Source organism: Protomyctophum bolini, assembly GCF_963924005.1.
Source record: "Protomyctophum bolini genome assembly, chromosome: 5".
In the NCBI taxonomy this organism is placed as follows: domain Eukaryota; kingdom Metazoa; phylum Chordata; class Actinopteri; order Myctophiformes; family Myctophidae; genus Protomyctophum; species Protomyctophum bolini.
In genome coordinates, this window is record NC_137866.1 from 20,647,535 (window position 1) to 20,719,623 (window position 72,089).

General features: G+C 39.7%; 1 protein-coding gene across 4 annotated transcripts; it reads right to left on the bottom strand.

Annotated features, from left to right (window-relative positions):
* Positions 1-27,844: 27,844 nt before the first annotated feature.
* On the bottom strand, positions 27,845-54,113 carry LOC308315859 (LIM domain and actin-binding protein 1-like). 4 transcript variants are annotated; one of them, XM_080764072.1, is made up of 11 exons: positions 53,972-54,113; positions 51,618-51,821; positions 49,757-49,802; positions 44,275-44,715; positions 37,547-37,616; positions 36,054-36,148; positions 34,630-34,695; positions 33,292-33,343; positions 32,576-32,637; positions 31,198-31,331; positions 27,845-29,939 (listed from the first exon to the last, which is right to left on the bottom strand). In XM_080764072.1, the coding sequence occupies exons 2-11, from the start codon at positions 51,740-51,742 to the stop codon at positions 28,841-28,843; spliced, it is 2,190 nt and encodes a 729-aa protein (XP_080620198.1). In that variant the 5' UTR covers positions 51,743-51,821; positions 53,972-54,113; the 3' UTR covers positions 27,845-28,840. The 4 variants fall into 4 exon arrangements, with proteins under 4 accessions (XP_080620198.1, XP_080620197.1, XP_080620200.1 ...); XM_080764071.1 differs by having other exon boundaries at positions 32,576-32,640; XM_080764074.1 differs by lacking the exon at positions 44,275-44,715 and having other exon boundaries at positions 32,576-32,640.
* Between the last annotated feature and the right edge of the window lie 17,976 nt (positions 54,114-72,089).

Below are 72,089 nucleotides of genomic sequence, written 5' to 3' on the forward strand. Positions count from 1 at the left end.
TTTTTTATTTTTTCATTTTTTTCAAATCATCCAAAATGATGAAAAACGGCGTGGTATAGTATGCCGTACGATATGGGCTATAGCCCATGGTCCAAAATGATGAGAAACGAGGCTAACTTTTTTTTTCAAAATTTCAAAAAACATGGGCTATAACCCATCGTTTTTTTATTTTTTCATTTTTTTCAAATCCTCCAAAATGATGAAAAACGGCGTGCTATAGTATGCCGTACGATATGGGCTATAGCCCATGGTCCAAAATGATGAGAAACGAGGCTAACTCTTTTTTTCAAAATTTCAAAAAACATGGGCTATAACCCATCGTTTTTAATTTTTTTTTTTTTTTTTAATCCTCCAAAATGATGAAAAACGGCGTGCTATAGTATGCCGTACGATATGGGCTATAGCCCATGGTCCAAAATGATGAGAAACGAGGCTAACTTTTTTTTTCAAAATTTCAAAAAACATGGGCTATAACCCATCGTTTTTTTATTTTTTCATTTTTTTCAAATCCTCCAAAATGATGAAAAACGGCGTGCTATAGTATGCCGTACGATATGGGCTATAGCCCATGGTCCAAAATGATGAGAAACGAGGCTAACTTTTTTTTTCAAAATTTCAAAAAACATGGGCTAGCCTATAACCCATCGTTTTTTTATTTTTTTCAAATCCTCCAAAATTATGAAAAACGGCGTGCTATAGTATGCCGTACGATATGGGCTATAGCCCATGGTCCAAAATGATGAGAAACGAGGCTAACTCTTTTTTTCAAAATTTCAAAAAACATGGGCTATAACCCATCGTTTTTTTATTTTTTCATTTTTTTCAAATCCTCCAAAAAGATGAAAAACGACGTGCTATAGTATGCCGTACGATATGGGCTATAGCCCATGGTCCAAAATGATGAGAAACGAGTCTAACTCTTTTTTTCAAAATTTCAAAAAACATGGGCTATAACCCATCGTTTTTTTATTTTTTCATTTTTTTCAAATCCTCCAAAATGATGAAAAACGGCGTGCTATAGTATGCCGTACGATATGGGCTATAGCCCATGGTCCAAAATGATGAGAAACGAGGCTAACTTTTTTTTTCAAAATTTCAAAAAACATGGGCTATAACCCATCGTTTTTTTATTTTTTCATTTTTTTCAAATCCTCCAGAATGATGAAAAACGGCGTGCTATAGTATGCCGTACGATATGGGCTATAGCCCATGGTCCAAAATGATGAGAAACGAGGCTAACTTTTTTTTTCAAAATTTCAAAAAACATGGGCTATAACCCATCGTTTTTTAATTTTTAATTTTTTTTTAAATCCTCCAAAATGATGAAAAACGGCGTGCTATAGTATGCCGTACGATATGGGCTATAGCCCATGGTCCAAAATGATGAGAAACGAGGCTAACTTTTTTTTTCAAAATTTCAAAAAACATGGGCTATAACCCATCGTTTTTTTATTTTTTCATTTTTTTCAAATCCTCCAAAATTATGAAAAACGGCGTGCTATAGTATGCCGTACGATATGGGCTATAGCCCATGGTCCAAAATGATGAGAAACGAGGCTAACTTTTTTTTTCAAAATTTCAAAAAACATGGGCTATAACCCATCGTTTTTTTATTTTTTCATTTTTTTCAAATCCTCCAAAATGATGAAAAACAGCGTGCTATAGTATGCCGTACGATATGGGCTATAGCCCATGGTCCAAAATGATGAGAAACGAGGCTAACTCTTTTTTACAAAATTTCAAAAAACATGGGCTATAACCCATCGTTTTTTTATTTTTTCATTTTTTTCAAATCCTCCAGAATGATGAAAAACGGCGTGCTATAGTATGCCGTACGATATGGGCTATAGCCCATGGTCCAAAATGATGAGAAACGAGGCTAACTTCTTTTTTCAAAATTTAAAAAAACATGGGCTATAACCCATCGTTTTTAAAAATTATATATTTTTTTAAAATCCTCCAAAATGATGAAAAACGGCGTGCTATAGTATGCCGTACGATATGGGCTATAGCCCATGGTCCAAAATGATGAGAAACGAGGCTAACTTTTTTTTTCAAAATTTCAAAAAACATGGGCTATAACCCATCGTTTTTTTATTTTTTCATTTTTTTCAAATCCTCCAAAATTATGAAAAACGGCGTGCTATAGTATGCCGTACGATATGGGCTATAGCCCATGGTCCAAAATGATGAGAAACGAGGCTAACTTTTTTTTTCAAAATTTCAAAAAACATGGGCTATAACCCATCGTTTTTTTATTTTTTCATTTTTTTCAAATCCTCCAAAATGATGAAAAACAGCGTGCTATAGTATGCCGTACGATATGGGCTATAGCCCATGGTCCAAAATGATGAGAAACGAGGCTAACTCTTTTTTACAAAATTTCAAAAAACATGGGCTATAACCCATCGTTTTTTTATTTTTTCATTTTTTTCAAATCCTCCAGAATGATGAAAAACGGCGTGCTATAGTATGCCGTACGATATGGGCTATAGCCCATGGTCCAAAATGATGAGAAACGAGGCTAACTTCTTTTTTCAAAATTTAAAAAAACATGGGCTATAACCCATCGTTTTTAAAAATTATATATTTTTTTAAAATCCTCCAAAATGATGAAAAACGGCGTGCTATAGTATGCCGTACGATATGGGCTATAGCCCATGGTCCAAAATGATGAGAAACGAGGCTAACTTTTTTTTTCAAAATTTCAAAAAACATGGGCTATAACCCATCGTTTTTTTATTTTTTCATTTTTTTCAAATCATCCAAAATGATGAAAAACGGCGTGCTATAGTATGCCGTACGATATGGGCTATAGCCCATGGTCCAAAATGATGAGAAACGAGGCTAACTTTTTTTTTCAAAATTTCAAAAAACATGGGCTATAACCCATCGTTTTTTTATTTTTTCATTTTTTTCAAATCCTCCAAAATGATGAAAAACGGCGTGCTATAGTATGCCGTACGATATGGGCTATAGCCCATGGTCCAAAATGATGAGAAACGAGGCTAACTTCTTTTTTCAAAATTTCAAAAAACATGGGCTATAACCCATCGTTTTTTTATTTTTTTATTTTTTTCAAATCCTCCAAAATGATGAAAAACGGCGTGCTATAGTATGCCGTACGATATGGGCTATAGCCCATGGTCCAAAATGATGAGAAACGAGGCTAACTCTTTTTTACAAAATTTCAAAAAACATGGGCTATAACCCATCGTTTTTTTATTTTTTCATTTTTTTCAAATCCTCCAGAATGATGAAAAACGGCGTGCTATAGTATGCCGTACGATATGGGCTATAGCCCATGGTCCAAAATGATGAGAAACGAGGCTAACTTCTTTTTTCAAAATTAAAAAAAACATGGGCTATAACCCATCGTTTTTAAAAATTATATATTTTTTTAAAATCCTCCAAAATGATGAAAAACGGCGTGCTATAGTATGCCGTACGATATGGGCTATAGCCCATGGTCCAAAATGATGAGAAACGAGGCTAACTTTTTTTTTCAAAATTTCAAAAAACATGGGCTATAACCCATCGTTTTTTTATTTTTTCATTTTTTTCAAATCATCCAAAATGATGAAAAACGGCGTGCTATAGTATGCCGTACGATATGGGCTATAGCCCATGGTCCAAAATGATGAGAAACGAGGCTAACTTTTTTTTTCAAAATTTCAAAAAACATGGGCTATAACCCATCGTTTTTTTATTTTTTCATTTTTTTCAAATCCTCCAAAATGATGAAAAACGGCGTGCTATAGTATGCCGTACGATATGGGCTATAGCCCATGGTCCAAAATGATGAGAAACGAGGCTAACTTCTTTTTTCAAAATTTCAAAAAACATGGGCTATAACCCATCGTTTTTTTATTTTTTCATTTTTTTCAAATCCTCCAAAATGATGAAAAACGGCGTGCTATAGTATGCCGTACGATATGGGCTATAGCCCATGGTCCAAAATGATGAGAAACGAGGCTAACTTTTTTTTTCAAAATTTCAAAAAACATGGGCTATAACCCATCGTTTTTTTATTTTTTCATTTTTTTCAAATCCTCCAAAATGATGAAAAACGGCGTGCTATAGTATGCCGTACGATATGGGCTATAGCCCATGGTCCAAAATGATGAGAAACGAGGCTAACTTCTTTTTTCAAAATTTCAAAAAACATGGGCTATAACCCATCGTTTTTTTATTTTTTTATTTTTTTCAAATCCTCCAAAATGATGAAAAACGGCGTGCTATAGTATGCCGTACGATATGGGCTATAGCCCATGGTCCAAAATGATGAGAAACGAGGCTAACTCTTTTTTTCAAAATTTCAAAAAACATGGGCTATAACCCATAGTTTTTTTATTTTTTCATTTTTTTCAAATCCTCCAAAATGATGAAAAACGGCGTGCTATAGTATGCCGTACGATATGGGCTATAGCCCATGGTCCAAAATGATGAGAAACGAGGCTAACTTTTTTATTCAAAATTTAAAAAAACATGGGCTATAACCCATCGTTTTTTTATTTTTTCATTTTTTTTAAATCATCCAAAATGATGAAAAACGGCGTGCTATAGTATGCCGTACGATATGGGCTATAGCCCATGGTCCAAAATGATGAGAAACGAGGCTAACTCTTTTTTTCAAAATTTCAAAAAACATGGGCTATAACCCATCGTTTTTTTATTTTTTCATTTTTTTCAAATCATCCAAAATGATGAAAAACGGCGTGCTATAGTATGCCGTACGATATGGGCTATAGCCCATGGTCCAAAATGATGAGAAACGAGGCTAACTTTTTTTTTCAAAATTTAAAAAAACATGGGCTATAACCCATCGTTTTTTTATTTTTTCATTTTTTTCAAATCATCCAAAATGATGAAAAACGGCGTGCTATAGTATGCCGTACGATATGGGCTATAGCCCATGGTCCAAAATGATGAGAAACGAGGCTAACTTTTTTTTTCAAAATTTCAAAAAACATGGGCTATAACCCATCGTTTTTTTATTTTTTCATTTTTTTCAAATCCTCCAAAATGATGAAAAACGGCGTGCTATAGTATGCCGTACGATATGGGCTATAGCCCATGGTCCAAAATGATGAGAAACGAGGCTAACTCTTTTTTTCAAAATTTCAAAAAACATGGGCTATAACCCATCGTTTTTTTATTTTTTCATTTTTTTCAAATCATCCAAAATGATGAAAAACGGCGTGCTATAGTATGCCGTACGATATGGGCTATAGCCCATGGTCCAAAATGATGAGAAACGAGGTTAACTTTTTTTTCCAAAATTTCAAAAAACATGGGCTATAACCCATCGTTTTTTTATTTTTTCATTTTTTTCAAATCCTCCAAAATGATGAAAAACGGCGTGCTATAGTATGCCGTACGATATGGGCTATAGCCCATGGTCCAAAATGATGAGAAACGAGGCTAACTTTTTTTTTCAAAATTTCAAAAAACATGGGCTATAACCCATCGTTTTTTTATTTTTTCATTTTTTTCAAATCATCCAAAATGATGAAAAACGGCGTGCTATAGTATGCCGTACGATATGGGCTATAGCCCATGGTCCAAAATGATGAGAAACGAGGCTAACTTTTTTTTTCAAAATTTCAAAAAACATGGGATATAACCCATCGTTTTTTTATTTTTTTATTTTTTTCAAATCCTCCAAAATGATGAAAAACGACGTGCTATAGTATGCCGTACGATATGGGCTATAGCCCATGGTCCAAAATGATGAGAAACGAGGCTAACTCTTTTTTTCAAAATTTCAAAAAACATGGGCTATAACCCATCGTTTTTTTATTTTTTCATTTTTTTCAAATCCTCCAGAATGATGAAAAACGGCGTGCTATAGTATGCCGTACGATATGGGCTATAGCCCATGGTCCAAAATGATGAGAAACGAGGCTAACCTTTTTTTCCAAAATTTCAAAAAACATGGGCTATAACCCATCGTTTTTTTATTTTTTCATTTTTTTCAAATCATCCAAAATGATGAAAAACGGCGTGCTATAGTATGCCGTACGATATGGGCTATAGCCCATGGTCCAAAATGATGAGAAACGAGGCTAACTTTTTTTTTCAAAATTTCAAAAAACATGGGCTATAACCCATCGTTTTTTTATTTTTTCATTTTTTTCAAATCCTCCAAAATGATGAAAAACGGCGTGCTATAGTATGCCGTACGATATGGGCTATAGCCCATGGTCCAAAATGATGAGAAACGAGGCTAACTTTTTTTTTCAAAATTTAAAAAAACATGGGCTATAACCCATCGTTTTTTTATTTTTTCATTTTTTTCAAATCCTCCAAAATGATGAAAAACGGCGTGCTATAGTATGCCGTACGATATGGGCTATAGCCCATGGTCCAAAATGATGAGAAACGAGGCTAACTCTTTTTTTCAAAATTTCAAAAAACATGGGCTATAACCCATCGTTTTTTTATTTTTTCATTTTTTTCAAATCCTCCAGAATGATGAAAAACGGCGTGCTATAGTATGCCGTACGATATGGGCTATAGCCCATGGTCCAAAATGATGAGAAACGAGGCTAACTTTTTTTTCCAAAATTTCAAAAAACATGGGCTATAACCCATCGTTTTTAATTTTTTTTTTAATTTTTTAAATCCTCCAAAATGATGAAAAACGGCGTGCTATATAGTATGCCGTACGATATGGGCTATAGCCCATGGTCCAAAATGATGAGAAACGAGGCTAACTTTTTTTTTCAAAATTTCAAAAAACATGGGCTATAACCCATCGTTTTTTTATTTTTTCATTTTTTCCAAATCCTCCAGAATGATGAAAAACGGCGTGCTATAGTATGCCGTACGATATGGGCTATAGCCCATGGTCCAAAATGATGAGAAACGAGGCTAACTTTTTTTTTCAAAATTTCAAAAAACATGGGCTATAACCCATCGTTTTTTTATTTTTTTCAAATCCTCCAAAATTATGAAAAACGGCGTGCTATAGTATGCCGTACGATATGGGCTATAGCCCATGGTCCAAAATGATGAGAAACGAGGCTAACTTTTTTTTTCAAAATTTCAAAAAACATGGGCTATAACCCATCGTTTTTTTATTTTTTCATTTTTTTCAAATCCTCCAAAATGATGAAAAACGGCGTGCTATAGTATGCCGTACGATATGGGCTATAGCCCATGGTCCAAAATGATGAGAAACGAGGCTAACTTTTTTTTTCAAAATTTAAAAAAACATGGGCTATAACCCATCGTTTTTTTATTTTTTCATTTTTTTCAAATCCTCCAAAATGATGAAAAACGGCGTGCTATAGTATGCCGTACGATATGGGCTATAGCCCATGGTCCAAAATGATGAGAAACGAGGCTAACTCTTTTTTTCAAAATTTCAAAAAACATGGGCTATAACCCATCGTTTTTTTATTTTTTCATTTTTTTCAAATCCTCCAGAATGATGAAAAACGGCGTGCTATAGTATGCCGTACGATATGGGCTATAGCCCATGGTCCAAAATGATGAGAAACGAGGCTAACTTTTTTTTCCAAAATTTCAAAAAACATGGGCTATAACCCATCGTTTTTAATTTTTTTTTTAATTTTTTAAATCCTCCAAAATGATGAAAAACGGCGTGCTATATAGTATGCCGTACGATATGGGCTATAGCCCATGGTCCAAAATGATGAGAAACGAGGCTAACTTTTTTTTTCAAAATTTCAAAAAACATGGGCTATAACCCATCGTTTTTTTATTTTTTCATTTTTTCCAAATCCTCCAGAATGATGAAAAACGGCGTGCTATAGTATGCCGTACGATATGGGCTATAGCCCATGGTCCAAAATGATGAGAAACGAGGCTAACTTTTTTTTTCAAAATTTCAAAAAACATGGGCTATAACCCATCGTTTTTTTATTTTTTTCAAATCCTCCAAAATTATGAAAAACGGCGTGCTATAGTATGCCGTACGATATGGGCTATAGCCCATGGTCCAAAATGATGAGAAACGAGGCTAACTTTTTTTTTCAAAATTTCAAAAAACATGGGCTATAACCCATCGTTTTTTTATTTTTTCATTTTTTTCAAATACTCCAAAATGATGAAAAACAGCGTGCTATAGTATGCCGTACGATATGGGCTATAGCCCATGGTCCAAAATGATGAGAAACGAGGCTAACTCTTTTTTACAAAATTTCAAAAAACATGGGCTATAACCCATCGTTTTTTTATTTTTTCATTTTTTTCAAATCCTCCAGAATGATGAAAAACGGCGTGCTATAGTATGCCGTACGATATGGGCTATAGCCCATGGTCCAAAATGATGAGAAACGAGGCTAACTTCTTTTTTCAAAATTTAAAAAAACATGGGCTATAACCCATCGTTTTTAAAAATTATATATTTTTTTAAAATCCTCCAAAATGATGAAAAACGGCGTGCTATAGTATGCCGTACGATATGGGCTATAGCCCATGGTCCAAAATGATGAGAAACGAGGCTAACTTTTTTTTCCAAAATTTCAAAAAACATGGGCTATAACCCATCGTTTTTTTATTTTTTCATTTTTTTCAAATCATCCAAAATGATGAAAAACGGCGTGCTATAGTATGCCGTACGATATGGGCTATAGCCCATGGTCCAAAATGATGAGAAACGAGGCTAACTTTTTTTTTCAAAATTTCAAAAAACATGGGCTATAACCCATCGTTTTTTTATTTTTTCATTTTTTTCAAATCCTCCAAAATGATGAAAAACGGCGTGCTATAGTATGCCGTACGATATGGGCTATAGCCCATGGTCCAAAATGATGAGAAACGAGGCTAACTTCTTTTTTCAAAATTTCAAAAAACATGGGCTATAACCCATCGTTTTTTTATTTTTTTATTTTTTTCAAATCCTCCAAAATGATGAAAAACGGCGTGCTATAGTATGCCGTACGATATGGGCTATAGCCCATGGTCCAAAATGATGAGAAACGAGGCTAACTCTTTTTTTCAAAATTTCAAAAAACATGGGCTATAACCCATAGTTTTTTTATTTTTTCATTTTTTTCAAATCCTCCAAAATGATGAAAAACGGCGTGCTATAGTATGCCGTACGATATGGGCTATAGCCCATGGTCCAAAATGATGAGAAACGAGGCTAACTTTTTTATTCAAAATTTCAAAAAACATGGGCTATAACCCATCGTTTTTTTATTTTTTCATTTTTTTTAAATCATCCAAAATGATGAAAAACGGCGTGCTATAGTATGCCGTACGATATGGGCTATAGCCCATGGTCCAAAATGATGAGAAACGAGGCTAACTCTTTTTTTCAAAATTTCAAAAAACATGGGCTATAACCCATCGTTTTTTTATTTTTTCATTTTTTTCAAATCATCCAAAATGATGAAAAACGGCGTGCTATAGTATGCCGTACGATATGGGCTATAGCCCATGGTCCAAAATGATGAGAAACGAGGTTAACTTTTTTTTCCAAAATTTCAAAAAACATGGGCTATAACCCATCGTTTTTTTATTTTTTCATTTTTTTCAAATCCTCCAAAATGATGAAAAACGGCGTGCTATAGTATGCCGTACGATATGGGCTATAGCCCATGGTCCAAAATGATGAGAAACGAGGCTAACTTTTTTTTTCAAAATTTCAAAAAACATGGGCTATAACCCATCGTTTTTTTATTTTTTCATTTTTTTCAAATCATCCAAAATGATGAAAAATGGCGTGCTATAGTATGCCGTACGATATGGGCTATAGCCCATGGTCCAAAATGATGAGAAACGAGGCTAACTTTTTTTTTCAAAATTTCAAAAAACATGGGATATAACCCATCGTTTTTTTATTTTTTCATTTTTTTCAAATCCTCCAAAATGATGAAAAACGACGTGCTATAGTATGCCGTACGATATGGGCTATAGCCCATGGTCCAAAATGATGAGAAACGAGGCTAACTCTTTTTTTCAAAATTTCAAAAAACATGGGCTATAACCCATCGTTTTTTTATTTTTTCATTTTTTTCAAATCTTCCAGAATGATGAAAAACGGCGTGCTATAGTATGCCGTACGATATGGGCTATAGCCCATGGTCCAAAATGATGAGAAACGAGGCTAACCTTTTTTTCCAAAATTTCAAAAAACATGGGCTATAACCCATCGTTTTTTTATTTTTTCATTTTTTTCAAATCATCCAAAATGATGAAAAACGGCGTGCTATAGTATGCCGTACGATATGGGCTATAGCCCATGGTCCAAAATGATGAGAAACGAGGCTAACTTTTTTTTTCAAAATTTCAAAAAACATGGGCTATAACCCATCGTTTTTTTATTTTTTCATTTTTTTCAAATCCTCCAAAATGATGAAAAACGGCGTGCTATAGTATGCCGTACGATATGGGCTATAGCCCATGGTCCAAAATGATGAGAAACGAGGCTAACTTTTTTTTTCAAAATTTAAAAAAACATGGGCTATAACCCATCGTTTTTTTATTTTTTCATTTTTTTCAAATCATCCAAAATGATGAAAAACGGCGTGCTATAGTATGCCGTACGATATGGGCTATAGCCCATGGTCCAAAATGATGAGAAACGAGGCTAACTTTTTTTTTCAAAATTTCAAAAAACATGGGCTATAACCCATCATTTTTTAAATTAATTTTTTTTTTTAAATCCTCCAAAATGATGAAAAACGGCGTGCTATAGTATGCCGTACGATATGGGCTATAGCCCATGGTCCAAAATGATGAGAAACGAGGCTAACTTTTTTTTCCAAAATTTCAAAAAACATGGGCTAGCCTATAACCCATCGTTTTTTTATTTTTTTCAAATCCTCCAAAATTATGAAAAACGGCGTGCTATAGTATGCCGTACGATATGGGCTATAGCCCATGGTCCAAAATGATGAGAAACGAGGCTAACTTTTTTTTTCAAAATTTCAAAAAACATGGGCTATAACCCATCGTTTTTTTATTTTTTCATTTTTTTCAAATCCTCCAGAATGATGAAAAACGGCGTGCTATAGTATGCCGTACGATATGGGCTATAGCCCATGGTCCAAAATGATGAGAAACGAGGCTAACCTTTTTTTCCAAAATTTCAAAAAACATGGGCTATAACCCATCGTTTTTTTATTTTTTCATTTTTTTCAAATCATCCAAAATGATGAAAAACGGCGTGCTATAGTATGCCGTACGATATGGGCTATAGCCCATGGTCCAAAATGATGAGAAACGAGGCTAACTTTTTTTTTCAAAATTTCAAAAAACATGGGCTATAACCCATCGTTTTTTTATTTTTTCATTTTTTTCAAATCCTCCAAAATGATGAAAAACGGCGTGCTATAGTATGCCGTACGATATGGGCTATAGCCCATGGTCCAAAATGATGAGAAACGAGGCTAACTTTTTTTTTCAAAATTTAAAAAAACATGGGCTATAACCCATCGTTTTTTTATTTTTTCATTTTTTTCAAATCATCCAAAATGATGAAAAACGGCGTGCTATAGTATGCCGTACGATATGGGCTATAGCCCATGGTCCAAAATGATGAGAAACGAGGCTAACTTTTTTTTTCAAAATTTCAAAAAACATGGGCTATAACCCATCGTTTTTTTATTTTTTCATTTTTTTCAAATCCTCCAAAATGATGAAAAACGGCGTGCTATAGTATGCCGTACGATATGGGCTATAGCCCATGGTCCAAAATGATGAGAAACGAGGCTAACTCTTTTTTTCAAAATTTCAAAAAACATGGGCTATAACCCATCGTTTTTTTATTTTTTCATTTTTTTCAAATCCTCCAGAATGATGAAAAACGGCGTGCTATAGTATGCCGTACGATATGGGCTATAGCCCATGGTCCAAAATGATGAGAAACGAGGCTAACTTTTTTTTCCAAAATTTCAAAAAACATGGGCTATAACCCATCGTTTTTAATTTTTAATTTTATTTTTTAAATCCTCCAAAATGATGAAAAACGGCGTGCTATAGTATGCCGTACGATATGGGCTATAGCCCATGGTCCAAAATGATGAGAAACGAGGCTAACTTTTTTTTTCAAAATTTCAAAAAACATGGGCTATAACCCATCGTTTTTTTATTTTTTCATTTTTTCCAAATCCTCCAGAATGATGAAAAACGGCGTGCTATAGTATGCCGTACGATATGGGCTATAGCCCATGGTCCAAAATGATGAGAAACGAGGCTAACTTTTTTTTTCAAAATTTCAAAAAACATGGGCTAGCCTATAACCCATCGTTTTTTTATTTTTTTCAAATCCTCCAAAATTATGAAAAACGGCGTGCTATAGTATGCCGTACGATATGGGCTATAGCCCATGGTCCAAAATGATGAGAAACGAGGCTAACTTTTTTTTTCAAAATTTCAAAAAACATGGGATATAACCCATCGTTTTTTTATTTTTTCATTTTTTTCAAATCCTCCAAAATGATGAAAAACGACGTGCTATAGTATGCCGTACGATATGGGCTATAGCCCATGGTCCAAAATGATGAGAAACGAGGCTAACTCTTTTTTTCAAAATTTCAAAAAACATGGGCTATAACCCATCGTTTTTTTATTTTTTCATTTTTTTCAAATCCTCCAGAATGATGAAAAACGGCGTGCTATAGTATGCCGTACGATATGGGCTATAGCCCATGGTCCAAAATGATGAGAAACGAGGCTAACCTTTTTTTCCAAAATTTCAAAAAACATGGGCTATAACCCATCGTTTTTTTATTTTTTCATTTTTTTCAAATCATCCAAAATGATGAAAAACGGCGTGCTATAGTATGCCGTACGATATGGGCTATAGCCCATGGTCCAAAATGATGAGAAACGAGGCTAACTTTTTTTTTCAAAATTTCAAAAAACATGGGCTATAACCCATCGTTTTTTTATTTTTTCATTTTTTTCAAATCCTCCAAAATGATGAAAAACGGCGTGCTATAGTATGCCGTACGATATGGGCTATAGCCCATGGTCCAAAATGATGAGAAACGAGGCTAACTTTTTTTTTCAAAATTTAAAAAAACATGGGCTATAACCCATCGTTTTTTTATTTTTTCATTTTTTTCAAATCATCCAAAATGATGAAAAACGGCGTGCTATAGTATGCCGTACGATATGGGCTATAGCCCATGGTCCAAAATGATGAGAAACGAGGCTAACTTTTTTTTTCAAAATTTCAAAAAACATGGGCTATAACCCATCGTTTTTTTATTTTTTCATTTTTTTCAAATCCTCCAAAATGATGAAAAACGGCGTGCTATAGTATGCCGTACGATATGGGCTATAGCCCATGGTCCAAAATGATGAGAAACGAGGCTAACTCTTTTTTTCAAAATTTCAAAAAACATGGGCTATAACGCATCGTTTTTTAATTTTTTTCAAATCCTCCAGAATGATGAAAAACGGCGTGCTATAGTATGCCGTACGATATGGGCTATAGCCCATGGTCCAAAATGATGAGAAACGAGGCTAACTTTTTTTTCCAAAATTTCAAAAAACATGGGCTATAACCCATCGTTTTTAATTTTTTTTTTTTTTTTTTAAATCCTCCAAAATTATGAAAAACGGCGTGCTATAGTATGCCGTACGATATGGGCTATAGCCCATGGTCCAAAATGATGAGAAACGAGGCTAACTTTTTTTTTCAAAATTTCAAAAAACATGGGCTATAACCCATCGTTTTTTTATTTTTTCATTTTTTCCAAATCCTCCAGAATGATGAAAAACGGCGTGCTATAGTATGCCGTACGATATGGGCTATAGCCCATGGTCCAAAATGATGAGAAACGAGGCTAACTTTTTTTTTCAAAATTTCAAAAAACATGGGCTATAACCCATCGTTTTTTAAATTTTTTTTTTTTTTAAATCCTCCAAAATGATGAAAAACGGCGTGCTATAGTATGCCGTACGATATGGGCTATAGCCCATGGTCCAAAATGATGAGAAACGAGGCTAACTTTTTTTTTCAAAATTTCAAAAAACATGGGCTAGCCTATAACCCATCGTTTTTTTATTTTTTTCAAATCCTCCAAAATTATGAAAAACGGCGTGCTATAGTATGCCGTACGATATGGGCTATAGCCCATGGTCCAAAATGATGAGAAACGAGGCTAACTTTTTTTTTCAAAATTTCAAAAAACATGGGCTATAACCCATCGTTTTTTTATTTTTTCATTTTTTTCAAATCCTCCAAAATGATGAAAAACGACGTGCTATAGTATGCCGTACGATATGGGCTATAGCCCATGGTCCAAAATGATGAGAAACGAGTCTAACTCTTTTTTTCAAAATTTCAAAAAACATGGGCTATAACCCATCGTTTTTTTATTTTTTCATTTTTTTCAAATCCTCCAGAATGATGAAAAACGGCGTGCTATAGTATGCCGTACGATATGGGCTATAGCCCATGGTCCAAAATGATGAGAAACGAGGCTAACTTTTTTTTTCAAAATTTCAAAAAACATGGGCTATAACCCATCGTTTTTGTCATTTCGTCATTTTTTTCAAATCCTCAAAAATGATGAAAAACGGCGCGCTATAGTATGCCGTACGATATGGGCTATAGCCCATGGTCCAAAATGATGAGAAACGAGGATAACTTTTTTTTTCAAAATTTCAAAAAACATGGGCTATAACCCATCGTTTTTGTCATTTCGTCATTTTTTTCAAATCCTCAAAAATGATGAAAAACGGCGCGCTATAGTATGCCGTACGATATGGGCTATAGCCCATGGTCCAAAATGATGAGAAACGAGGATAACTTTTTTTTTCAAAATTTCAAAAAACATGGGCTATAACCCATTGTTTTTGTCATTTTGTCATTTTTTTCAAATCCTCAAAAATGATGAAAAACGGCGCGCTATAGTATGCCGTACGATATGGGCTATAGCCCATGGTCCAAAATGATGAGAAACGAGGATAACTTTTTCTTTCAAAATTTCAAAAAACATGGGCTATAACCCATCGTTTTTGTCATTTCGTCATTTTTTTCAAATCCTCAAAAATGATGAAAAACGGCGCGCTATAGTATGCCGTACGATATGGGCTATAGCCCATGGTCCAAAATGAGAAACGAGGATAACTTTTTTTTTCAAAAAACATGGGCTATAACCCATCGTTTTTTTATTTTTTCATTTTTTCCAAATCCTCCAGAATGATGAAAAACGGCGTGCTATAGTATGCCGTACGATATGGGCTATAGCCCATGGTCCAAAATGATGAGAAACGAGGCTAACTTTTTTTTTCAAAATTTCAAAAAACATGGGCTATAACCCATCGTTTTTTTATTTTTTTCAAATCCTCCAAAATTATGAAAAACGGCGTGCTATAGTATGCCGTACGATATGGGCTATAGCCCATGGTCCAAAATGATGAGAAACGAGGCTAACTTTTTTTTTCAAAATTTCAAAAAACATGGGCTATAACCCATCGTTTTTTTATTTTTTCATTTTTTTCAAATACTCCAAAATGATGAAAAACAGCGTGCTATAGTATGCCGTACGATATGGGCTATAGCCCATGGTCCAAAATGATGAGAAACGAGGCTAACTCTTTTTTACAAAATTTCAAAAAACATGGGCTATAACCCATCGTTTTTTTATTTTTTCATTTTTTTCAAATCCTCCAGAATGATGAAAAACGGCGTGCTATAGTATGCCGTACGATATGGGCTATAGCCCATGGTCCAAAATGATGAGAAACGAGGCTAACTTCTTTTTTCAAAATTTTAAAAAACATGGGCTATAACCCATCGTTTATAAAAATTATATATTTTTTTAAAATCCTCCAAAATGATGAAAAACGGCGTGCTATAGTATGCCGTACGATATGGGCTATAGCCCATGGTCCAAAATGATGAGAAACGAGGCTAACTTTTTTTTCCAAAATTTCAAAAAACATGGGCTATAACCCATCGTTTTTTTATTTTTTCATTTTTTTCAAATCATCCAAAATGATGAAAAACGGCGTGCTATAGTATGCCGTACGATATGGGCTATAGCCCATGGTCCAAAATGATGAGAAACGAGGCTAACTTTTTTTTTCAAAATTTCAAAAAACATGGGCTATAACCCATCGTTTTTTTATTTTTTTATTTTTTTCAAATCCTCCAAAATGATGAAAAACGGCGTGCTATAGTATGCCGTACGATATGGGCTATAGCCCATGGTCCAAAATGATGAGAAACGAGGCTAACTCTTTTTTTCAAAATTTCAAAAAACATGGGCTATAACCCATAGTTTTTTTATTTTTTCATTTTTTTCAAATCCTCCAAAATGATGAAAAACGGCGTGCTATAGTATGCCGTACGATATGGGCTATAGCCCATGGTCCAAAATGATGAGAAACGAGGCTAACTTTTTTATTCAAAATTTCAAAAAACATGGGCTATAACCCATCGTTTTTTTATTTTTTCATTTTTTTTAAATCATCCAAAATGATGAAAAACGGCGTGCTATAGTATGCCGTACGATATGGGCTATAGCCCATGGTCCAAAATGATGAGAAACGAGGCTAACTCTTTTTTTCAAAATTTCAAAAAACATGGGCTATAACCCATCGTTTTTTTATTTTTTCATTTTTTTCAAATCATCCAAAATGATGAAAAACGGCGTGCTATAGTATGCCGTACGATATGGGCTATAGCCCATGGTCCAAAATGATGAGAAACGAGGTTAACTTTTTTTTCCAAAATTTCAAAAAACATGGGCTATAACCCATCGTTTTTTTATTTTTTCATTTTTTTCAAATCCTCCAAAATGATGAAAAACGGCGTGCTATAGTATGCCGTACGATATGGGCTATAGCCCATGGTCCAAAATGATGAGAAACGAGGCTAACTTTTTTTTTCAAAATTTCAAAAAACATGGGCTATAACCCATCGTTTTTTTATTTTTTCATTTTTTTCAAATCATCCAAAATGATGAAAAACGGCGTGCTATAGTATGCCGTACGATATGGGCTATAGCCCATGGTCCAAAATGATGAGAAACGAGGCTAACTTTTTTTTTCAAAATTTCAAAAAACATGGGCTATAACCCATCGTTTTTTTATTTTTTCATTTTTTTCAAATCCTCCAAAATGATGAAAAACGACGTGCTATAGTATGCCGTACGATATGGGCTATAGCCCATGGTCCAAAATGATGAGAAACGAGGCTAACTCTTTTTTTCAAAATTTCAAAAAACATGGGCTATAACCCATCGTTTTTTTATTTTTTCATTTTTTTCAAATCTTCCAGAATGATGAAAAACGGCGTGCTATAGTATGCCGTACGATATGGGCTATAGCCCATGGTCCAAAATGATGAGAAACGAGGCTAACCTTTTTTTTCCAAAATTTCAAAAAACATGGGCTATAACCCATCGTTTTTTTATTTTTTCATTTTTTTCAAATCATCCAAAATGATGAAAAACGGCGTGCTATAGTATGCCGTACGATATGGGCTATAGCCCATGGTCCAAAATGATGAGAAACGAGGCTAACTTTTTTTTTCAAAATTTCAAAAAACATGGGCTATAACCCATCGTTTTTTTATTTTTTCATTTTTTTCAAATCCTCCAAAATGATGAAAAACGGCGTGCTATAGTATGCCGTACGATATGGGCTATAGCCCATGGTCCAAAATGATGAGAAACGAGGCTAACTTTTTTTTTCAAAATTTAAAAAAACATGGGCTATAACCCATAGTTTTTTTATTTTTTCATTTTTTTCAAATCCTCCAAAATGATGAAAAACGGCGTGCTATAGTATGCCGTACGATATGGGCTATAGCCCATGGTCCAAAATGATGAGAAACGAGGCTAACTTTTTTATTCAAAATTTCAAAAAACATGGGCTATAACCCATCGTTTTTTTATTTTTTCATTTTTTTTAAATCATCCAAAATGATGAAAAACGGCGTGCTATAGTATGCCGTACGATATGGGCTATAGCCCATGGTCCAAAATGATGAGAAACGAGGCTAACTCTTTTTTTCAAAATTTCAAAAAACATGGGCTATAACCCATCGTTTTTTTATTTTTTCATTTTTTTCAAATCATCCAAAATGATGAAAAACGGCGTGCTATAGTATGCCGTACGATATGGGCTATAGCCCATGGTCCAAAATGATGAGAAACGAGGCTAACTTTTTTTTTCAAAATTTCAAAAAACATGGGCTATAACCCATCGTTTTTTTATTTTTTTCAAATCCTCCAAAATTATGAAAAACGGCGTGCTATAGTATGCCGTACGATATGGGCTATAGCCCATGGTCCAAAATGATGAGAAACGAGGCTAACTTTTTTTTTCAAAATTTCAAAAAACATGGGCTATAACCCATCGTTTTTTTATTTTTTCATTTTTTTCAAATACTCCAAAATGATGAAAAACAGCGTGCTATAGTATGCCGTACGATATGGGCTATAGCCCATGGTCCAAAATGATGAGAAACGAGGCTAACTCTTTTTTACAAAATTTCAAAAAACATGGGCTATAACCCATCGTTTTTTTATTTTTTCATTTTTTTCAAATCCTCCAGAATGATGAAAAACGGCGTGCTATAGTATGCCGTACGATATGGGCTATAGCCCATGGTCCAAAATGATGAGAAACGAGGCTAACTTCTTTTTTCAAAATTTTAAAAAACATGGGCTATAACCCATCGTTTATAAAAATTATATATTTTTTTAAAATCCTCCAAAATGATGAAAAACGGCGTGCTATAGTATGCCGTACGATATGGGCTATAGCCCATGGTCCAAAATGATGAGAAACGAGGCTAACTTTTTTTTCCAAAATTTCAAAAAACATGGGCTATAACCCATCGTTTTTTTATTTTTTCATTTTTTTCAAATCATCCAAAATGATGAAAAACGGCGTGCTATAGTATGCCGTACGATATGGGCTATAGCCCATGGTCCAAAATGATGAGAAACGAGGCTAACTTTTTTTTTCAAAATTTCAAAAAACATGGGCTATAACCCATCGTTTTTTTATTTTTTTATTTTTTTCAAATCCTCCAAAATGATGAAAAACGGCGTGCTATAGTATGCCGTACGATATGGGCTATAGCCCATGGTCCAAAATGATGAGAAACGAGGCTAACTCTTTTTTTCAAAATTTCAAAAAACATGGGCTATAACCCATAGTTTTTTTATTTTTTCATTTTTTTCAAATCCTCCAAAATGATGAAAAACGGCGTGCTATAGTATGCCGTACGATATGGGCTATAGCCCATGGTCCAAAATGATGAGAAACGAGGCTAACTTTTTTATTCAAAATTTCAAAAAACATGGGCTATAACCCATCGTTTTTTTATTTTTTCATTTTTTTTAAATCATCCAAAATGATGAAAAACGGCGTGCTATAGTATGCCGTACGATATGGGCTATAGCCCATGGTCCAAAATGATGAGAAACGAGGCTAACTCTTTTTTTCAAAATTTCAAAAAACATGGGCTATAACCCATCGTTTTTTTATTTTTTCATTTTTTTCAAATCATCCAAAATGATGAAAAACGGCGTGCTATAGTATGCCGTACGATATGGGCTATAGCCCATGGTCCAAAATGATGAGAAACGAGGTTAACTTTTTTTTCCAAAATTTCAAAAAACATGGGCTATAACCCATCGTTTTTTTATTTTTTCATTTTTTTCAAATCCTCCAAAATGATGAAAAACGGCGTGCTATAGTATGCCGTACGATATGGGCTATAGCCCATGGTCCAAAATGATGAGAAACGAGGCTAACTTTTTTTTTCAAAATTTCAAAAAACATGGGCTATAACCCATCGTTTTTTTATTTTTTCATTTTTTTCAAATCATCCAAAATGATGAAAAACGGCGTGCTATAGTATGCCGTACGATATGGGCTATAGCCCATGGTCCAAAATGATGAGAAACGAGGCTAACTTTTTTTTTCAAAATTTCAAAAAACATGGGCTATAACCCATCGTTTTTTTATTTTTTCATTTTTTTCAAATCCTCCAAAATGATGAAAAACGACGTGCTATAGTATGCCGTACGATATGGGCTATAGCCCATGGTCCAAAATGATGAGAAACGAGGCTAACTCTTTTTTTCAAAATTTCAAAAAACATGGGCTATAACCCATCGTTTTTTTATTTTTTCATTTTTTTCAAATCTTCCAGAATGATGAAAAACGGCGTGCTATAGTATGCCGTACGATATGGGCTATAGCCCATGGTCCAAAATGATGAGAAACGAGGCTAACCTTTTTTTTCCAAAATTTCAAAAAACATGGGCTATAACCCATCGTTTTTTTATTTTTTCATTTTTTTCAAATCATCCAAAATGATGAAAAACGGCGTGCTATAGTATGCCGTACGATATGGGCTATAGCCCATGGTCCAAAATGATGAGAAACGAGGCTAACTTTTTTTTTCAAAATTTCAAAAAACATGGGCTATAACCCATCGTTTTTTTATTTTTTCATTTTTTTCAAATCCTCCAAAATGATGAAAAACGGCGTGCTATAGTATGCCGTACGATATGGGCTATAGCCCATGGTCCAAAATGATGAGAAACGAGGCTAACTTTTTTTTTCAAAATTTAAAAAAACATGGGCTATAACCCATAGTTTTTTTATTTTTTCATTTTTTTCAAATCCTCCAAAATGATGAAAAACGGCGTGCTATAGTATGCCGTACGATATGGGCTATAGCCCATGGTCCAAAATGATGAGAAACGAGGCTAACTTTTTTATTCAAAATTTCAAAAAACATGGGCTATAACCCATCGTTTTTTTATTTTTTCATTTTTTTTAAATCATCCAAAATGATGAAAAACGGCGTGCTATAGTATGCCGTACGATATGGGCTATAGCCCATGGTCCAAAATGATGAGAAACGAGGCTAACTCTTTTTTTCAAAATTTCAAAAAACATGGGCTATAACCCATCGTTTTTTTATTTTTTCATTTTTTTCAAATCATCCAAAATGATGAAAAACGGCGTGCTATAGTATGCCGTACGATATGGGCTATAGCCCATGGTCCAAAATGATGAGAAACGAGGTTAACTTTTTTTTCCAAAATTTCAAAAAACATGGGCTATAACCCATCGTTTTTTTATTTTTTCATTTTTTTCAAATCCTCCAAAATGATGAAAAACGGCGTGCTATAGTATGCCGTACGATATGGGCTATAGCCCATGGTCCAAAATGATGAGAAACGAGGCTAACTTTTTTTTTCAAAATTTCAAAAAACATGGGCTATAACCCATCGTTTTTTTATTTTTTCATTTTTTTCAAATCATCCAAAATGATGAAAAACGGCGTGCTATAGTATGCCGTACGATATGGGCTATAGCCCATGGTCCAAAATGATGAGAAACGAGGCTAACTTTTTTTTTCAAAATTTCAAAAAACATGGGATATAACCCATCGTTTTTTTATTTTTTCATTTTTTTCAAATCCTCCAAAATGATGAAAAACGACGTGCTATAGTATGCCGTACGATATGGGCTATAGCCCATGGTCCAAAATGATGAGAAACGAGGCTAACTCTTTTTTTCAAAATTTCAAAAAACATGGGCTATAACCCATCGTTTTTTTATTTTTTCATTTTTTTCAAATCTTCCAGAATGATGAAAAACGGCGTGCTATAGTATGCCGTACGATATGGGCTATAGCCCATGGTCCAAAATGATGAGAAACGAGGCTAACCTTTTTTTCCAAAATTTCAAAAAACATGGGCTATAACCCATCGTTTTTTTATTTTTTCATTTTTTTCAAATCATCCAAAATGATGAAAAACGGCGTGCTATAGTATGCCGTACGATATGGGCTATAGCCCATGGTCCAAAATGATGAGAAACGAGGCTAACTTTTTTTTTCAAAATTTCAAAAAACATGGGCTATAACCCATCGTTTTTTTATTTTTTCATTTTTTTCAAATCCTCCAAAATGATGAAAAACGGCGTGCTATAGTATGCCGTACGATATGGGCTATAGCCCATGGTCCAAAATGATGAGAAACGAGGCTAACTTTTTTTTTCAAAATTTAAAAAAACATGGGCTATAACCCATCGTTTTTTTATTTTTTCATTTTTTTCAAATCATCCAAAATGATGAAAAACGGCGTGCTATAGTATGCCGTACGATATGGGCTATAGCCCATGGTCCAAAATGATGAGAAACGAGGCTAACTTTTTTTTTTCAAAATTTCAAAAAACATGGGCTATAACCCATCGTTTTTTTATTTTTTCATTTTTTTCAAATCCTCCAAAATGATGAAAAACGGCGTGCTATAGTATGCCGTACGATATGGGCTATAGCCCATGGTCCAAAATGATGAGAAACGAGGCTAACTCTTTTTTTCAAAATTTCAAAAAACATGGGCTATAACCCATCGTTTTTTTATTTTTTCATTTTTTTCAAATCCTCCAGAATGATGAAAAACGGCGTGCTATAGTATGCCGTACGATATGGGCTATAGCCCATGGTCCAAAATGATGAGAAACGAGGCTAACTTTTTTTTCCAAAATTTCAAAAAACATGGGCTATAACCCATCGTTTTTAATTTTTTTTTTAATTTTTTAAATCCTCCAAAATGATGAAAAACGGCGTGCTATAGTATGCCGTACGATATGGGCTATAGCCCATGGTCCAAAATGATGAGAAACGAGGCTAACTTTTTTTTTCAAAATTTCAAAAAACATGGGCTATAACCCATCGTTTTTTTATTTTTTCATTTTTTCCAAATCCTCCAGAATGATGAAAAACGGCGTGCTATAGTATGCCGTACGATATGGGCTATAGCCCATGGTCCAAAATGATGAGAAACGAGGCTAACTTTTTTTTTCAAAATTTCAAAAAACATGGGCTATAACCCATCATTTTTTAAATTAATTTTTTTTTTTAAATCCTCCAAAATGATGAAAAACGGCGTGCTATAGTATGCCGTACGATATGGGCTATAGCCCATGGTCCAAAATGATGAGAAACGAGGCTAACTTTTTTTTCCAAAATTTCAAAAAACATGGGCTAGCCTATAACCCATCGTTTTTTTATTTTTTTCAAATCCTCCAAAATTATGAAAAACGGCGTGCTATAGTATGCCGTACGATATGGGCTATAGCCCATGGTCCAAAATGATGAGAAACGAGGCTAACTTTTTTTTTCAAAATTTCAAAAAACATGGGCTATAACCCATCGTTTTTTTATTTTTTCATTTTTTTCAAATCCTCCAGAATGATGAAAAACGGCGTGCTATAGTATGCCGTACGATATGGGCTATAGCCCATGGTCCAAAATGATGAGAAACGAGGCTAACCTTTTTTTCCAAAATTTCAAAAAACATGGGCTATAACCCATCGTTTTTTTATTTTTTCATTTTTTTCAAATCATCCAAAATGATGAAAAACGGCGTGCTATAGTATGCCGTACGATATGGGCTATAGCCCATGGTCCAAAATGATGAGAAACGAGGCTAACTTTTTTTTTCAAAATTTCAAAAAACATGGGCTATAACCCATCGTTTTTTTATTTTTTCATTTTTTTCAAATCCTCCAAAATGATGAAAAACGGCGTGCTATAGTATGCCGTACGATATGGGCTATAGCCCATGGTCCAAAATGATGAGAAACGAGGCTAACTTTTTTTTTCAAAATTTAAAAAAACATGGGCTATAACCCATCGTTTTTTTATTTTTTATTTTTTTTCAAATCATCCAAAATGATGAAAAACGGCGTGCTATAGTATGCCGTACGATATGGGCTATAGCCCATGGTCCAAAATGATGAGAAACGAGGCTAACTTTTTTTTTCAAAATTTCAAAAAACATGGGCTATAACCCATCGTTTTTTTATTTTTTCATTTTTTTCAAATCCTCCAAAATGATGAAAAACGGCGTGCTATAGTATGCCGTACGATATGGGCTATAGCCCATGGTCCAAAATGATGAGAAACGAGGCTAACTCTTTTTTTCAAAATTTCAAAAAACATGGGCTATAACCCATCGTTTTTTTATTTTTTCATTTTTTTCAAATCCTCCAGAATGATGAAAAACGGCGTGCTATAGTATGCCGTACGATATGGGCTATAGCCCATGGTCCAAAATGATGAGAAACGAGGCTAACTTTTTTTTCCAAAATTTCAAAAAACATGGGCTATAACCCATCGTTTTTAATTTTTAATTTAATTTTTTAAATCCTCCAAAATGATGAAAAACGGCGTGCTATAGTATGCCGTACGATATGGGCTATAGCCCATGGTCCAAAATGATGAGAAACGAGGCTAACTTTTTTTTTCAAAATTTCAAAAAACATGGGCTATAACCCATCGTTTTTTTATTTTTTCATTTTTTCCAAATCCTCCAGAATGATGAAAAACGGCGTGCTATAGTATGCCGTACGATATGGGCTATAGCCCATGGTCCAAAATGATGAGAAACGAGGCTAACTTTTTTTTTCAAAATTTCAAAAAACATGGGCTAGCCTATAACCCATCGTTTTTTTATTTTTTTCAAATCCTCCAAAATTATGAAAAACGGCGTGCTATAGTATGCCGTACGATATGGGCTATAGCCCATGGTCCAAAATGATGAGAAACGAGGCTAACTTTTTTTTTCAAAATTTCAAAAAACATGGGATATAACCCATCGTTTTTTTATTTTTTCATTTTTTTCAAATCCTCCAAAATGATGAAAAACGACGTGCTATAGTATGCCGTACGATATGGGCTATAGCCCATGGTCCAAAATGATGAGAAACGAGGCTAACTCTTTTTTTCAAAATTTCAAAAAACATGGGCTATAACCCATCGTTTTTTTATTTTTTCATTTTTTTCAAATCCTCCAGAATGATGAAAAACGGCGTGCTATAGTATGCCGTACGATATGGGCTATAGCCCATGGTCCAAAATGATGAGAAACGAGGCTAACCTTTTTTTCCAAAATTTCAAAAAACATGGGCTATAACCCATCGTTTTTTTATTTTTTCATTTTTTTCAAATCATCCAAAATGATGAAAAACGGCGTGCTATAGTATGCCGTACGATATGGGCTATAGCCCATGGTCCAAAATGATGAGAAACGAGGCTAACTTTTTTTTTCAAAATTTCAAAAAACATGGGCTATAACCCATCGTTTTTTTATTTTTTCATTTTTTTCAAATCCTCCAAAATGATGAAAAACGGCGTGCTATAGTATGCCGTACGATATGGGCTATAGCCCATGGTCCAAAATGATGAGAAACGAGGCTAACTTTTTTTTTCAAAATTTAAAAAAACATGGGCTATAACCCATCGTTTTTTTATTTTTTCATTTTTTTCAAATCATCCAAAATGATGAAAAACGGCGTGCTATAGTATGCCGTACGATATGGGCTATAGCCCATGGTCCAAAATGATGAGAAACGAGGCTAACTTTTTTTTTCAAAATTTCAAAAAACATGGGCTATAACCCATCGTTTTTTTATTTTTTCATTTTTTTCAAATCCTCCAAAATGATGAAAAACGGCGTGCTATAGTATGCCGTACGATATGGGCTATAGCCCATGGTCCAAAATGATGAGAAACGAGGCTAACTCTTTTTTTCAAAATTTCAAAAAACATGGGCTATAACCCATCGTTTTTTAATTTTTTAATTTTTTTCAAATCCTCCAGAATGATGAAAAACGGCGTGCTATAGTATGCCGTACGATATGGGCTATAGCCCATGGTCCAAAATGATGAGAAACGAGGCTAACTTTTTTTTCCAAAATTTCAAAAAACATGGGCTATAACCCATCGTTTTTAATTTTTTTTTTTTTTTTAAATCCTCCAAAATTATGAAAAACGGCGTGCTATAGTATGCCGTACGATATGGGCTATAGCCCATGGTCCAAAATGATGAGAAACGAGGCTAACTTTTTTTTTCAAAATTTCAAAAAACATGGGCTATAACCCATCGTTTTTTTATTTTTTCATTTTTTCCAAATCCTCCAGAATGATGAAAAACGGCGTGCTATAGTATGCCGTACGATATGGGCTATAGCCCATGGTCCAAAATGATGAGAAACGAGGCTAACTTTTTTTTTCAAAATTTCAAAAAACATGGGCTATAACCCATCGTTTTTTAAATTAATTTTTTTTTTTAAATCCTCCAAAATGATGAAAAACGGCGTGCTATAGTATGCCGTACGATATGGGCTATAGCCCATGGTCCAAAATGATGAGAAACGAGGCTAACTTTTTTTTTCAAAATTTCAAAAAACATGGGCTAGCCTATAACCCATCGTTTTTTTATTTTTTTCAAATCCTCCAAAATTATGAAAAACGGCGTGCTATAGTATGCCGTACGATATGGGCTATAGCCCATGGTCCAAAATGATGAGAAACGAGGCTAACTTTTTTTTTCAAAATTTCAAAAAACATGGGCTATAACCCATCGTTTTTTTATTTTTTCATTTTTTTCAAATCCTCCAAAATGATGAAAAACGACGTGCTATAGTATGCCGTACGATATGGGCTATAGCCCATGGTCCAAAATGATGAGAAACGAGTCTAACTCTTTTTTTCAAAATTTCAAAAAACATGGGCTATAACCCATCGTTTTTTTATTTTTTCATTTTTTTCAAATCCTCCAGAATGATGAAAAACGGCGTGCTATAGTATGCCGTACGATATGGGCTATAGCCCATGGTCCAAAATGATGAGAAACGAGGCTAACTTTTTTTTTCAAAATTTCAAAAAACATGGGCTATAACCCATCGTTTTTGTCATTTCGTCATTTTTTTCAAATCCTCAAAAATGATGAAAAACGGCGCGCTATAGTATGCCGTACGATATGGGCTATAGCCCATGGTCCAAAATGATGAGAAACGAGGATAACTTTTTTTTTCAAAATTTCAAAAAACATGGGCTATAACCCATCGTTTTTGTCATTTCGTCATTTTTTTCAAATCCTCAAAAATGTTGAAAAACGGCGCGCTATAGTATGCCGTACGATATGGGCTATAGCCCATGGTCCAAAATGATGAGAAACGAGGATAACTTTTTTTTTCAAAATTTCAAAAAACATGGGCTATAACCCATCGTTTTTGTCATTTTGTCATTTTTTTCAAATCCTCAAAAATGATGAAAAACGGCGCGCTATAGTATGCCGTACGATATGGGCTATAGCCCATGGTCCAAAATGATGAGAAACGAGGATAACTTTTTCTTTCAAAATTTCAAAAAACATGGGCTATAACCCATCGTTTTTGTCATTTCGTCATTTTTTTCAAATCCTCAAAAATGATGAAAAACGGCGCGCTATAGTATGCCGTACGATATGGGCTATAGCCCATGGTCCAAAATGAGAAACGAGGATAACTTTTTTTTTCAAAAAACATGGGCTATAACCCATCGTTTTTTTATTTTTTCATTTTTTTTTTAAATCCTCAAAAATGATGAAAAACGGCGTGCTATAGTATGCCGTCTTGTAAAACAGAATTTCTACATAGTAGTATTGATACTTGTAGAAGAATGTGAGTACAAGTTTGCTCTCAGACCTGCACTCATACTGTACCTTTTTCTTCTCCCAACAGAACAGAGACATGTAGCCCATTGTCATTTGTCACGCGACAACCATCTTAGCCTCAAGAAGGCAGTCATCTGCCGAATCATTGGTTTCCTTTTACTCTGTCAAAAAAAATGAAATATGACCAACTTCTTGTCACTTGAAGACTATTACAACATTTTAAGAACCACCACAGAAATGTGTAGATGAATATTTCATATCCAGGATAATTAGTGGTTTTATAGCCCCGTTTATTTTACTTGCTTGTTGCCAATTGCATTCCAATATTCTCTGCCGTCTCACTACAGGTTATGAGAATAATGTACATCAATGGCACTTTATATGAAAACATTTGTCGTGCAATTCAACGCAGAAAGACTGTGTGTATATCAATACTTTATTTATATGAACAATAGTAACAATCCAGGATTTTTGGTCCCCGATACAAAAAAAAAAAAACTACTTTATATATCAAGATAATTGTGACATTCGTCCTAATGCAACTATATGGTGAACAGAAGGGTAGATGCTCTGTACGTACGGTACAAACAGTCAGAATAAAGTGAAAGATTCATACTCGAAAGCTCACACAAACCAAAGCTGTAGAAATGGGACTTAATTGACATCATCTCCATTTACTTCATCATTCCAATCCACTTTCATGCTGTCGAGTAATGCTTAATTACTCATGGACGCGTCAGGCTGTGAGCCTGTTGATCTGCCATCTTCGGTGCACAGCCAACTTGCTACATATAGACGAGTGGAAAATCCAAAATGTATTTTTCAACTGCTGTTGGTGGTGACATTAAACATGACATTTTAAGACAAGAGCAAGACCATTGTAGCTCGCTCCCCCTCTATGGGATTAAAAACATGAATGATGGTTTGAATCTTCTCTTTCTCAAACAGGTGGCCATGCTGGGAGACATCCTGGAAGATTGAAGATCGCCAAAGGCATCATTAACATAAATAGAATCACTTTCATGATTTCATAAAATTTAAAATAAGTGTTAAATGTCACATGGAAGTGGTGTGGGAGGGAGGGAGGGGGATGGGCTAGATAACCTACTCTGTTAACTCTTAGAACTTGTGTCAGTGTACCAAATGCACTTTACATTCATGAAAATCAAGCTCAGGAAATGGAATGTATTTAAAAAAGAAATGTTCTGAAAAGGATTGGAACATTACTTAAGAGGCACAAGCAAATTGCTCAGTGTTAAGAGTGCAGACACTGCAGTGAGGAAGTGTTTATATCAAAGAGGACATGAAGAAACCACGTCACCCGAGGAGACGGGGAAGGCCGAGAGAGGACATGAAGAAACCAAGTCACCCCGAGGAGACGGGGAAGGCCGAGAGAGGACAGACATGGCGGTCAGAGATCACACGATCTCTTCTTCGTCCTCCTCATCCTCGTAGTAGCGGTTTCGCTTGATCATTTCCTCAACGGAGAGCGCCTCCTGCTGGTCTTCCTCCTCCTCCTCCCCCGCCCTCTCCTCGCTGTCCCAGAAGCCCACGTCTTGGGAGGTCCGGCTGACCCCGTCCTCGCCCTCGGGGGACGAGACGGGCATGGACTCTGCGGTGTTCACAGGGGGCAGCTCTTCCTCAGTCGCGTCTCCGTCCGTCCCCTCTTGCTCCATCTTCTCCCCCGCTCCGTTTTCCTCCTCTCCTCCTCGAGTGTCGTTGCATTCTTCCTCCTCCCGCGTGAGGCCAGTGTCCGACGTTTCTCCTTTCTTCGTCGCGGCCTCCCCTGAGCTGGCGTGCACGTCGTCGGTGGGTGTATGGCTTCCTGAGGACTGGTCCATGCCGGTGGGCTCGGGGCCGGTCTCGCTCTCATCCATGGCCTGCAGGTCGGAGGGTGGAGGGCTCTGTTGCCTGGTCTCGGGAGCAGGGTTAGCAGTAGTAGTACGGGCCGGGCTGGCCAGAGTGAACGCCATGCTGCGTTCCTTGAGCGACCCGGTCCGACGCAGGCTCGACAGCTCTTCCTCCTCAGGCTTCTGCTCCGGAGAAGACGAGGGAGAGTCGTCCTCCGGGGGCCACTTAGCACGGACGGGCCTGTTGTTGCTGCTCGAGCCGCCGTCCGCGGCCGAGACGGGCAAACGGTTGGCCGCGTCGCCCGGCTCGGTGCGCGGCGGCCAGGTGACCTTCAACCGGCGGGTCTCGGGGGGTCGGTCGGCTTTCTCCGCCGATCCTTGGACTGGAGTCTCCATGGTGGCCGTCGCAACGTTCACTTTAGCCAGCGGTGACTCCTCCACACTGGGGCTTTCCAGCTCCGAGGACGGGGAAGTGCTTTGACTCGTCGTTGGCTTGTCCTCTTGGCTCTTGGTGTGGGGAGAGGCCGCCTCCTCGGCCTTGGTCTCCCACAGCTCCTTGTGGGGCCGGTGGCCAAAGCCCTCGTCATAGTTGCCCTTGGCCTTAAAGAGCTGGGAAAAATGGGGCTTGCAGTACACGTTGCTGTGCAATGAGGCGTAGTTCGCCAAGCTAGCCAGGAGAGGGAGACAAAACACCATTAGAAAACGGTAACACTGGAAAAGGTTCACCCCAAGAAATGACTTTCTATAGTTTACCTACTCTGTGTTACCTGGTTGTTTTTGGCACTCTGCAAATAAACATAGCGTGCCTGCATTCATTAGCCCCGTTTAATTCATGTCTGTACTAAGCCCCTGAAGGCCTCCGATTGGACAACAGAGACCCACATGACGGCAATAGGGAGCAGAGTTGGTAGGAAGTGAATATGTCCATAGAAATAGACACCATGTGAAGAATCTAGTCAGCAGTTAGCTCATTCGCTCCCCTCCGGAAATGACAGCTTTATGGCTTTATAGAGATTTATGATTCCTTGGAAACGGTGGGGTCCCAAAAGTCCCAAACAAAAAAGGGCAATCTATAAGCTCGTGACGCATTGTGGTGCTTGTAGATCTGATATCTATGAGCGCAGTGGCCAATAGAAGACCTATAGAGAGAGACGGCATTTTTACACAATGCCGTTATTGTTCTAAATGTTTGCAGCACAGAAGCACAACAATCTTAAAACGGCCTACATTGTAACACTGTGGGCAAAACTACGTTGCTATGTTTACATTGTATTTCTGACCAAGTTTGGATGTGTGAACTGCATCTTTAAAAGGAATGTTTTAAAAACTAAAACTCTGCATGAGTCAAAGGGTAGATAAACAACAGAAAGTCATTTCTTGGATGAACTACTCCTTTAATTCACTACAGTTTGACTGCCGCTAATTGTTTAATCAAGTGTTCCACCACGCGTAAAACGCTATACCCGATATATTTGTTTAATGCGTTTAATTCGCCGTTTTAAAATAATTTAAAAGAAACCGCGAATTTATCCGGGACCTGATGACGAGGCCGTGGCGTTGTGATGACGAAACCGGAAATCAAGTCATCATCTGGGCTGCTAGGGCTTCTGGGAAACTGAGCTCAATGTAAGTGGACGGGGGGTTCGTTTGAACTACAATGCCTCATGGAGGCGGATCCTGTTCCGATTTCCGTCGTTGAAAGCGGCAAATACTACTTAAAAAGGTAACAAAACAATCTCGGCAGCGTGAAATATTCGATTAAATAGCGGGTAACCTCGTTTTATGGAGTCAAAACTGTTAACACAGGAGTTTACTAGAATAGTTTGCTTGTATATGAATTATACATTATATTTTCTGTGTTGTGTGTGTGTGTGTGTGTGTGTGTGTGTGTGTGTGTGTGTGTGTGCGCATGTCCTCCACCTCACCTGAGTTTGGTGTTACAATGTGAACAGCGGAAGCAGCTGCTGTGGTACACGAGTTGATTGGCCACCAGCTTCTCCAGTGGATACACCGTCTTCACACACGACACACAGGTCTCCCTCACTGCTGGACGGAAGCTCTGCACACCATTCACAAAATATATGGACGGGAGGGAGTGTGAGCTCCAACAAATCAAGGAGTATTAACCCATTCTGACCTGAGATCAGATTCTAAAAATGTCAGTCGTTCTTCGATTTTTCAAAAATAGCAGACCTACAAGCTCATAGCTTGTAGATCTGCTATTTCTCAATAGCTAAAGCATGATGCTAACACCAAAATGGGTTCCCGTTCATAATGGGTTATGTGAGTCAAACCAATAGTAAATCATTGGATTCTTTCAGAATAGAGACGTAGAGTGCCCAGCGTCTTTGACGATTTAATCGGCACCACCGGGGGCTTATTATAAAGACGTCTGGAGATGTCCTGGGCATACAATGTGTTGACCCATTCTGGACGGGAACCCATTTTGGTGTTTCAACTAAGCATTGTGTTATAATTTAGCTATTGAAAAATAGCAGATCTACAAGCTCGTAGCGCGCCACAAAATGCGGCACAAATATTTGAATATATATTCTTTCAGAGCGAACTTTCTTTTTCTTTTTCTTTTTTACGTCAGGCCTAAATGTGGTGAAACAGAACATTTTTTGCCTCCTTATATTATTTGACAATTTGGCCTTAATTTAAACTCAATGTCTGCCAAGGACTGAATTGACTGATTTTTTAGCAACTCCCACAGCTCCAACGACGCCTTTATCGCCTTTTTCAAACGTGTATAACATTGGGCAAAAAAAATAAAATTAAAAAAAATAAAAAAAATGTATAGAGACTGGCGCTTAGGGACTTTTTGGCACTTCTTAGAAGCGATGGATGCACCCCCCAACAAAACAAAAGATTAGACAGGAACTACCACTGGTGTGAATCAATGACCTTGTGAGACCGAGTGAAATATTGACTGACCAGATACCAGTGGTGAGCAAGGTCTGCTTATTTCCCAGCGACTTTTGGCTTCTTTTTTTCCCCAGAGATCCTTTTCTTTTCTTTATAGGCTAATTATTAGTATAATAAGTTATTAAAACATTAATCATCATAGATAGTATTCATAATGATAAATGCATCAAATCTTTTTTAGGATTATATGGTCATATTATTGAGTTTGTTTTGGCTTGTTTTTGGAGGTGGGTTTGGCTTATTTCTCTCACGAGAGTTGGCAACACTGGCGGTGAGGACTCACCTTGGGGGTGAGTGAGGACTCACATTGGGGGTGAGTGAGGACTCACCTTGGGGGTGAGTGAGGACTCACCTTGGGGGTGAGTGAGGACTCACCTTGGGGGTCTTGGGAGACGGGTCTTTCTGAGGGGTCGACACCGTGACGTCGGTACTGGAGCCTGCTTGGATAAAGACACTAGTTTGAAAACGAGCAGCGCGCAATACACTGACCACTAGAGGGAGCCTTTGTACATGTATAATCTAATGTTTAACGATGTACATTGGCACAGTTTACATGGAGATGATGCACAACAGGAAAATCCACTGCAGGCTTCAGGGGCATTTAGCCCATTTTGGTGTTTTAAACATCAAGTTATAATTTAGCTATTGAAAAATAGCAGACCTACAAGCTCATAGCACGCCACCGAGTGGCGCGCTACGAGCTTGTAGGTCTGCTATTTTTTTTTAAATCGTGAAAATGTAGCACAAATCTTTGAATATATATTCTTTCAGAGCGAACGTTTTAACTCAAATCTTTGCTTCTAAGAGGTTCCTGGAACAACACATTTTCAGATGGGGGTCGGCGGCCAATTACATATACATTTTTGGGGGTCTTTGACATGAAATATTGGAAACTACTGACTAGAAACATGGGTTTTTTTCAGAAAATTGTCATGATTTAAAATACTTTTTTTTAAATGTCAGGCCTAAATGGGTTAAACATCATTCAGACAGGGAATACAATAATGACTACAATTAGAACCACAACAAGACAGTATAGTGACAGCTGACTGTACAGTATGAGATAAGAGAACATGGACAGTAAATCATACCATTGCTCTCTGAAGTGGAGGCTTTCCTGCTGTTGGGCTCAGAGGATGGACCCTGGGGGAGACATGATGAGACAAGATCTGGTCACTAAAGTGGGATTTCATTGATTTCCATCTTCATGTGTCATGCCTTGATAGGGTCACAAGATACTCCCACACCTCCCTCCCCCCCTCTTTATCCCATTCTGACCCGAGATCAGATTCTAAAAATGTCTTCTACATCCCGACAGTTTTCTGAAAAAGCTATGTTTCTGTGTCAAGTTGTTCTTCGATTTTTCAAAAATAGCAGACCTATTTTTCAATAGCTAAGGCTTAACATAATGCTAACACCAAAAGCAGTTCCCGCCCAAAATGGGTTATCTATCTTTCTGGAAACAAAATGACGGAGCTTGCACACAAACACTTTTCACTGTGTCTTTTGTATTATTATCTTAGATTTGACAGAAAATATCTACAAAAACAAACAGGTGATCCGCATCAAACGGGAAAATAAAAGGGAAACATAACCCTACTTTGACACCCTTTCTTGGATACAACTGTAGTGCTTTATTTTTTATTATTCTCCTCCCTCAGTTTTCTTTTTCACCCCCGTCATCGTTTTTCATTATCTTGTACATTGGACGAGAAGATTGATTTAATCTTAGCAACAAAAGAAATGGAATACCGATGTATAATTATCATGAAACCTGTAACTGGGAACGAACGGACTAAGAAGAACTGAAATTACTCAAAGAGGATTCCCTATACATACTCCAGTTTTTGGTGATAGGTTATCACCGTTTTAGTTGATAGCTTATCACCTAAAACGGTGATAACCTATCACCTAAAACGGTGATAAGAGTTGAGGCCATCATACTCGCGGTGATGTCCTTAACCCATTCTGGGCGGGAACCCCTTTTGGTTTCTTACCCCCTCAGGCCGGGAACCCATATTTGGGTTCTGTACAGTATGTACACTATTCAAAAATGTAATTTTTTTGATGCCGCTATATAAATATTTGAAGTTTTTCAGAAAACTTAAATGGGTTAAGGATTGACCCCACCTCCCTGTGGTTTACCCAACTTCTAGTGTACGGGGTGATAGCTCCAGAGTGACTTGTCCGATAGTAAAAACAGAGAGGTGGGTCTGTGTCCGCAGTGATCGCTGATCATCACCGCGACTGACGTAATGGTGTAGTTTTCCAACCCTTTAAAAACTACACCGCGGTGATAAGCTATCTCCACAAACTGGAGTATGAATGAGCCTTTACTCTCCTGGAACTGTACGACCCGTAACACAATGAATGTTAATAGAAATGGAACAAATTACTTGTAACAATTACGAAAAAACTGTAGTGCTTACCATGTCCAGTGTGCCTGGAGGAACGTTCTCCTTCTGTTTGCCACAGTAGGCGTCGAGGTGATCACTCTGTGAGAGGCAACACAAGATGGAGAGAGCAGAGGTTATTGATGATTTGTGTGTGTGTGTGTGTGAGATCTCGACAGCATTGTAAACGACGAGGGTAAACCTCAATGCTCTTACAGAGAATAAATAAAAGGTTTCATATGACCACATACGACATCTTCCCTTTGAGGAAAAAATAGACAAAAGATCATACGCAAAATCTAAAACAGGCCAGATACACACTGGAAGTCAACTTCTTGTATTTTAAGTGGTGCAATGTTTTTTCAGTTGGTGTGAGAGAAGAGGAGGCAGAGGACAGGGTGAGATGGAGGGCAGGGTATTCGCTGTGGCGACCGCTGAAGGGGAAAAGCCGAAAGAAAAAAAAAAAAAAAAGGAGTAATAAAACGCGTTAGGCGTTGTAAGCTTGTAAGAGATTTGCTGTAGGCAACAACGGAAAAGTGGACCAATCATGGACGCGTTATTATGTATCCCACCAACGTTCTAGGAAAGCCCTGCTGTGATTGGCCAGTAGTCGTGATTGACAGTTCTCGTTTTTGCGACCAGTCATTAGTCCTACAACTACAACCCATCTCAAACCCTCACCCTAAACCTAGCCTCCCACGGGGCAGCACACCTAAACCTAACCCTAACCCATGTCTAACCAATGACTAGTCTAAACTAAGTATGCACCCCCTTAAACCTAACCCGAACGGCCTAACCTCAGTAAAACTATGCCTTCCCGGGAGCCAATCGGACACATGGTGAGGCGGGTCTACCCTAGAACCACAGTCAAAGAAGTATACGCTCTCTTTACAGCTACCACTGAATATATGTGACCAAATTTGACTGAGTGACTGCCATTGGATTTTTTTTTTTTTTTACGTCATATGGAAGCAGGAAATCATAGCTTCAAATTGACATATTGGTTGTTCAGTTTGACCCACCAGTTTTGGAGATATGGCTTATAGAGTAATGTCTTGAAGAAAACAGCGAGTTGAGAAAACAGCGAGTTGAGAAAACAGGCCTGAAAGTTAAGGTTCACTTCTGTGGTCTCTAACATAATATTACACCTAGCTACATGTTTAAGCATTTAGTTCATATTTACATGTCTTCTGTGGTCTCCAACATTACACCTAGCTACATTTTTAAGCATTTAGTTCATACATAAATGTCTTCTGTGGTCTCTAACATTACAACTAGCTACATGTTTAAGCATTTATTTCATAATTTACATGTCTTCTGTGGTCTAACATTACACCTACAAAGTTCTCTCCTCTGGTGAAAAGCTGGAATTTGCGAGATGGCAGGCTCTCAGTCAAATCTGGTCACACACATAATACCACTAAAAAGGAAGAAGACGTTGAAAGACTGAGACAACTCACACTGACTGAGTTGGGGAGGACTTCCTGTTTGGAGATGGCAGCCTGGTAGAGAGCCATCCTGTCACGGAGAGGAGTGGAATCCACAAGACTTCCATCTGACACAGAAGAGAGAGAGAGAGAGAGAGAGACAGTCATTGAGTTATACTAAGAAACTCCTTGATATACCTCCAACTGTGTGTGTGTGTGTGTGTGTGTGTGTGTGTGTGTGAGAGACAGTGTCAAAGTTGTTAGATTCAATTTATGCTATTGTGAATTCCATCACCATTCCGGGCGGGAACCCCTTTTGGTGTTTTAACTAAGCATTATGTAATACTTTAGCTATTGAAAAATAGCAGATCTACAAGCTCACAAGCTTGTAGGTCTGCTATTTTTTTTGAAAAATCGTGAAAATGCGGCACAAATCTTTGAATATGGACTTTTTTTCGCCGTCAGGCCTAAATGGGTTCAAAGTAATTCTGCTGTCCAGATGATATTAACTAGTGAAACAGCCCAGTGCTTCAGTGTTCAGTATGTGCGTCACCACCCCAGCCTAGTCAAATTAACCCATTTTGGGACGGGAACCCCTTTTGGTGTTAGCATTATGTTATGCTTTAGCTATTGAAAAATAGCAGATCTACAAGCTCATAGCGCTATGAGCTTGTAGGTCTGCTATTTTGTGAAAAATCAAAGAACCACTGACATAGAAACATAGCTTTTTCAGAAAACGGTCAGGATGTAGAAGACATTTATAGAATCTGATCTCAGGTCAGAATGGGTTAAGTCAACAGAGCTGTGGTTGGTACACAACACCAGGTCGGGTCAGGAGTGTGGTACAGTAAGGGGGGCGGGGGGGAAACCAGAGTCCGTCCCTTTCCCGTGCGTCGCTCAGCGTTCTGCTGAGCACAGTAATTCCTCCATGCTCTGGTCATCACTTTGAAACACAGGAAGGATGTAATCCATCCCAGAAGATGTCAGAGACTTTGTACATTTGTGTGGGTCATGGGTTATATATTGGCATTTTGGGTAGGGCATTTGTAACAGTATAAAGACGGCCTCATTCACAAACATTTGTTTCTTAGGTCTTGTGATCAACTAGATTAAAAAGGGGTGTCCACACTTTTTAGACTTGAGAGCTACTTTCAAAATGACCAGATCTACCTACCAAAAAATATATAGGCCCATTATCCCATTGCTGGAAATAGTTACATATTAGGCAAACGCACTTGGAATGGGAAATGGAAGTTAAAAAGGGGAAAAAAGTAAATAACTAAGCATTTTGGGTTTGAGCTTCCCAATTTGTGAAGTCACTTTAATTCAAGTGGGAGATGACAAAAATAGTTTTAGTTTTTATTTAAATGATATTTTTTAGGGGGCATGTCATGTGGTCTATACGTGCACAGCCTGTGTGATCTACCGGTAGATCACAATCTACCTTTTGGGCACCCTGGAACTAGAAGAACTAAGAAAGTACCCTCTACTAAACATGCACGATTTGCACGTGTGTGCGTGCGTACCTTCGAGCAGCTGGTCCATGTTGTCTATGTTGCTGCCGTTTCCTCCACTCCTTGTAGGCTCTCTGGTCACCTGTAAAAATAAAAATAAACAGGGCTGGTCAGAGTTATGAAACGCATTCAACACTCACACACACTTGAAGTGTACCTAAACGGTAACCTACAGTCATGTGATTTTTCACATGGCACACAGTCGTTTAGCACAAACCACCGGGCGAAGATCAAAGGGGGGGGGGGGGGGGATCAAAACGTGAATCCAACAGGGCATCAAAGGGAGGAAAAGAGGTGCGCGGGTGGCGTGCACCCTGTCTTAGCATGTTTTAATCCCTTTATGAGCTCAGGGATAGACAACCCTGTCTGAACACAGCAGCTGGACAAGAGACAAGTGGGCCTGTAGTAGGTGCCACGCACGCAGAGACAACCATCTTGACAGATATTAGCAAAACCAGGCCATTTAGTCGCATGTTAATGTAAACCAAGTGTTCCAAGTATATTCTGCACAAATCAGGACTGCTTGAGAATGGCAAATATAATCACTTTGGTCAATATTGAGATCGTGATTATTTGACATGAGTTTTTGTTGTCCTTTATAGATCACTTTGTATTTGAGTTTCATATCATTAAACAAAATGGTTGTATTGCCTTCTGGGCAGTGCAGACATCACGGTGTAATAAATCTTGCACAATATTTTGTTGTTTCTTGCTAGACTCCTTGAAACCTTTCTAAACTCAAGTTTCCCTCATCTTGGCTTGAGCTGAACTAAACTTGCCACAGCCTAACAGAGTGAGTTTGGGCTTTTAGGGAGGGGCGTGCTCTTATTTATAACGCCGGACAAATTGAGAGCATCCTTGTCTAATGGAATGCAATACAATACTTAACATTAACTCATGTTTAACAAAAGTCTTCACTTAAATAAAATTTCAATTGAAAATCAGATGTATTGAGCACAAAATGTACACTTGTACACTCTCAAAACGTCTCCAGGTCATGCTCTTCAGACAACAATAGGTTCTTGCAACAACAAAACCTGCAGTCACACACACACCTGGCCCGGGCCCCGGGGCCACAAACACTTCCAACAGTCTTCAATCTAATTCTAACGAGGTATAAATTAGGCTCTCACTCTTTACACCTGGACCAACACATTCTCGACCAATATACGCTGGCCTGTAATTTGGTTGAGTGGCACATTCGACTTTCAAAAGGTTTTTTTTTTTACAAGCCTGTGGAGTTACCAGCACTGAGCCAACTTGTTCTGTGGCTCATTCACCTGATCCCCAGAGGCTGCTGGGTCTTAAAGCGTCCGAACATGTGCAGGTTAGCCCTACTCTGAGGGTGACATTTATAATGCACCGTACACAGTAATGCCCTCCGTGTTATTTTTTTTAAACCCATTTTGACGATTCTACAAATGTCTTCGAAAATCCTGACAGTTTTCTGAAAAAAACCTATGTTTCTATTGCTTTTCATGTCAAGGACCCCCCAAAAATTATATGAATTTGGCCGCCGACCCCTGTCTGAAAATATTCTTTTCCAGGGGCCTCCCCAGTAGCAAAGATTAGAGTTAAAAATGTTCGCTCTGAAAGAATATTCAAAGTTCTGTGCTACATTTTCAAGATTTAAAAAAAAATAGCTAAATGATAACACAACAACCAAAAGGGGTTCCTGCCACAAAATGGGTTAATTTGGTGGTTACATTTGTAAACGTAAAGATGTACAAAAAAGGAGAAATTATCACTGATTATTGTACTGTTCAAGGAGGGGACTTGGAAGAACTGAAAAATTATGTAATTCCTGTTCCACAATCGCAGAACATAGAAGCAACAAATAAAGATGATGGTCGCCATTAATAACTTTTGACTTGAGTATATCATACTCATAAAGTAGCTAGTATGCAACCCAAGTTTCCAAGTACCAAAGGTTTAAGGAAGCATAAGCTAGGTGTGTGTTATATAGTCTGCCTGGGAGACCATGAGAGAGAGAGCATAATGAGGGGCTAGGTGTGTGTTATAGTCTGTGTGTTATAGTCTGTGTGTTACAGTCTGCCTGGGAGACCATGTGAGAGAGAGAGAGAGAGAGAGAGAGAGAGAGGGAGCATAATGAGTGGCACATAAAACATGCAGTCACCGAGGAGGGAGGCAGTCTGATGATGGTTCTACCCCATGCGGTTTAAAGATGGGGGTGGACGGTTGCATTGTTTGGTGGCGCTTCATAACACAAGAGTGTGTGCATGCGAGCGTGCGTGCACACAGTTGGGGGGCTGGGGGGTGGGGGTGGGTTAGTGGTAGCAGGATGTAAACAAGAAGCAGGGCCTACACAAGGTCGGGCTGGGTCTCAGGGGGTTTGATAAGCAGACTAGACAAAGAATCTGCCTCTAAGCCAGATACTATAAGCTTTGCAGACCTACATAAGCCCCACCCTGTGCCTGGAGTGACCCCACTCAGACAGACACACACACACACACACACACACACACACACACAAACACACACACAGAAATGAAAAGGAAGTCTTATGTATTGTGTACTCACCTACAGCAAGCATGGGTCACAGAATTTTAGAGAGCAGCTTTCAAAATAACCAGCCGAAAACACACATTTCCGATGTTCATAGAGAGTTGATTTACTTGATTCAAGGCGAAAAAGGAACCATTGACACGTGCTAAACTAGCCGATGAAACGGTCCTTGAGAAGCCAATTTGTCTTACTTTCGTACCGCAGAAAAGTCAGCCAGTGTGAAGCTGAAAAACAAGACCTCATTCAAGCCTCAATGAAACCATTTTTAGCCCCAACAGAGAAGTCAGTGGGGGAAAAAAAAGAAGAAGAAAAGACAAAGTGGAGAGTGTTTTAAGACTAAGCAGTAATAAAACTACGTCTCGGTCAAAGGGGGGCCTGTTCAGAGGCACAAACAAAAGAGTCACGCAGCAAACACCATATGAAGGTCAAAACTGAAACAAAACCAGTACCATATCTACCTCTGGGTGAAGGAGGAGGATCCGTTAACAGAGAGAGAGAGAGATACACAGATTGGATGGAGGGAGGAACCTCTTGCAATGAAGAGTCAATAAGACGGGTCTCGTCAGGGCCCTAGTTCTGAGGAGGCATGCTCTAATCTACTCCTAACTCAATTCCACCCATTAGCACAATATAACACTGAATCCAACTACAGAGCAGAGACAGAGAGAGAGAGAGAGAGAGAGAGAGAGAGGGAGAGAGAGAGAGGGACCAGTCTGGCTGCTATGTCCCTGAGTCAGAGAGGAGAGCGAGCAAGGGGCAGGGCCTCTAGGGGATGTTGTAGGAGGACGTTGCGTGAGGGGAGGATACTATGGATTTGGGGGGGGGGGGGGGGGGGGCAGGGCGTGTGTGTGTGGGGGGGGGTGTCTGGATCCATGCTACCGTTGGGAGCAGGTGTTTCGGGTGGGAGGGCAGGGTGGAATTGGGGGTGTTGCCTGATGTATACAGGGATGATGACGACGTGCAGTAAAGTGTGTCCTGTGTGTTGCTAATAGGGTTTTTAGGGGGGGGGGGGGGGTCTTCTTTTTCTCTTTTACCGTTAAAATCCTCTAGCCATGGAATAGAGCCAGGCACGCAACGGGGCACCATGTGAGGGTGGTGGTGGTGGTGGTGGGGGGGGTGTTGATGCAGAAGAGGAGCAGCTGGTAGAGGGGGGGGGGGGGGGGGGACTGTGGAGGGGCAGGAGGGAGTGAGGAGGAGTATATGGGTGGAGCTGGGGCCAGTGACTGGGGGGTTTTTAGGGGGGAGACGTCACGTAGGGAGGCGAAGGTTGGTTGGGGGGGGCGTTTAGGTCAATTAATTTCAGAGCACGTCTGCTTCATGACTGCACGAGTCTCCCCCCTGGGAGTTCAGAGGGGGAGGGAGGGAGTGTTCAGACAGGGGGAGAGAGAGAGAGAGAGAGAGAGAGAGAGAGAGAGAGAGAGAGAGAGAGAGAGAGAGAGAGAGAGAGAGAGAGCGGGTGAAAGAAGAAGCAAGACATGAGGAACAGGGGCTTCCATGTTGGACCCAGAGAGGAAAGCAAAGGGATATGAGAGAGGAATAGGAGAGAGAGAGAGAGAGAAGCAGCGAAGCCGACAGAAAGGAGAGCAGGAGAAAAGAAGGGAGAAGGCCGGCGATGATGGATGATGGAGTGGGGCGGTCGTAGAGGAAGAGTAGGAAAAAAGGGGGGGGGGGGCATTTATCTTTTGATAGCCTTTGGGGGAGACGGAGTCATCTGAAGAAGCCCAGTGAGTGGATCAGCTGTCTTTAAAGTCATGAGCCTTTGCAGGCCTACCATTACATCAGCGTTCTGGGGGAAAGGGGGGGGGCCTCAACAAGAGGAGCACGCGGGGCACAGGACTGTGGGCACTGGACTGCCGCCACAACAACAGTCTAGCCCATTCTGACCCGAGATCAGATTAAAAAAAATCTTCTACATCCTGACAGTTTTCTGAAAAAGCTATGTTTCTATGTCAGTCGTTCTTTGATTTTTCAAAAATAGCAAACCTACAAGCTCGTATCTGCTATTTTTCAATAGCTAAAGCATAACATAATGCTAACACCAAAAGTCTGCAGGCATTTTTAGCCCCGAACATTTTACCCCACCAAAAACAACTCCCTCTGATTTACAGAGAGGAGGAACAGTCAGACTCAAGTCACTGGGATATGAAACATTATACAGTACATCAAAATGATCTCAAATCCCCTCTATTTACAGTACTTAAAAAATGTCCCTCTTGATCAGTCAAGTCAGGAAATGGTGTGGAGCATACGTATGATTTTTTTCTTTGTGATGGGATTAGTCCTTATTAAGTCTTGGATCATTCAAAGCCTCAAAACAAAAACCATCCCCGTCTCAATATCCAAGATTAACACACCCTGGGCAAGACCTAAACTGAAAGGACTATCAGCGGAAGTTGCAGGATTTTAGCGGAAGTGAAAAGTGTTGTGATTGGTCGGGAAAATAGACACTGACATATAGAAACATGGCTTTTTCTCAAAAAGGTTCTTGCTGCTCCATTACCGTTGCGATAACGAATAAGCTAACGGATAAAGCAGGAATTTCACACAAATCACATCAGGGAGAGCAAGTGGGAGGAACTGGGTCTGACTCATGGTTCAAAGGGGTGAGGCCGAGGTGTGTCTGCTCAGTGCTCAGCAAAGCTCCTCAAAGGGAGAACATGAACATCCTGTGAGTTATTACTCCACATTTCTGGAGGCGGTTTCTCAAAGCTCCACATTGATTAAGATTGTTACTGATATTCAATGGCAGTGTGGTGATACAGTATGCAGATTTTTCCCTTAAAAACCCATTTTGACCTGAGATCAGATTCTAAAAATGTCTTCTACATCCCGACAGCTTTCTGAAATATTTCAAAAATAGCAGACCTACAAGCTCGTAGCGTGCCACTCGGTGGCGCGCTATGAGCTTGTAGATCTGATATTTTTCAATAGCTAAAGCATAACATAATGCTAACACCAAAAGGGGTTCCCGCTCCAAAAGGGGTTAAAATAAACGAAATCTTTGTTTCAATTTGATCCCGAGACGTGTGCACATAAAACAACAGCTTATGAAGGAAAAGCCAAGGAATCTGAAGATGTTCAGTTAAGATTTTATCAAATGATTATGTTTATTTCTCTGAACATTATGCATTGTTCCTCCCTAGAACATCTCTGATGTTATATAGTATTTCAAAAAAGCATCGCTCCGCTTCTGAAAACCTCATAATGACTTCTTCTGTTCTCTCCCTGTCATTATTAGTAAATGAAGCCTCTGTCTTGGCCAGCTTCAGGGTGCAAACCACTCACATGGCACGCACCGTGAAGCATCCTCGCCTTACATGTAAGCATGGCCACCGGACGTCTAGCCTAGCATAGCACCGCTTTGGTGTTTGGTAAAAGAACCATAGCAGCCTGCAGGGTGTGAAATGAACAATGGGGACGAGAATGAGTTCATGTTATTGATATTTGCCGGGGGAGGATGTTAAAAAAGGTCCAAGTTTCTAAGTCAGCTGAGGAAGAGAAATGTGTGTTTTGAGGGCTAGTCAAGCGAGGCAGCAACCATGTGACTGGTAGCATGATAGCACTTGAAGGGGGAAGCTGACCTGAAGAACAAGAAAAACACTATTTACATGATCCAAACGCCATCAGAGACGATTTATGTTTAAACTGTGTTGTATGGGCCATAGGAGGCCTTTGCTATGTTTCATCAGTTTCAATTGAAACGGGACTCCACCCTCAGGGGGGCCTCCAAGCTCTGACTGACGCATCAGTCAACCCCCTACCGCCACCCTTGGCCCTCTCTCTCTCTCTCCCTCTCGCTCACTCTGCCTTGCTCTCCCCCACAATGTTAAGTAACACCTATTTCATGTTATTCATTTGGTTAAAATGTGCAGCATTTGGAGGTAAAAGGGAGACACTAAATTGTGAAGGGACGACAGGAATGAGAAGAGGTGTTGTTGCTGTAATTGTCGATAGAAATGGCTGCGCACAATATTGACCAGTGAAAACTATTTGTGTCAATATGCCCTGTATCAACAGAATAAAATGTCATAGCTATCTAGGGGGGGCCTCATATTTGGTCTTGAAACGGGCCTCCAGAAGTAGCCTCCCCGAGTATGGCATTAGGGTCAGCGCTGCAGGCTTTGTGAACCTTTTAACGCATCACACAATGTGAGCGCTATAGTGCCAGCAAATGAGTACAATCATGAGTATTTCTGCACGGAAGGTGGACTTGCCTTATTGCTCAGGTGCTCTCCCGTCTCAAACATCATCTTGAGGCTGTTAAGGGGGACGTTGGGTTTCTCCAAGGCGGGCACTTCGACCGCCGTTCCTCCGTCTCGGTCCAGATCTCCCCTGGGCTTTTTCTCCATCTCTGCCCGGTTGTCGGTTTCAAAAAGAAGACGGGATGACTCGGGCTGAGATTCAGCGGTCCGGGTCTGGGAGAGAACCTCCGGGAGGGTTTGAGCCCTGGTCAGGAGTTCTTGGCGCCGGAACTCAAAGCAAGCCTTCGTTGTTGGGTTTAGAGCCTGGAACTCGATCTGCGAAGAGGGTCTAGGCTTAGGGCTTGCCGTGTTCGAGACGCGGGTTGAAGGTGGCTTCTGCTGCTGCAGCTCCCAGCGTTTCTTCAGAGCACTGAGGTTTCCACCGAGGGCGGTTGGTGGCAAGGGTTCCACTACCTGGAGAACACCAGTTGGTACCCAGTTAATAAAGGACAACTTTCGGGGTTTTTTTCCCAACCAAGGTTCATGTTATAGGTTGTTATTAGAGAAAGTAAAAGATGAGTGTTATTTCTTTTTCATTTGCTGCTTTCTTTCGTTTTAGGGATTTTAGCTGTTTTTGACAGGGGGGCGGGGGCATTCGAGCATGGGGCTAAATATGTATTTTTTTATAGCATTTTATAGCGATTTCTTTAATTATTTACTATAGTCCTAATAAACCCCAGGAAATTACATCCGGCCACAAAAGATCATGAGATCTACTGAATGTGTCAAACTGACATATTGAGCCTATGACACACAGTGTGGCTTCCCCCCAGTAGACTACCTTCACATTCAGTAGACCCTGTGATCTTTTCTGGCCAGATGTAATTTCCTGGGGTTTATTAGGACTAAATGATAAATAATAAAAAAAGAAATCCCTAAAAACCTAAAACATGAACCTTGGTTGAAAAAAAAAACTAAAGTTGTCCTTTAAGGTTTTTTACCACCTAGGTTTCTAGGCATTTTAATAATTTGATACAATATCAATTTCTATAGTGTGCCGTCAAGATTACATCATATGGCAACCAAGTCTATGGGATTTTTAATGTTTGTTTAGAGCTCTTATAACCTAAATCTTAAGTCTATGGACTATGAGGATATTACGTTTGTTTAGAGCACTTTAGAGAATACTATAAAGCCAGCCAGTCTATAGACTTTAATGTTTGTTCAGAGCCCTAAATAGTTTGCCAGCCAAGTTGTTTGTCGTTTATTGAATGAATGGATCCCCATTAGCTGACGCCGGGACGACAGCTAATCTTCTTGGGGTCCATATAAAATACATACAAAAAATACAAAGTCTATGGACTTTAATGTTTGTTTACGTTTAGGGCACTAAATGACGACATAAGACGTCATGTAGTGCCCATGTCAGGCCCTCACGTCACACAAGTGTGATTCTTTTTGTTTTAACTTCATGGAGCACCCCTATAGTATAGGTGAGGTTCAAACAATCAGGATGGATCAAGCATTTCAGAAAAACCACACTCAAAAATTCAAACTTGTTCTCTGGTTTTCTAAACTCCACACATTGCATTGTATAGTGTGATCAACACCAATCATCTGGTAAACGATAGTATGCTAAAACAAAGCATGCCGTATGTTTGCCGAATACAGGTTTATTGTACCATTTAAATGACACTTGTTAATATGGCAAGGGTTGTACTAATGTAGCTCCCATAGCCACATCACCACACTTGGATGCAGCCGCGAGAAGGAAGGAGGAAGAACAGATAACTATCATTCTGTATCACAAAGTGTCACACCCACTCACAGAAATAGTCACACACACACACACACACACAAGTCCTAAAATATGACAAACTTTTTTCAAAATCCCTTGGCATTACGTCTAAATCTGTTCTTCATTTACTCTATGAATTCCATCATCGTTGAATCCATGCCATTTGAACCTCTACCAACTGTTGAGTGAGGCTAGCAAACAGCTAGCAAACTCAATGTAAAAATGTACTCTCACACACACACACACACACACACACACACACACACACACACACACACACCATCCTGACAACTATAGTAGCATTCATGAAAGTAAACCAAACAAGAGGAAACACCACAATAGAGGGGAAATGGAATGGGAATAAATGGAAATAACAGAGGCGACAAGGAACAAAGAACCATTAGCAAGTCAGCATGCATTCTATTAACCTGACTGTACTGGATATTGATAAAGAAGAGAACACTTGTGGTTACCCGACTATTTGTTGCAAACCTAATACATGAAGAAAAAAAAAACCTTTAGACAAAAGGACAGTACACAGCATAAAAACCTGAATAAAAGGCTGATGACCTGGCTGTCCAGTTGGCAGAGAAGCATGTATGTGTGTGTGTGTCTGCTGACCGGCTGGAAATGTTACAAGCTGTCCCAGATGTGAAGCCTTGAGAAGTGATCAGATCAGCATGAAGGAGCTAGCCCACCCCCTACACCACAGAGAAACACAGAGAGAGGAGAGGGGAAAGGACGGAGGGAAGGAAATACAGAGGGAGGGGTGGGTGGGACGGAGAGAGAGAGAGAGAAAATCAGAAACAGAGAAAGTCAGCGAAGGAAATGGTGGGGGGGGGGGGGGGGGGGAGTGCAGGAAATGAGAAAAAGGTAGAAGGAGACTGCACGAAAGGAAAGCTTCCATTTTTAGCTGTGAAGAATGCTTTGGTTCTCAAAACTAGTTTTAGAAAGAGCTTTGGAAAGCAACATCTTCGTGCTCCGGCAAGATTATTATTATATAGAATAGTCCCCCCCCCCCCCCCCCCCATCTCTGAAAGTTAACATTGTACTCTCTCATCTCCAATCCCCGTTTTACAATGTTTCTTTGCTTAATTGTAGCTAATTCGTTCTGTAATGCAGTTTTGGTTCGTGACAGTATTGGCACTAAAAAGGGTGAAGAAAAACAAAATCACCAAACCCTTTTAGAAACAGTGTACTGCTGGCCTAGTGGTCCAGGCACATCATGCCACATATAGGCTCTAGCCTGACAGCGCATCGCGCGTTCGAGTCCCGTTCATGACGCCCTTTGCTGCGTGTCTCTCCCCTTCTCTCTCTCCCCCTATTTCCTGTCCGTCTTCACTGTAACTATCAATAAAGGCACAAAAGCCACACAAAAAAAGAAACGGGGTAATGTAAGTGAAAGTTAAGTTTGCACATAACGACTCATAAGGTCAAGGTACAGTAGAACCTCCACCCCAAATCGGCCTCATGGTGGCGCTACAACAGTGGGTCATCGTCAGACAATAAAAATATTCGTTTCCCTGGATTCCTTGGATCACCACTCTCCACATAATAGGCCCAGGCCATGTGTGCCAATTACATTGTGTGTAATTTTCTTTAATACACACTTTTTGCTACTACTCCTACATATTTTGTCCAAAACATACATGACCCCACATATCTCTGGGGGTCATGTAATCAGGATGTAAAAGTCTTTATTTTTCTGATGCCATTCTAATCGACTGCCTCCCAGAGACAAAACACAGACAAATTGACAAAACACAGATAAAGCAGCAGCAGTACTCAAAGAAGTCAGAGGGGGGCAGGGCCGTCGCTGACCATTTGTGACCAGATTTGACTGAGAGACTGCCATAGCGCAATTTATTTTTATTTTTCAAAAATGAGTTTATAGCACAGGCAGACTCTTCACATACTAGAGCATGTCTGAAAAAAAGTCAGAGCTGAAATTGACATGTAAATATGAAATAGATGCCCAAACACGTAGCTATAGGTGTAATGTTAGAGACCACAGAAGTGAACCTTTCAAGCCCGTTTTCTCAACTCGCCGTTTTCTGCAAGACATTACTCTATAAGCCAATAGCCATATGTCCAAAACTGGTGGGTCAAACTGAACAACCAATATGTCAATTTGAAGCCATGATTCCCTGCTTTCATAAGATATGAAAAACACGAAAAAAGAAAAAGAAATCCAATGGCAGTCCCTCGGTCAAATGTAGTCACATTTGGTTGCCCTACTCGTAGGATATTTGTGCTGGCCCCCCCTACCGACGAGAGCACTGCTATTCTTCATGCAGATCAGCTATTTTCACTGTTTGTGAGGACGCACACACGGCCGCTCGTCATTACGCGCAGAGAAAATTGTTATTTTGAGGGTCGGCTTGGCACTTTTTGGCACATTTTGTTGCCCCCCCTCGGCATGTTGCCCTACTCACAGTGCGTATAGGTAGGGACGGCACTGGAGGAGGGTAAGAAAGCCAGGTAGATTTATATTTCTGTCTGCCATTATATAGAATCCAAAACTCCTTAAAACTGAGCTCCCTGCCTCCCTTCGGTCAGTTCAAAGGAATGCTCCGGAATATCTTTCACCGCGATTGCTCCTGCTTCAATTGATTTATTTCACCGACGGTTGTTCTGTATAAAGTTCCTTTGTAATTTACCCTGATTTATAATGTCGTTTGATGCATTATCTTGTGACTGTATTTGATGTATTGTAACCTCGGCTACGTTGAGAATGAGGGCTTGCCCTCGACTGTATTCAGAGTATAAATAAAGGTGAGAAAGAAAGAAAGAAAAGTCCCGCCGCAGCAGTGTTGTTTTCATCGACTAAAAGTAAGACGAAAAATGTTCGTCGACTACCTTTTTCCACTGGCAAAAACTACATGGAAACTAAGCTACGATGACTAAAACTAAGACTAAATATACTGACAACAAATAAAAACTAGACTAAAATGTTAGGAAGGGACTAGTGGACAAGAGATGCAGTATAAGTAATTTTACAATTGGTTGCATGCTGAAAATAGCCGATCTAAAATCTTATGACATTTAGTCGACTAAAACTAGACTAACACTAAAACATTCCAGGTGACTAAAACTGAATTAAAACTATTCAAGACTATGACTAAAACTAAAATCAAAATTTACTGCCAAAAACAACACTGCGTCGCAGTCCCGCCGCAGTCCCGTCCCTTTCATGGCCTAACAAATAAGTGTAATTTTCCTTCTTTCTAATTATTTGTTCGGCCCAAAAACATTTGTGTTTATTGCCACGAGTCGTCGTCACCATCTGAGTTGGCTTTGTCAAGAGGCTTACAGGTCTTTAAATGAATCGGAATACTTTCTGAAACGTCTATGGGAAAAATGAACGGGAAATTCGGGGGTGGGACTGCGACGCTCTTATGTACACGTTGCCAATTCTTCCACTGATTGATGGCATGACCTAGCTAAGACCATCAGACACCGTTGTGAATGTTTCCGACTAGATTGTGCTTTTATTAATTATTTTGTTAGTTTTACTTATATTACACTTTGTCTAATACAGTATCTTGTTTCATGCACTGTTAGAACAGCCATGGCATCAACATTTCACAGCACAGTGAGTGATTGACAAATAAAAACTAATGAATCTGACTGGAATATACAGTAGTTAGGGTTAGGATTAGGAACCCTAACCCTGGGACAGAGACGCACATTTCATATTCTATACGTGGCACATACCGCTTTCTTCCAGTCAGCGTTGCTCTCCTCTGCAGCCATCTGATACCTGAGGAAAGACATTGGGGAGACAAGAGGGTGAACGCTAATTGCATGACCATTTTGTGTGACCTTTTCAAAAGACAATATGTAAAGAAGGAAAACAATATGCACGTCCCAGTTTCAGAATACTGTGCTGGACCCCAAAAAATGACTGAATGGAGAAAAAAAAGTGGAATGTCCGCAAACGATATAGTTCTGCTCCCCGTCTTTTTTATTTCAACCTAAATACAACAACGTTTCACCCCTCCGGGCTTTCTCAACTTGAGAAAGCCTGGAGGGGCGAAAAGTATTTATGTTGAAATAAAACTAGACGGGGAGCAGAACAATATCGTGTGCGGACATTCCACTTTTTTTCTTTTCAAAAGACAAAACATCTTCCTCACTCTGCAATTGGAAATCTTCCTTCTTGCCCAAAAACAAGAGTTAAATGTACACCCTTGTACTGTCTCTAGCTCAGTTTCTACTTTGATAAAGAAACTTAATGTGTAAAATGGGAAGGAGACGATTGTTTAACGTCAAATGTCTCAGTTTTACTACCACGTACATCTCGTCTCAAGTAAGACTTCTACAGAAGTGTGTGCGTACTTTTTTTATGGGGGCTTAACTGGTGGACAACTTTATAGTGTCTTCATTGTTATAACTAAACATCCAAATAAATAATCCAGCCGTTTCACTTACAGTTCCGTCCTTTCTTTTTTAAATATTTACTTTTGGAATTGTATGCTTTATTCAGATAGGATAGTGAACAGAAATACAAGAAGACAGGCGAGCGGGGGCCGACATGCAGTAAAAAGTGCCTCGGGTCAGATCCTAATGCAAGAACGACTAGCCTTAACCCATTTTTAACTAAAGCATTATTTAGCCATTGAAAAATAGCAGATCTACAAGCTCATAGCGCACCACCGAGTGGCGCGCTACGAACTTGTAGATCTGCTATTTTTGAAAAATCGTGAAAAGGTGGCACAAATCTTTGAATGTATATTCTTTCAGAAGACTTTGTTTATTTCGACGTCAGGCCTAAATGGTTTAATTATGTGGTATACTATAATACTATGCTCTTACAGTTGTGATCCACTGGGACTTATTCCTTACTTTCTTTCTTAAACAAGTAAACTTTGCACATGAATTATGGATGGCATACACTCTATGACAGAAAATACAAATACATCGTCCTCCATCCACAGAAATGGAACAGTACTAACGCCTAGTGGTGAGATAGAGTAAACACAGGCATTTGGCACTGAACCATCTCGGTTATGAGTAATTTCAATTTGATACCTTTGGTTAGCAGATAAGGGGAAACTCAGCCCTCAAAACAAACAAAATATATAGAAAAAAGCATTTGTATGCCACAAAATCACAGGATATACAGATATCTTAGCAATTGTAGAAATATTAGACCTTATTGGCAAATGTTTAAGCAAGTTCTAAGTTACTTTACTTAAAACATTTCCCAAATATTAGATTTTTGTTTAAATGTGTACAATTTAAGACAGAGGTTCCCACATATGCCTACCGTGTGTGTGTGTGCGTGTGCGTGTGCGTGTGTGTGTGTGTGTGTGTGTGTGTCAGATAAGAGTATATATATTAGCAAATTATGGTAACTCAAGTAACTGGTTTGGGCTGATGCTAGCATGGATAAACACTTCTGTGGAAACTAGGAAACAGCAGAGAGGCAAGAGCATGTTGCCAGGAAAAAACAAAATAGACAAAATACAAGCCTCAATGGGTGAGTGAGACAACATGAGTAAGTGAGTAAGCCGTTTATGAGAGTGAGGCAGAGAGACAAGAGGTTGACGTTTGAGTGAATTTTGATTCTTACCTGGAGAAGCGCTCTGCGATGGCATTATTTTTACCCCTGGTGCTGATAAGTGACAACTCCCTGGCAGTGACTCGAAGGGACTGGGATTGCCAGTGCCTGCGGCTGAACGGAGCTACAGATGTCATCTTGATTGTCTGTGATGTCTTATCTGTCTTTTGGGTGGTATACGTAGCAAGAACTCACTTGTACAGTATGTATGCAGATCTAGAGCAGGAGGAAGAAAAAACAACAACGTATATGACAAACAAATATAAGAGACTCCTAAACAAACATTGAACCCATTCTGGGCGGGAACCCCTTTTGGTGTTAGCATTATGTTATGCTTTAGCTATTGAAAAATAGCTGATCTACAAGCTCATAGCGAGTGGCGCGCTACGAGCTTGTAGGTCTGCTATTTTTTGAAAAATCGAAGAACGACTGACATAGAAACATAGCTTTTTCAGAAAACTGTCAAGATGTAGAAGACATTTTTAGAATCTGATCTCAGGTCAAAATGTGTTTTTAATACCGAGTGGAAGATTTTCCCCGAGCATGTCTGAGCATAAGGACAACTCTTGACTTTACAGCCGTTTACATCAGGTAAACAGCATACAGTAAAAGTAAAACTCACTGCATACTCGCAGACTGCATGACAACTAAGCACAGGCCACCGCAGGGCAACAGCACTGAGACAAAGTAAATATCCTGTAGAACTGTACCTCATCCACCTACATAATTGTAACTTAACAGTGCTACATGCATTGCCAAAGGCATAAGTCAGACTCAACTCATCATCATCATAATGTCAACACATCACTGAGCAATCAGTATAAGTAGTAATAGTATCACCATGACTGTGCAGCCAGTCAACAGGTTTTGTCCACCCACCATCTGTTGCCTCTTCAAAAACCTCTGGGAAACTGATCTATTCATGAGCTCACATGAGACTCATTTTGCCGTACGACCAAATATACAAGTGCCATTTCCCCAGGCCATGTCCTAGGACAAGGTGACTACATACATGCTTTAATATATTACATCACTCAGAAATGTGTGATGTAGGGACAACATGTCCCTACCTGTGCCTTGATCACGTCACAGCCAGGAAGCCGGCTACGAGCTGACACAAGCAGCAGCGACAAAATATAATTAGTCAACAACAGCCCCTCTGGGGTTCGTATTATGGGCTACTCATTCCTTCCCGTCATAAAACAGGCGGGTGAATGACAGTCTGCCATGATTGCATGCAGGATGTTAATAAGCTTGTCTTGTTGTCTCAGATCATAACCAAGAATGTGTGAAGGTGTTGACAGTGCAAACAAGAGTCACTAACAAATCATTCCAGTCCCAACTCATATAAGAACAAACTTGTGTTAACTTAGACCGTCAACTAAACCCAGGTATATTTTACCCCAAGAAATATATTCCATAAATAATATTGAATGAAATTTCACAAAAATAGATCATCATGGGGTGGCCCTATATGATCCCCATCCTACAGGGGCAAATCTGTGAAAAATGTCACGTATTTTACAAATATTCCTAAAAAAAAAAAAGAGAGAGAAAAGAATGGATTCTCCTTTGGTCCACACACTCCTGGGACATGTTGCGAGTGGTCCAGTGGGAGGTTTTGTTTAACCTCTAATCTGGGGTGAAATTCACCCGAACACCTGCCTGTAGAATAAACCAGGGATCTGGGCAGGGACTGGGAGGGTACCTTATACTGTAAGCATCATGAAGCTATACCTAATATAGCTAAGGTGGGTGGGTGGTCCACCCACCCACCTTAGCTACACCTGCAACATGTTTATATAGGGGTTAAATTCAATGACCATGAACATCTAGGATTTCCAGAACTATCATGTAGCCTAGCTCTGGTCCATTACCGTCCATAGCCTACTGCCGTTGCATTAGAGCTATGGACCACCAGAGCTACATGTAGCTATATAGCCTAGTCCTAGACCTAGACTACGAAGACGAGAGCTTTTTACATAACTATGTAAAACACTAGCTACCGTATGCAAAGCTGTAGCAACCATATGCAAAGCTGTATAGCTACCATAATGCATAGCACTGGACCAGGGCTACCCCATATGCAAAGCTGTAGCTACCATATGCAAAGGCAGCAAAGCTGTGTAAAAAGTTTGCCGAACAAGAAACATATAATCTGACCAACGTCACGCTAAAAAGGTGTTTTCTGAAGTAAAAACAAAAGCCCATGATTTAAATAAAATACAGGTTTCAAAAACAGTGGTCAAATATAATATTCTTTCTCTCTTAAACAGTGGTCAAATCTCTCTCTCTCTCTCTCTCTCTCTCTCTCTCTCTCTCTCTCTGTCTCGACACCGTAATTGTCTTGAAATAATGTTACCCACCTGTCAATGTCTTTAATATTGATTGTCGCAGTCGGTTTCCCTCCTGTCTAGATAGATGTGCAGTACTTCTCACTCACTCTCCCACTCTCCAGTAGCCCAGCTGCTCCTCTTGATGGCTTGCTTGGCTTCTCTTCTTACAACAGTGCGCTTGAGTAGGTAGTTATGTGGGAGTAGTCAAACCGCCACCATTTATATTGAACTCCACTTGACCAATAGCGACACGGCATTCACGTACACCTTGCAGGTATGGGGATTTTCTCTTCCAATCAGCGGTTTCCTTTCTGTGTGAAAGGTATTTGCAAGTCAAGAACAGTAGCCTCTAGTAGCCTGTGGGCTTGTGTTGAACAACATGGCACACAAGCAGTAGAAGAGAGGGGGGGAATCCCACACTGGATTCCTGGAAAATGAGCCATGCAGCTCCAGTCCAGACTCCTGCCAGCCTGTTTTCTCATGAGGTCAAGGGTTTAGAGACAGAGGATGTGACTCAGTCATTCACAATCCTTACAGAATGCACTAAAGAAGGGGAGGAGAAATGGGTGCTCACAGACAAGAGGTTGTTTATTGCACAAGGCAATGAGAATTCTAAAACAGCTGTCCGTAGTATGGTGTATTACGTATGTATTTATTAAGTGTGTTGGTGTTCTAGCTATATGAGATAATATTTACAATACGTGAGATAAATAACTTGTTAGACTTAGTTGAATAGACTGTACATAATGTTCACTCGTGTTATTGTATTTGTATTCAATATAGGCTAATGTTGTTTTGATTCATTCATGACCTTTAATCTTGCCTGTACATCTCCTGTTTCATTCTTACCTTTCTGTCTCCATAGGGAACCATCGCTGGCCATCAAAATTATTGGCTTAGAAATGCGACAAAACAATATCCATGAATTCAAGTCTCCATGCGGGGTGAGTAATCGATAGAAGCCATTATGGGGGTGAACTAGTTGAAGTTAGAGAGGTGACACTGGCTCTGCAGTAGGTCGCTTGAGAGAATAAGAGCAATTGTAGTTTGCTGGTGGTACTGGGTTTTTCAGCTCCATCAGTGTCACATCCCTTTGCTTAGACGGTTTAATCCTAAACACATGATGGCTGTGATTATTCTAGTGTAGCGGTGAGCCTCCTGCACCTTGCCTCAGTGTTCCCAAAGCTCACCCTACCAGACTCTAATGTCTACTTAACAAGTCAGCAGCACTCAGGATTTCAGAGAATTTCATAGTATAAGGAAGAAGCTTCTTTGATTTCTTGTTTCAGCCAGGACTTAGGTGATCAGGCGCCTGGAACTTTTCCTCTTTCCCATTTTTATTAGGACTGTATCAAACAACATGTCAATTCTTCATGTTTGTGTTATGGATGGCAGTGTTGATTCCATCCAGAATTTTGGTCCCAAATAACTTATTCTCAACTGGCTGTGTTTTCCACGGATGAAACCTACTGATTTTGGCAATTGCCACCTTTGGGCCCAAAATTGTCCATTTCCTGTTTTATATTATATAAAACAGGAGATGTTGAAGCTCTTATTTTAAATCAGTCAGGCATGTGCATAATAATTATGATATATGACCCCAGGAGGACCAGCTGACTGGCGTGGCATCCTTTTCAAATAAACAAATCCTTTTCAAATAAGGCATGCGGAGAGAGTATGTTTTGCACTGTGTGTGTGTGTGTGTGTGTGTGTGTGTGTGTGTGTGTGTGTGTGTGTGTGTGTGTGTGTGTGTGTGCGCGTCCGTCCGTGTACAGCTAATCTACAGCACCGGTAACCCGGTCAATGCCAGATTTTGCACACACACTCCCTGGATGCCAACGATGAACCTCTGCCCCAAATTTTCCAGAACGGCCTATTATAGCGCCACGAGGAGGCCACAACCTGGTCTGGCCTTTTGATTGATTTATTGAAATATTTATAAACAGTTTGCTGAATTACAGTACATTTCAAGCACAACTCAATACAAAGACTGTGAGTGGACGACCCAATAAAGCATTACACTTGTTTACAAGAGGGTCCACCATGTTCAAATCATCAAAACATTTAGAGACGTACAATTAGACACTTCTATATAGCCAAAGAACAGAACAGGAATTCACCATAAAGGAGGTAGACCTGTGCCCTGAGGGGCACTTTTTCTAGTTTGTCATGATTCTGGTGTTGTTTTTACATAGGCTTACTTTTCACAAATGCAGTCAGTCTTATATGTACATGTTATGTCTTTGGTATGTTCTGTATGGGTGTGTCACATATACTGTCATATTATTTGATTTACTGTATACCCTGAAATCTTGAATAAACAAAACTGTGGAAAAAAAATGCAGTTAGTCTAGTTACGACAGTATTATTTCTCTGTTCTTTCACTATTCTATGACAAAGTTAATGGGCCCATATACGTATCACCTCCAATAGCTATAGTCCACATTATACTGGTTATTATCAAAAGTGAACTGCATTGTGAGATACTAGACATCATGATGCTAGCCATGGCACACCTATCTAGGTGCCATCTGGAATTCGACATCAGCAGCACAGTCAAATGGCCGTCTTGGCGTCTTTGTCATCATGCCTATAACTCCCGGTGTCATGGTGACAGACAGGCCCCATCATGACTCATATTATATCCGATGACACAGGCAAATAACCGGCTGGAACGATAGACCTATGGCTATGGTAGCAATGGCATCGAACCTATTTTATGTATTATGCAACAGCCATGAGATTACTTGTTTGTATGTTGATGTTGACGATTGGCCAAAGTGCTGACAGACAGAAAAGCTGCATTACGCATTCTGCCTCATTCAGTCACTCACTCTCACCTCAGGCTAAAGGTTATGACTGAATTGTATTGTGCACTTCAAATAGTGAAGGCAAATAGCAAATAGTTGGCCAATTTTAATATAGGATGACATCAGTATACTATGATGTCATATTGATGACATCGGGGTACTATTGTATTAGTCGGATCGGCAGTTCCGGACAACCGGATCACATCATCATGCCTATAATGGGCATGTTGGTCGGATCTGTGGATCTGGATAACCACATATCCATCCGACTCGACACCGGGCACTGCACTCCCTTGGGTCCTCTGCGATGTGTGCGCATTGTTAAAAGTTGATCGGTCAGACTCGTGAGCCGTGGTTCCAGACAACGGTCGGATCAACGGTTCTGGAAAAGACGCCTATCCATCGGGACAGCTGTGATGTTCTTGTCGGGTTTGTAGTATGTACAGTAGTGCTGAAAGTACATTAAGAATCACACCCGTGTGAAGTGAGGGGCGCTCTAATCCTTTTATATCAACCTTGAAACATACCTTAGTTATGTCACCAAGAACGGTGGTCCCTTATTTGCCAAGGGTTTCCTCCGACATACCGACAGACATACCGACAGACATAGCGACAGACATACCGCCAGACATGCCGATTTGCTCAGTCACATTATGACGTAAATTCTCCATTCATTGTCAATGGCATTTAATGTTTGTGTTAGGACAGACTCTACACTATAGCTGTTTATAGGAGGGTCAAAAATCACACCTGCGTGAAGTGAGGGACGCTCTTATTCCACATCATAAAATAGACACTATGCCTATTTGCTCAGACACTATGACGTAAAATTCTCCATTCATTGTCAATGGGAATTTAATGTTTGTGTAGGACAAAGTTTCCATCACTAAAAGCATATAGGAGGGGCTAACGCCCCTCAAAAATCACACCTGTGTGAATTGTCCATTCATTGTGAAATAGCATTTAATGTTTGTGTTATGACAATTTGGGTTACACACACCAAAAGCTGGACACTCAATAAACAAAAAAGAGAGGTGTCCAGCACTGTCCACCATGATTTACTGTCCTTGTGTGGCTGCTGGTGTGGCCATCAGACCGCAGCTGGGGCATTTCAGGCCTCTGTACCTCTGACACCCAGAATCACTTCCTGGGTGACGTGTCACGTGTGCAGATCTCCCAACATCGTCACCTCACCTGGTCCTGTATGAGTCGGGCACTGCAGGTGGTGGATATTGTGTCTCTTGAATAAGGACAGGAATTTTTTACTTGTAAAACTGTGATGTGATAATAAAGATGATTCTGATTTAGAGCGGGATTCTACAACCTGTATAGGAGAAAGCTGTCTCCTGGGTCCTTCTGATAGAGGTTCTCCTGGGTCCTTCTGATAGAGGTTCAGCAGGGCGTGAAACAATTGAGAGGTAATTGTGGATTGTGCAGTCTGCCTGAAGTACTGTTGTCGTCTGTGTGTGGAGTATTCCCTTCGTGGGACCAGAGTAGCGGATGCTCATAGGTAGACTACTCCACCAGTGGGAGTTCCTAAAAACACGACCAAAGTCCGACTAAATCGGACTTTTACAAATTAATTCCCCAGCTGCAGGCCTCCCAAGCGTTGTATCATACTCCCTAGGCTGTGAGTGATATCCTCCATGCATGTACCATAATATCCATGATGTCACTATCATGACTGTATTGATTTTCTATTGTTGTGTAGTTGTTTTTGTTTTTGTTCTACGGCATGTAACTTTAAAAATCTATATCATGCAATCAATCTAGTGTTAAACTACTGTAGTAATAATACATATATTCTAGTCTTCTAAAATGTACAAATTGACACCAAGGTCATTCAAATTGGCTAACTACACATATCGCTATGGGAATGTGAGAAATGGTCACCCATCTCTGATTTTCAAGTGGCCAATTAGGCAGTTTATAGTTTTTGTTTGTTTTGTTTTATAGACGTTTATTCTCATGGGTGAAATTCCGTTTTTGGTTTCACCCAGCTGTTTGCTGCTGGAACTGATTGTGAATTGTTATATGAGCGCTTGAAGGAGGGCTGTTAAGGGTTAAGTGTTGTAGTCGTGGTCATAGACAATGGCGGGCCCTGAGGCAAACTTGACCGAACACGACTCGCTCACTGTATAACAAAATTAAGTAAAAACCTCTATAGACTGAGACTTAGGGAAACATTTTTCCTTTTATTTTATCATGCTCATAAAGTGCTCTGTGCTCAAAGTGCAATTAAAAAGCAAACGGTGCTGAGAATTACTAATTGGTGACATCACCTGATGGTGGGAGAGTGGGGCGTGGACATTACAGAATAGATATACAAGTTCATACAGTTATATACGAAACGTGAGTACTGCATACACCACATTTTAACAGTCTTATACAAAACACTTTTTGAAAATAACTTCTCTATAGGTAGCACTGGAGTGAGAGATCTTCGTTCAAGCCACCTGGATTGACAGACTGTAAACTGGACCTGGAGGCAAATTAACCTTTGACCTTCTGATTACCAGATGGCATCTCCTCACAGGAGTAGGTGATTAGTGGGTGATTACCCACTAAGATACAGCCGCCCAATATCTGATCAATAAGGTCTGGACTGGAGAACAACCAAGCCAAGTTCTGCTATCCACTACACACTGCATTTTTCGACCAACAAATATGTTAAAAAAGTACCCTGTAATGTAGCTTACAGCCCACTAGATGGCAGGCACTAATAACTGACTGCACTATACAGTATGTTTTATCATAACAAAAAGGGAACAGGCCCTTCCTTATTATAATACTATATGATGAGGCCATTATAAAAGCTTGATTATGGTATAAATTTCTCAAAAGTATATTTTACACCATACTACACATACATTTTACTCTGTTTAGACACTTTGGTATACATTTTTGACAAACATATTCAATCAATACCACCTGTATCAGAAAGCTAAAGTTTGTTGTTTGTTGCCTACTTAAAGTAGCTATAAGAAATAATATGTCAAAAGTTTAATGACCTTTTATTTGTATTTATTTTTTGGTATTCACAGACAATGAGTAAAACGCTCAAAAAACAAAAGTCTCTGTGACACATTTAGCATAGGGACCACAATCTGCATTCAAAGATTTGTCATTGGTCGAAAAACCCGGTCAAAATGACTAACCAATCAGGAAGTAGACAGGCAAATCAACCAATGACAAAGCTTCTAGGAAAATCTTTGAATGCAGATTGCGCCCCGGGCCTAGATGTGTCACAGAGACTCAATTTTTGGAGGGAGCGTTTTACCTATTGCTGGCTTGCTAGCTTTAAAGGTGCAGTGAGCTCATACAGGATGCATTCATAAACATGTACATTTTTAAGTGAGCAGGCAACATTGTAACTGTAACATAAAGTTGAAGCTGATAAATCGGTACTCTGTCCTGATTGGATGAAATCAGCAGTCCACCTGAAAATGTATTTCTTAAAGAGCTGGAGAGACGGGTATAAAGCTGTTATGGAACAATCTAGAAATGATTACTATCAGAATATAGAGATTTAACCTTTTTAACGATAAAGATTTTGTTTTATCCCCAAAAGTACCATGTACCCAACTGCGCCTTGGTCTGCCCCCGGGGGTCTCCTCCCAGTGGGACGTGCGTGGAGGACCTCCCTAGGGAGGCGCCCAAGAGGCATCCTAACCAGATGCGCGATACTCTGAGTCTCTCTCGTGTGACTGAACTTCTCACCCTATCTCTAAGGGAGATGCGCTAGCCACCCGTCGAAGAAAACTCATTTTGGCCGCTTGTATTCGCGACCTTATGTGGTTCTTTTACAGAATATTATTTAAATCCAGAGTTTATTCAGCAGTGACCACCACCTGAATCAACCTGGGGACTACTGTTGTCTTGGGTGGGGATAGGGGCTAAGATGTTTGTTTTTTTGGGAATCCATGGATCTTTTTTTCTTTTCTTTTCCCGTAAACACATGCATTCCCTGTCAGTGCATCAGAGATTCCCACTGTTTCGCAACCAATGGTCCATGGACTACTAGCGGCCCATGGCATAATTAGACTTGCAGTCCATGGGGGAATAAACAAATAAATAAAATACCTTTTTGTTAAATGTATTAAAATATTTCATAATTCCATATATACATTTTGAATTCATAGGCGTGGTGGGGGAGAAAGATTTAAATTAAACAATGACTTGTGAATCGCTTGATATAATATGTTGCATGATATGTATAGTATACGCACAACAAAAGTTATATTATATTAAATTATATTTAACTGAAGTTTGCTAGTGAGCTCAAAAAAGATTGAGAACCACTGAACTATTCCTATCTCACATTTACGCTATTCTGTTATCTTACTTCATCCAAGCGTCCATTAAACTCTTAACTGATATACTGATTTGTAATTGTAACCGATTTATGAATGAGAATACATTTATGCATTTACATGGCCACATTTCCTAATAATTCATGTCTCAACCAGGCACTGCTTCTTGAGATTCTATAAAGGTCCTTGCACACTGGACGCGTTTTCGGATTCTTAGCTGTGTTTTTTCATCGGTTTTCCAAAAAACGCCCATTTCTGTGGAATTTCTTGACCTCCAACTTCCCTGACAGTAAATGACTACATTGACATTTCATCATAGGTCACCAGGTAATTTAGTAGTGTACCGTTTAATCACTTAAAGCGGCACAATGTACTATTGCTATATACCGTCCTCTTTCAGATTAGACATTAATCTCCATTGTGAATACCATAATTGGACTGTTTTGGTGTGAAGTAATTTAATTCTGAACTGATTTAATCAAATTGCGGGGAAACAGACATTCGAAGGAAAACTATTTTCACGGGAAGAGGAAAAGAGAGGAAAGGCTGGGTGGTGGAGGAAAGAAGCCACAGAGCCCAACGTCTCTGATCGACCAGTTGACCACTTTGAATCTCAACTCAGTTACTGTGACACATGATTAGAATGACTTGACTAGAATTACTTTCATAATGAGAGAGAGAGAGAGAGAGAGAGAGAGAGAGAGAGAGAGAGAGAGAGAGAGAGAGAGATGGGGGCTGGAGAGAGAGAGAGAGAGAGAGAGAGAGAGAGAGAGAGCGAGCCACTGACTGACTGTGTCCTTATGCGTAATACTGCCATAGTATTTGATCTTTATACCATTGAGCGTCGCCTCCACCTCTAAGAAAAGCATGTGATGTGCATTCTGTCACATTTTCATATCCGGGCATTTGAGGAATTGTTTGTGGTGTTGAGAAATGCTTGGACAAGACCGATATGTAGAATTATGTCTGCCAGTTATGTCAGCCTATTGACTGTGTGTGTGTGTGTGTGTGTGTGTGTGTGTGTGTGTGTGTGTGTGTGTGTGTGTGTGTGTGTGTGTGTGTGTGTGTGTGTGTGTGTGTGTGTGTGTGTGTGGGGGGGGAACTTGATAGTCTGTACATTCAACCAGTGTTCTCTAGTGTTGTATACTCTGTGTTCTCAATGTTGATATACTGTTAATAGAGTCCATATCCACCCATACTAGAATGTACATACTGTAGATACTCATTCATTCATACTGGGTGTACATTTCTATTCATTAATAATGATTACATATACTGTAAGTATCTTTATTATCTTTATTTTATCTTGGTTTGGGTCTTGACTGTTCTTCTCACTGCTGTTCCTGCCATGACACCTACATTCTCTTCTGGGATCAATGTTGATATTATCGTATGTGTTTTTCCAGCACAGCAAAACAGAAGACTGAACTATTCTTTAGATCCAGCTGGAATTTCAGACCTGTTGCCATTAGTCTTACCGCTTAATGCACTTCTCACTGTTACCCACTCACGTTTACCATGCATTCCCTGATAGTCATGTCTCTTCCTTTCCTCTGCACCCTAAAAAAAGGACCGTCAAACTCTTAATTGAAGCCACATGCTGTAACCACCCATGTCTTTGTCCAATCACCGTAGAGATGGGAACTATAGGCTACAATGTCCCACCCACCAAACTTGCCCCTCTGAATGAAGACGACTACATAGTTTGACCAGTAACACACACGTCTGCATATTATGAGCTGAATGCATGTCTTGTGTCTGTGCGTTTCGAATGGATGCCTCATTCTGGCATTCAAATGATTTAATCAATCCTGGAAGCTGTCTCTCACGCCACCAGCCAAATTATATGTAGCCTACACACACATGTATATTCATAGAGCAGGCTTATTTTCTTATCTTTTTAAACCTAGCAGTCAATCAGTAATTTGTGTTTAGTCATCTTGGGGGAGGGGATTTTACAGGCGTTTACTACAAAGGTTAGTGAGGTTGTATAGGCAAAGGTTGCAGAGGTCAAGCAGATTGTTGGGTGTGGGGGTTGACAGGCCATCTTAAACAAGCATTAGTGTGTGTGTGCTCCTAGTCTACAGTAATTGCCTGCAGTACATGTGTAGCAGAACATACACACAGCCATCCTCTGTGTGATATTTACGCCGGGGCTCCACTGAGTGTGTTGCGTTTGGACAGTGCCAAAACATGAACCGGGGCGAATCCAAACGCAACGCGCAGGGTAACGTCGGCAGTGGTGCACCCATCATTGATTAAAAAGGGAACATTCCCTGCGTTGACGATGACGCGATGCTGACAGATGCCCAATGGCATCTGTCACACACACACACACACACACACACACACTAGTATGCAGACCCTTCATTTTACAGTAGACATGCCGTTACCCCTTCTGATCTCGGCCGGAACGCATGCTACAACACACTATCACGCTATCTGTGAGTGTATAAGAGAAAAGTTAATTGCTATATGACCGAGATGGCCGTAAAACGCTTCTATCTGACAATCTTTTATCTGAAAGCAATTGGCAACATTGTCCTTCCAACGTAGTAAGTGTTGAACCCGGAACTAACAGACCAGCATGTTGATCACATGCTTGTGCACATCTGTCTGTGTCCTAGTGTGTCTGATTCTGCATACTGTCCACTCCAGACAGTGATAAGTCCGGCCTGTGTCCCTCTATAGCAGTGGCTTTCCAAACCTTTTGAGCCCAAGGCATCCCAAAGGGGCGAGTCAAATTCCACGGCACGCCTGTGTTCATATCAGTTCAAAATAGCCTATTATATAACACGTGTTTATCACTCTTTAAACATATATTAGTGTTTCCTAATGGCAAATAAAAACTTAAGACAGAAAATGCTGTGGTCTGGTCTATCAAAACTGTTTGATTACTTTATATTATAGCTTGATTTACCCACATTTAACATATTGCAATATGGTCTGGGCCTAATCTATAGACCAGTGATACTCAACCTCAGGCCCGCGGGCCACATCAGGCCCGCGGGACCATTATGACTGGCCCACCAATGAAAATCTAAAAAAAAGAAGAAAAGAAAATCTGGAAAATGAAATAAAAATAAATAAATCTGTAAATAAAGTAATCTTTAATTACATTATTATAAGTAATACTATTACAGTTGTACTATTACTCGAACGAAAATAAAAGCTTGGGGGGGGGGGGGGGGGGAGATGCAATGCAAATGAAAGACATATACTGTGTATCCCTATTCCCTGACATAATTTTATAGCTAAACGGACAGAATTCTATTTTATTTGAATGATGAAACCCAGCTGCCATTAATAGTTGGAAATGGAAATGGTAATTGCGTAAATTGCGTAAATTGCGGAAATGGAAATTGCGGAAATTGCGGAAATGGTGGAAATGGAAAATGCGGAAATGGAAATTGCGGAAATTGCGGAAATGGTAATTGCGTAAATTGCGGAAATTGCTCTTCACTTATAGCTATCTATTTTCAGGTAGATTGTTTTATTTTACTCAGTCAGCCATATCACTACTCATTTTTTTTCATGAAAAAGGTCATAGCTGGGTAATCTATTTTCAGGCAAATTGTGTTTATTGTATTTTATTTTACTCAGCCATAACAATTTATTTTCTGTTAAAGGGACACTTCACCCTTTTTGCAAAAAAATATATGTTAATGACGTTTAGAAGCTTTAGATCACTTTCCTGGGGGTATTTATGTGTGTAATATGTGGTTTTAGATATTTTAGATTGTAGCAGTGAGCCTGTTGTCTCTGATGTCATGGACACTGGTCTCACTACCTTCCTGGACTACAATTCCTATAATTCTTTGGTGCACTGCTCCTCCTTGTGGATAGGGGGAGAGCTGTCTTACTGAGACAACATGTAGTCCAGGAAGGTAGTGAGACCAGTGTCCATGACATCAGAGACAACAGGCTCACTGCTACAATCTAAAATATCTAAAACCACATATTACACACATAAAGACCCCCAGGAAAGTGTTCTAAAGCTCCTAAACGTCATTAACATATATATTTTTGCAAAAAGGGTGAAGTGTCCCTTTAACCAACTTGCTGGCTGGCAGGCAGGCAGACAGCTACTCATAGACAGGCAGACAGACAGACAGCTACTCATGGAGAATTGGACAGGCAGGCAGTCAGACAGCTACTCATAGACAGGCAGACAGACAGCTACTCATGGAGAATTGGACAGGCAGGCAGACAGCTACTCATGGACAATTGGACAGGCAGGAAGGCAGACAGCTACTCATAGACAGACAGACAGCTACTCATGGACAATTGGACAGGCAGGAAGGCAGACAGCTACTCATAGACAGACAGACAGCTACTCATAGACAATTGGGCAGGCAGGTAGACAGCTACTCATAGACAGACAGACAGCTACTCATGGACAATTGGACAGGCAGGAAGGCAGACAGCTACTCATAGACAGGCAGACAGACAGCTACTCATGGACAATTAGGCAGGCAGGCAGACAGCTACTCATAGACAGGCAGACAGACAGCTACTCATGGACAATTAGGCAGGCAGGCAGACAGCTACTCAGACAGGCAGACAGACAGACAGCTACTCATGGACAATTGGACAGGCAGGCAGACAGACAGCTACTCATAGACAGGCAGGCAGACAGCTACTCATAGACAGGCAGACAGTAAGACAGCTACTCATTGACAGACAGACAAATAACTACTCATGGACAGACAGACAGACAGGCAGGCAGGCAGGCAGGCAGGCAAAGAGCTACTCATGTTATGTTATTATGTTATTATAACAGCTACTCATGTTATGTGCAATCATTTGTGCAGTTATGGAAACAGCTCTTTGTGTTTATGCAAGAAAATGTAACACATTTATTTATTTACATATTGTGTGCATGCACATTGTACTTTGATACATTTTGCGAAAATAAAGCAATTGAAAGAGAGAAGTTATCAAGTATCATTAATGTCGTAATTTTATCTACTGGCCCCTGGCCCCTTGCCATTTTTGTAATGTGGCCCACAGGTAAATCTATTTGAGTATCCCTGCTATAGACTACTGATCTCCACCCCTCCCCCTTTATCGTACTAGTCATGGTCAGTTTTCTATTAGATACAGCGGTACTACACTTATTCTACTTACTGGTTTACAACTTTCTTCTCTGAACAAACTGAAGGTTGTTCTGATTGACCAAATCACTTAAAGGAGAATTCCACGCTAGAAGGCTTTCTTACCTTTATTTGTAGTTGTTACGTCCCCACCAAAGAGGTCCAGGTGTTATTTTGTGCAAAAGTGCATTATTGGCTATTTCCCCTATATCATAAGCCCTCAATAGGGCTTGGGTTTTTGTGCTAATTCGCTTATTTCCATCGAAATAAGTAGTAAAGTGTGCCGCTTGGGATACTATTTACATTATGAAGAGAGGATATATAAATAAATAAAAATTAGCGATGGAAATAAGCAAATTAGCACAACACCCCATAGCCCCATTCAATTCAATGCAATTCACTGAGGGCTTGGGAAATAGCCAATAATGCACTTTTGCACAAAATAACACCTGGACCTCTTCTTTGGTGGGGACGTAACAACTACAAATAAAGGTAAGAAAGCCTTCTAGCATGGAATTCTCCTTTAATTTTCATAGTTTTGTATGTCTTAGATTATCAAGCATTTTGAATCATGTTGTAGATGTTTTGGATATATTGATATGTTTTTATATACTGAAATCATGGAAATTATTATAATAATAATAATTATTATTATTGTATTTTATATATGTAGAGGCCAGCTTGTATAAGCCCCCAGGGCTTCTTGCCTCCTCATGGCACTTTCCCTTTTTTATTATCATTTTTATGCATTATGTATTGCTCTATAGTGTGCTAAAATAAAAAATCAAGCCACACTTCACAAATACAGTAGTGAAAATAGAGGCAAATGTGTTGCCAAACACTCCGATAAATGAGACCCGGTGCCTCCTCCCTGCTTGGCACTCAGCATCAAAGGTTGGATTGGGGGTAAGTCCCTGGGACATACTTCATGTCCAGGGGGGGGTGTTGGATTGGGGGTCCCTGGGACATACTTCATGTCCAGGGGGGGGTGTTGGATTGGGGGTCCCTGGGACATACTTCATGTCCAGGGGGGTGTGTTGGATTGGGGGTCCCTGGGACATACTTCATGTCCAGGGGGGGGTGTTGGATTGGGGGTCCCTGGGACATACTTCATGTCCAGGGGGGGGTGTTGGATTGGGGGTCCCTGGGACATACTTCATGTCCAGGGGGGGGTGTTGGATTGGGGGTCCCTGGGACATACTTCATGTCCAGGGGGGGGTGTTGGATTGGGGGTCCCTGGGACATACTTCATGTCCAGGGGGGGGTGTTGGATTGGGGGTAAGTCCCTGGGACATACTTCATGTCCAGGGGGGGGTGTTGGATTGGGGGTCCCTGGGACATACTTCATGTCCAGGGGGGTGTGTTGGATTGGGGGTCCCTGGGACATACTTCATGTCCAGGGGGGGGTGTTGGATTGGGGGTCCCTGGGACATACTTCATGTCCAGGGGGGGGTGTTGGATTGGGGGTCCCTGGGACATACTTCATGTCCAGGGGGGGGTGTTGGATTGGGGGTCCCTGGGACATACTTCATGTCCAGGGGGGGGTGTTGGATTGGGGGTCCCTGGGACATACTTCATGTCCAGGGGGGGGTGTTGGATTGGGGGTAAGTCCCTGGGACATACTTCATGTCCAGGGGGGGGTGTTGGATTGGGGGTCCCTGGGACATACTTCATGTCCAGGGGGGTGTGTTGGATTGGGGGTAAGTCCCTGGGACATACTTCATGTCCAGGGGGGTGTGCGTAAACAGCAGATGGGCAAGGCTTCACTTTATGTGTTGCGTCACAACATTGTTGTGAGCTTATGGTTTGTAGAAGAAAATGTATACAAAATGTAAGGAATTTAATAAAAAATATCGCCTTTTTAATGACATGCCAGGTTGAAAAAATTTTTTTTTTGCTTTGTAGAATTGATCTATATACGTATTGGGAAATGATTGCACACAAAATAACGATATAGGGTAGTATAAATATATTAATAGTGTTTTGCATAGTTGTATAATTACATTGAAATAATGTGTATAGTTGACACAAAATCCCAAGGTACACCTGTAGGACTTGACTCACGGCACACCACCAGTGTGCTTCGGCACACCCTTTGGGAACCACTGCATATGAATATGTTATGCCTGACCACCAGGTGAGGGAATGAGACTGAGCAGAGGGGGAGAGATAATTGGCAGCAATTTATAGACGGAGAGAAAGGCTGCGAGCAGGTCAAGTCATAGGCGGATGATGACACAATGGGCACAGTCTTGTGAAAGCCCCCCGCCCACACACACCCCCGCCTAACCCTAACAGGATTTTAGAGAATCCAGTGATGCTTTGCACGTGCTTTTTGCATGCCCCTCTTAAACTGTTATAGACAAGTAATACACGTGAGCGCGGGAAGCGAACAAAGCTAGTTGTGGCATTCTGACACACACAAACACACACACACACAGAGAGAGAGAGAGAGAGAGAGAGAGAGAGAGACCTCATGTCGTTCCAATTTCAGTTCCTATTGGTTCTCTGTATCGTTCTAATTTGTATATCGTTCCAATTTCTTCTCTGTATCGTTGTGTGTGTGTGTGTGTGTGTGTGTGTGTGTGTGTGTGTGTGTGTGTGTGTGTGTGTGTGTGTGTGTGTGTGCGTGCGAAGGGGAGAGGTAAGTCTGAATACAGTTGTATGTGCTGTGGCGTATAGCACATTGGACAAACAAAGAGAGAGAGATAATTATTTAACTTAAGATGGTAGTCAGACTGACACAAATAGATCATAGGGCAGAAACATACAAAGGATGCACATGATAAGAGGGTGAAAGATATATCATGTTTCATTCACATGCTATGTCGCAGTGGACTCTGACCGTGTTTTTTTATAGTTTCAAAGTTTGTCTCGCCGTCATAAAACTTTCTCAGGGTGCTAAAGTAACTGGGCGACCTCCCATGGCGGTTCATATCAAACGCACAAAACAGTGTTTTTACTCACAGCATGCTCCTCTGCCATGACACCCAATATCTCTCACCACCGGCTGCCTCCTTCAGAGTCTGCGCTGCATGTGGACGACTTCACACACTTTGTTTGATCCGCCACACAACACGTACACAATCTCTTTGATGCGAGAGAGTGAGACCCTTCCTTATATTTTCTTTATTCCTATAGACATTGTTCCTCGACTCAAGCATTATTATTTTTCCCTAAACTTGTTTTGTATACTTCTAAAGCATTCCCATATACTTTGTCTACTTTGTCCTGTTTTCCCAGCGGTGTGGCCCAGCGGTAAGTGTTTCCTTTCCCAGCGGCAGGCTGGGTGGTGTGTGCTCTTGAGCCGCGGGATGAAGCGGCAAAACAGGAGTCTTGCTTCCCCATCTCCCTGAAATGGTTTATTGTCTTTGGAAGCCTACTGTAAATGACCTTTGAGGACAACCCAGAGGCTAAACGGCCTCTGCCCTTCCTGCGTTGCCGCAGGGTATAAGGTCGAACAAATATTCAGGTAAGGTCCACTAGCCTGGTGGGAGATATTGACACGCCCAAAGAATAAAGACTTTGTAAAGTTCTAGCAGATGCTAAGACAGTAGTTGGTCCATAGCTTGGTCAAAAGGTCATTATGTTTTTGTGGGCAAAGACGCATGACATAATGTCTATCTGTTCAGGCCTAATCGTGCAGTCGTGCTATTCAGAGTCATATCTCTTGTGCACAATGCCAGCATGTATAGGTGAAGAAACTCAATTCCAATGACAATTCTACGTTTGTGAATTAATAACCTCGCGCTACTGGTGTATGGTCATGGACTGAATTTGTATATCGCCTTTCTCCAAAGCACTTGACAATGTATTTCACATTCACCCATTCACACGCATACTGTACACGGTACACTCGGTACAGTGTCTTGCCCGTGGACACTTCACCATGCAGCCAGGAGCTGGGGATCAAACCGGGAACCTTGTGATTCCAAGATGGATGCTCTACCTCCTGAGCCACTGCCTCCCTATACACTAGCCAATTATAACACTCTTGACCCTCCACCTCAAGCCACAAGGCTGATATGATATGCCCTTTGCAGACTCATCTATATCTGATCATCTATCTATGTAAATATCACTCCCGTGTGAAGTGAGGGACACTTTAATCATCGTATGTCATGATATGAATATAAAATAGACACTATGCCTATTTGCTCAGACACTATATGACGTAAAATTATCCATTCATTGTCAATGGGAATTTCATGTTTGTGTAAGACAGAATTCACATCTGTGTGAAGTGAGGGGCACGCTTATCATCTTTCAACGTGATGTAATGATGATGTAAACGAATGGTGTCAAAACAAACATTAAGTTCTCTTTATTGTTGTTAGTTCAGTCTGGCAGTGTGCCGCGGGTTCGACTCCCGATCCCGGCGGCCTTTACTGCATGTCTTCCCCCCATCTCTCTCCCCATTTCCTGTCAGCCAAAATGTAAAAGCTACAAAAAAACATTACAAATGAAGGGAATCCCTTAGTTACACCAACATTGTTCTATAGTGAAGTAGTAGTGGTCTTAGGTATGGCGCATTGCGAAACGGGGATAGACTCTCTGGCTCACAATAAGCCTCTCCAACCTACTACTACTTACTACTTACTTAGTAGAGATTATAATGAGGAGGGAGGGGGGAAAGGAGAGAGAAATAGACATGCAGCTTGTGAAATCATGGTGAGATATGGTTATATCTTATATCACCACAGCACTATCAACGACAGGGAGAGAGCCATGTCAAGTATTTTTTAAACAAGTCAAGACAAACTCAAAAAGGAAAAGACAAAAAACAGCAAAAACAACGCCCCCCACCCCAACCCCAGAAAGGAAAACTACACAGCTCTCATTACTCTGTATTGTACACAACACCTTTTGACAACATCAGAGATACATGAAAATAACAATATAAATAAAACTAAATCAACCCAGAGGAGATATTGAAGGTAGAACCTCAAAGAACCTGCCCCATATCTTTTCAAAAGTAGCAGGCCTTCGTCTTACATTGTACAGTATCTTTTCAGGGGTGTCAAGTCCATGTCTGATTAACACCACCATGCATTTATAAATTCGACAAAATACCCCACACGTCTATGATGCACACGCATGTACCGTATATCCAACAATCTGTTACTTTGGGCTTGTTCATCTGTAAAGACGGACCGATTAATCGAACCGATTAATCAATCGGTCTGATTGATTAATCGAAACGATGCCGATTAATCTAAAAACGACTAAAATCGGCCGATATACCGATGTGTTTTCCGATTAATCTGAAAAAGGTACAAAGACATGCACATTCAATCCCAACGTGGGCAGGTGCTGAGCGGTGAGTAGTAGTATGCACAGATAAAGAAAATAAGATACTCGCATCACTACATGGGATGCATAGCAAGTGATACAAAAGCACTAATCTTATCATATCCCCAGTTCCAACACTGGTCCCCAGGTTGATTCTGAAGTCAGGGTGGCGGTCCCTAATTCACAATCAGTTGAAAACCACATGGTTTAGGACATTTGGGCTTATATTTTATTGCCATGTTAAGCCCATTAACTGGCAAAAAGTTCAAAGGTAATAATAACTGTTATTAACTTTGCACTTTTGGGGGGCCCCTATAAGCTTGAGCCTCCGTGTGACATGCAGCAACGAGGCCACACGAAGGCTGAAGCTCAGGGGCCCCCCTATAGCTCAGAGGGCCCCTGGGCCTGGGCCCAACAGGCCTGTTGGATAATCCTCCCCTGCACACACACACACACACACACACACACACACACAGAGAAACAGACAGACAGACAGACAGACAGACAGACAGACAGACAGACAGACAGACAGACAGACAGACAGACAGACAGACAGACAGACAGACGTTCAAGTGGGATTAGTAAGAGAGAGACAGACGGACGGACAGACAGACAAAGAGATAGAGAGAGGGAACAG

Coding starts and splice junctions, on each gene's coding strand:
- LOC308315859 (XM_080764071.1), bottom strand. CDS start 51,742: ATGACATCTGTAGCTCCGTTCAGCCGCAGGCACTGGCAATCCCAGTCC. Junction 44,716..49,756: donor ACGCTGACTGGAAGAAAGCG/GTATGTGCCACG, acceptor GGTGTTCTCCAG/GTAGTGGAACCCTTGCCACC. Junction 36,149..37,546: donor CATGGACCAGCTGCTCGAAG/GTACGCACGCAC, acceptor CTTCTGTGTCAG/ATGGAAGTCTTGTGGATTCC.